Below are 72089 nucleotides of genomic sequence, written 5' to 3'. Positions count from 1 at the left end.
AGGAAGGACAGAAGCTGATCTGGGACAATATCGTGGATGCCATCAATGTGGAGGGGGTGGCATCCTGCACCTTCAAACACGTGCTCAAGTGCTGGGAGGTCCTAAAATCCAGGACACACAGCAAGGCCTGGCGCTTCCTCCAGGCCAGTGCCACCGGAAAGGGCCGCAGGTGCCGGATAAACAACACCAACATGCGGGTCCTGGAGAAGTTTTACCCGGGGCTGCACTCCCAGGTCAGCGAATTGCAGCTACGTCTGGAGTCAACAGGTGAGTGTCCATGCATTGCTGGGCTCCACAAGGCATATGCATGTTCCTATATGTTGATAGTGAGAACCATGTGCTTCCAACAGGTATGCTTCTTGTACGAATATCTGCATGCATGACCCAGACAGTGCTCTACACTTGGGCAGTGAACCATGTGTATATATAAAGAATTTACATTTGCATTGTCTGTTGTTCTTCCACCTTTCACAATGTGCACATGCTTTGTTACATATATCTTAGACGTGCACATGGGACAAGTGGGACAGATGAGGTGATGTTTTCAACCCCATCTGCATGCGTGGTGTTCATGTGTACGTGTCTAACATGTGATTGTCTGGCTAACCATCACTCATGGCTGGATGAAACTGGTGCATTTAAATGTGTGACGTACTGATGTGGCTGGATTGCCATTGATGTTACTCTGATGTGATTGCCCATCGCACTGCTTGAGGACTGTCATGTGATGTGTGTGCATGACATGTGTGTAGAATGCACAATTGATGGGTTGTGACAGTGCCATGTCCACGGATGCGATTGTATGTTGGGATGGACAGGCATTTATGTGCATGTATGTGCATTGCATGGACATGTGTGTTGTGGAGGAGGAGGATGGTTGTTCCCTTTACCAGTGAGCTTCTGGTGCAAGTTAGTGTTGCTATGCACACATTGGTGCAGTACCCTGATGTATGTGTTCTATGTCTCCTTATCCTCAGCTGCAATGAAAGAAGAGGGTGGAGACAGTGCTGTGGAGCAAGGCAGCAGGGATGCCTCCACCTGGCAGAGGTGCAAGGCCCAGCCTTGCCCCCTGGACACAACCTCATTGGGGAGCTAGGAGGCAGGTGTCGCGTCTGGAGCATAGGCCAAAGCTGCTGGGTGGAAATACAAGAGGGCGAAGGTGGACTTGGACACCTCAGCAGCTAGAGGGACAGGTGAGACAACACAGGGGCCATCCAGTGTGGAAGATGCTCTGGAGTCATCCAGGTTGGCGGGGGGAAGTGGAGGAGGTGGCTGTGGCAACCCAGCTCATGGGGTCAGGTGGGGGTGGTGAGGTGGGTGTAACATCTGAATTCCTGCCCCTGGTGCATGAGGCTGTGCAGGTCACCATGGAGGTGCCTGTGCAAAATCCTGTCCCTGGGCCAGAGGCAACAGCTGTATGCACCTGCTGACATGCCTCAACCCGGACCCAGCCCCAGGTGTCAGATGCTTCCACCCAGACTGACACGCCATTGCCGGTGGTTGTTGCCATTCAGAACAGAGTGGCACCCCTACAGGTCGGTGTAGGGAGGCATACAGGCATCATACGTGATGAAGTGCAGGCTTGCTGTCGAGTGCTTGCACATCATCACAATGACGTATGGCGTCTACTCACATTGAGCTGCATTGGCTGGCCGCTAATGTGATCCCCTCCTTGTCTTCCTCCTCTGTGTGTCAGATATCCGTCAGTGCGCCATCAGAACCAGATACCATCAGGCCCCCCTGTGCAACTGTCTCAACCACATTGGCCCATCGGGTGGAGCCAACATCCCTGTTAGGAGCAGACAGTGAATCATCTGAGGTGGTCACTGTGCCAATCCAGGCAACAACAGGAGCCCAATGGAGGGAGAGCAGGCAGCCACAAGCAGGGCACAAGCCAGACACCCCCGGGTAATGTCATCAGCGTCGAGGGTGTCCACACAAAGAAGGCACCAGGCACTTTGGCAGCAGCAGGCTCTTGGAGGCTATTTTACTCAGGGTGTAGAGAGAGAAGGTATATGGTGTCAGGCAGGACGCAAATGTGGAACTGAGAACCAGAATGTCCTCCGTGTTCATGCCATACGGGCGGTGTATTGGAGAAGAGAGGCAGCGGGCTCGGGAGGTGTAAGGACATGTATAGCATTTTGACAAAATATAATAACATATTTTTTTGCCAGCATGTAGTGGCGTTTTGCCAGTATGTAATAGGGCGTTATTTTTTTTACCAGTGTGATATGTAGCTTTGTTGGTGGCATGCAAAGTACAGGATTTACAGCACAGCCAGGCCCAACTTGAAATTGCAGATGTTCCGAGTACGCATAGAAAAACTTAGTGTGCTGCCAGGTTCAAATAATGAAGTGCACCATGTTTTTTTTGGATGCTTCATGTATGGAGGCTACATTAGAATATTTAAATGACTAACATTATTAACATTACTAAAATACTGATTCTAACTTCTCTATCATTAAAATGCAGTCTCATATGCAAAATGAGGTGAAATTATGTTTTGGTGTCACTGCTGAGATTCATTTTTAAATGCACACTGGCATTTTCTTCAGCTTGTGGAGAACAGAAAAAATGCAAGTTGCAGGAATCAAAGTGAAACAGTAACTCTGAGCCTAAAGCTTTCATTGTTCTGAAAATGAGGGCTGATACAGAGCACATTTTTTTTACTATGATTCGTGGAAATTGTAGGCAGACAAGCCACGTCAATAAGGGGATGGATAAGAGTTTTCTTAGTAACAAGAAATGTGGAGAGCAGTGAGTTCATGCTGGGCTGAGGAGACAGACGGAGGTTCCAGGGGGTAGAGCGCTAGCTGTGGGACATAATTAGCAGGTGCTCTCCACACAAGCTTACAGAACAATTTCGCGCTGACACTGGGTCTGCATCTGCGAACACAACAAGGTGGTGTGGGGGACTGCAAAGAAATACCAATCTTGGTAAGATAAGCGCTAAGTGAGGACCAGATAAAATGCCGTATGTGTGACTAAGATTTATTGCAGTGTAGGGAAGTTAGGAAATCATTGCATGTTTATTTGTCTTTAATTTTAGAATGTGGGAACATTAATACATGTTTCAAAAATACCTGTTTGTTCTGTTTTGTTCTCTTGTATTGCAGATGATGCTGTAATTAACACATGGTAAGATGTTGTGACTTGTAAATGAAATACAATATAGAAAATATATATAAAAACAAATGGGATTTTTATGTCATTCATGCATCTGTGAATAATTTACATAAGTGAAGTATGAAGGGGAGGCTCATATCAGTGCAGTAGTGCATTTACCAATTTACCACTGTAAGTAAAATAACAAACAAGAGAAAGCTAGTAATAAACAGCTATAAAGCAGAGGTTTGTGTGCAGTGCGATTAATGTTTCCGTCCTTGCATGCTGATGGGAAGGTGTCTGATCTGATACATAAATTACTGGATGTACATAAGCCAGTAATGCCTAATGGCACATAGGTTACTGGATGTACGTAAGCCAGTAATACCAACCATAAACTGTAGGTGGTGCTATAAATAAAATCATTGGGTTCTACTGAAGTGTATAAGTCTGGGGCTCTCTACAGACAACTAGAAGGTATTCTAATAGAAAGGAAAGGTTTGTTTTATGATGGGGTTATAGTATAAAAAAGAAACCATGCTCACCACGATACCACAAGAATAAAATACCGCAAAACAAGATACCACTAAAATTACCACCAATACAAGCTAACAAGGTATGGTCACTAAAACAGTGTGATACCAAACCCATTCTAAATGTAAGGCTCATTTACTGTCAAATTACCACCAATATTTTTACGGTAAGAAAATACCACCAAATCCCGAATTCACCCAAATAAAACAAAATCTCTTACAGAGGCGAGAGTGACAATGGCCGCGGCGGAGGTTGCACTGCGTCAGGCAAGGAGTCGGGCTGCCATCCAGGAGGCAACATGCAGGGAGGCAGAGGCGTTGGGGAGGCACATGATGGAGGCCCTGCAAGCCGTCCAGGAAACAACGGAGGCCCGCTGGGGGTGATGAACGCAGTGCTCGATGATGCCCTGGCCCGGACATTGAGTGAGATTGGAGATGAGGAGGACTAGCCCGCTGCCTGTGTGCATCGTTTTTTAGGTGTAACTTTCCTTTGATTTCTTTTATTATTTGGAGCTGACATTTAGGACAATACTCATTTTTTTGTTTGCACATAGTTCTGTAGGTGTAAGTTTCCTTTTGCTTATAGTATTTCTTTGGAGTGGTCTAATTGGAATATACTCCATGTTTTCTTTAGACATCGTTTTTGAGTGTGATTTTTTACATTAATGATAACCAGACTTTATGGACATTTCTTTTGGTTTCCAATTATACATACATTTTAGGATGTGAAGATGACATATTTTTTAAAAATGTACATGGACACCTTTTTCCTTTTTGCTTTTACAGTTTGTATGCTGGTTATACTGCTGTATATTATATTATGTTATTTAGTCACAATCATTGTTTGTAGCAGTTCTTTTTGTTGTGTGCCTGTTTGGTAGTCTATTTAGTAGCTGTGATTCTATCCATTGGTTGTCATGTGTGTGGTTGCTTACATACATGGGGATTGTTGCTGGGTTCATTTGCGAGGGGTGTATACACATGTGGCAGACCGGTGGTGGTGTGTGAAGTGAAAGGATGGGTGTGCACTGTCAAATGATATTTCATTTCACATGTGCTGCATCACTCTGTGTTTGCCTTCATTGTGTTTGGGAGGGAGGTAGGTGTGGGCGACTGTGGGAGTGTTTCTTGCTCAACTTCATGGCACATGACTTTGTTAATGCTGTGTAACCGACATGTAGTGCATTCACCTTCCTCAGCATGTGTTCCATCAGTATTAATTATCTCAGGTGTTGCTCAACCTCTTGCACTGGGATACAGTAGTGGTGTTTCTTTATAGTACTTAGTGGCTGCCCTATTCACATGTCAATGTGAGTGGTGCACTCTCTGACTGCCATGTCCTTCACACATGCACGCAACAGAGATGTGACTGTTAGGGAATATCTTTCGAGAATAGCAGCTCATTTAAGGCTCAGGCTGTCACACGCCTGGCCATTGTTTGTTGATGTAGCACACATTGAGGGTATAATTGATTCTGTCATTGGTAAACAGTTTTAACCCTGGGAATTGCTGACATGACATTGTCAGATGGACAGCAGGGCCTCACTTTAACATAAACTTGTCACATGTGTATGTTGGAAGATGTTTACATCCAGAAAGTTTGTGTGAGCAGATGGCACACTCATGGATGTACCTCAGGTGAATACTTTTATTTTGATTTGCAGGTTACATGTTCCTGAGGATATTCTGGCTGATGTCACAACAAGGCTGTCCAGGTGCACAACACACAATTGTTGCAGTGATGATGTGTCACAATGTCAGGGAACATAATGCAGGGGGGTGTCCCATCTGGAGGGTTCTGCCTGCGGGTGGTGTCACAGGTGATGGGGGCTGGAGGGTGTTTTTTCTTGTGGATGGGGTTGCCTGCAAGTGGCTGTCACAAGTGAAAAGGGCTGGGGGTGGTATCCCTTGTGGAGGGGGCTGCCTGCCGGTTGTGTCACAGGTGATGGGGCTGAGGGGTGGTGTCCCATTTGGAAGGGTCTGCCTGTGGGTGGTGTCACAGGTGATGGGAGCTGTGGGGTGGTGTCCCATCTGGAGGGGTCTGCCTGCGGGTGGTGTCACAGGTATTGGGGGCTGGAGGTGGTGTCCCATCTGGAGGGGCTGCCTGTGGGTGGTGTCACAGGTGATGGGAGCTGTGGGTGGTCTCCCATCTGGAGTGGGCTGCCTGCGGGTGGCGTCACAGGTGATGGGAGCTGTGGGTGGTCTCCCATCTGGAGGGGGCTGCCTGTGGGTAGCATCCCAGGTGATGGGGCCTGGGGGGTGGCGTCCCTTGTGAAGGGGGCTGCCAGCCGGGTGTTTCACAGGGGATGGGGCCTGGCGTTGGTGTCCCCTCTGGAGGGGTCTGCCTGTGCGTGGCATCACAGGTGATGGGGGTGGTGTCCCATCTGGACAGGGATGCCTGCAGGGGGGTGTCACAGGTGAGGTGCCCGGTTGCCTGGGGATGGTGTGTGCAGTACAGTGGTTAATGCTATCGCTTAAATGATCAAGTTAATGTCTCAGTCATTCCACCCTCTGCTCCTCCTCTCTCCTCTTCATAGACGACGAATTTGAAGAAGGACTCTCTAGGCTCTTACATTGACAATGTAAGGACCTCTACTTTGCATCTCTCCTCTATTCATGCCTCTTCCAGTGACCATGATTTTTACTGTGCTTTTATCACTCACTTTTATTAACTCCATCAAGCACAAATGTTCACACGATTCTCTCCCCCATAGATCACCTCTGTGATTCAAACCTTTAAATCAAATATGAACCGTAATGTACCATACAGGAATGAATCCAAGACCCCACCCTAGTTATAGTCTAAACAAATACATTGATGTTCTGTCTTCTGCACTGGGCTCTGCCAAATTATCCTACTTCACAAACCTAATCTCCTCCCTTTGTAATCACACCCACAGGCTTTCATTACTTTACAAGATTTGTTTACCTCTACAATTCCTTTACATTTTATAAGGTTTGTTACACTTTCTCAACCCTCCTTGCATTTCCTCCTCCATACTCCTTCTGTACATCACCTCTCCCTCCTGCATCATTTCACTTTCATTAACTCCATCCAGCACAAATGTTCACATGATTCTCTCCCCCATAGATCAACTCCGAGATTCAAACCTTTAAATCAAATATGAACCATAACGTACCATACCGGAATAAATCCAAGACCTCACCCTAGTTATAGCCTAAACAAATACATTGATGTTCTGTCGTCTGCACTGGGCTCTGCCAAATTATCCTACTTCACAAACCTAATCTCCTCCCTTTGTAATCACACCCACAGGCTTTCATCTACTTTACAAGCTTTGCTTACCCCCTCAAGCCAGTACCCATTACCTACTCTATCTCTGATAATTATTGTGCTCACTACATTGCCTTTACATTCTATAAGATTTGTGACACTTTCTCAACCCTCCTTGCATTTCCTCCTCCATACTCCTTCTGTACATCACCTCTCCCTCCTGCATCATTTACTGTCAACTTCTTGTACCATACATCTGCCAATGAATCTGCACCCACACGTCACAGCTCCAACACATCTTGCACTAATATTGACTTTGTTTCTCCACAAATGGTAAAATACTTAGTTCCAATCACATCCCCTTATCTCTCTGAGCTCGTTCACCACTATCTCTCTATGCTGGACACTTCCCTGGCTCCTTCAAATCTACGAGTGTCCTACTACTTTTGAAGAAATCTTGTGTTGTCCCAACCAACCATCATAGAGAGAACTATCACTTAGTTTCCTCTTTCCCCATTATTCAAAGGTCTATGAGAGGGTGGTCTTCAAACAGAATAATAAGCAGCTTGAAGATAATAGCCTGGGAGATCAGCTTCCTTAGTAACCACTTCACCTACACAACAATAATGCATGCATCCAACTTTCTCCCTGATGCCGTTTGTATTCCTCTTAGTGGCTTTGGGTGAAACCCCAAATTTGACAAAATGTACAAAACATTGGGTGCCCTCTCCTGAGAATGAACATGGTTCAAAGAAACTGGTCTATGGAATGGGTTTCACTTGGGGGGGGGTCCATATTTTATTTATGTTTTGGAAGAGTAGGAGTTTCAGCCTAAATTATTAAGGGCAATTCAGACTTGGACCCCTTGCTCACTGTAACATAGAAAGGCTCAGCTGCATCTCCCCAATGAGGCCCAACAATGCTGAAACACATGCCCGGAGATGATGATGATGGTACGCTTGTTCAGACGAGAATTGCCAAGCATTTTAGTGCTGGTCTGCCCTTGTGGGCAGGACCAGACTGATATGGAAATTAACATTTCTCTTTTGTGAAAGGTACAGTGAGCTAAAATGTGGTTGTGGACCTTCCGGAGTGGAAAACCACCCTAAAAACAGGTCATTAGAACTTTGTTTGTTCTCAGTAAAGGGAATTTTGTAAGTATTCAAATACTTGTTCTGCTTCTCCTAGATGTAAAGGTTCTTGCAGATAGTGAGCTTGTGTTTTTTCATTGATCAGGTTTAAATTGTTACTGGACTAAGATAATTAGAAAGATTAATCGAGTGTTCAGATATGAGATTGATTTCTCTGATTCTTTGGTACTTCTTGGAGGATCAAAATCCATGACTGTGTCCGAACAGTGAATTGCATTTGAAGCAATGACTGCAGCAAAATGACTAATCGTGAGGGATTGGAAGTCTGTATCCTCACTGGATTTTGTTAATTGTTACAAGGATTTAACACATTGTTATAATGTCTGGAAAGGGTTATTGTCTATTGGCGGTTAATATAATACATTTCTTCATGCATTTCTTTTTGTTTACACTCCCATTTCGAGCAAGCTTAGGTGCTCAAAGGCTTTCAACACCATTGTTTTATTGGACCATATATTTGGGTTGGATTCCTCCAACTGCTGTAACATGCATTTAGAACATGACACTTTTTTTCCTTAGTTTTATTACATTCATCGATATCATTGATAATTTCTACAGTGGAGCTGATTATGTATTGTACCCGTCTAACGTTCAATGTAGTATATTAATGGCTGTATGCATTATAAGTACCATCATCTCTTGGAGTAAAAATAAGGGAAATTAAAGAAAGTGGAGAAACGTATTCATATCGTAAATGTATTTATACATGCTTAGCGTATGCCTACGTTGTGACGGAGCTGCTGGACATGGCTGATGCATAGGTTGTTTGAGAATCTTTGAGAATGGAAATGGACAAATTACTGATTGGACCAATTTGGTGAAAGTGTGCAGTAATTACAATTTTTAGATTTACCATTCAGTGATCTATTGCTATTCTCCTATTCCATTCTAGTATTTGATTATCTTTATTTTATTCACAAAATGTATTTATTAAAAACAGTTAACATGAATTAAATAAAAAATACTGTAATATAAAATGAATGAACACAATCTTATCACAAAAGACAATTAATATTAATCTAGGTTATTAGTCAATTCATGAAAATGGAAAAGTAATGTTAAGCAAAATACAATAAACATACCAATGTAATGATGATAAATGAAAAATAAAATACAATTAACAATCATAGTAAATAATCAACTTTAATGAAATGTCAGTGTTCAATAATACAATATAAATAATAAACTAAATTTATTTTAATCAAAATGAAGAGTCAATTTTATTTAAAATAATTGTACATCAAAATAAAGACATTAAAAAAGAATATTAATCACTATTGATGATCAGGATTAAATAATACAATATAATAGCATTGAAACATAAAATATCATAAATCCTCATTAATGATCCAGACTAACAACAAGTAAAATGAGTAAATAAAATGAACGTTATCAAATTTATTATTACTTGTACATGCATAATTGGTGAAACAGAATAGCTTGCAATCAAATACTAATAAAACATACTGTTAAAGTACATTAGTAATCCACATATATTTTAAGTGTAGTAAAATTCAACAATGATATTATATTTCTTACAACCCCTGCTGACGAAGGCAACTAGTTGTAGTAGCATGACCATGACCTAGGAGGACTAGGGAACTTGTGTGTAGTACAGTTAACACTTCGCAGAACAGGTAAGTAAAAGATCAACACAGGAAAGTTATAAAAATAATACTTTTTATTCCAGGTCTACACTAAGGCACACGTTAGATAGTATAGAGTAAGTAAAAATACAGTAATTCATACTTATAACCCACCCACAATGTGTTACACTCCACTTTAAAATATCTTGGCACAAAGCACAGGCATTTAATACAGTAGGGAACAGGTGATGTTATCCCAGTATAATCCAAAAAACATATTCTAAACTTTAGAAGTGCAACCCTAGCCTAGCCCAATTCTTTTCAAGGTTCCTGAGGATGGAGGTCAGTAGTCAGGAGAACGCTCAGCTCGTGCAGATACAGTACTTAAATGTAGTCAATTCAGGACACTTGTAGCAATGTAGAACAGGGAATTATGAGGTCTTGCAACTAACGTCTCTGGGATTTTTGATGTCTCACAGAAGTACTTACCTCAACACCACCATCTTGGGTCCGTCTCGGGTAGCACCAAGATAAGCAGGACTTTGCACCCAATGCAAACAGTATGGGGAGGGGCAGTTTAACAGATGTAAGCAATCCCAGGCCCCCAAAGCCCTAGAAAATTAGGAATAGGCCCAGGTGATAGCACATTGCTGGGAGAAGTAAGGCTCACTAGAGAAGTTGTTGGGCAGGCTCACCTGGTTGCAAGTTCAAGTTCGGTAACCCCCGGTCATCTGTAGAAGCTGTTGTTGACATCACTGTAGGCAGGATACTTTGGATAGGTTCCAGAACTAAGAAGGCACCCTCCAGGAGATCTCCACAGATGCAATTCTTGCATTAACCCTGTACAGTGTCAGGTTGAATGAATTCTGCAGTCTAACTCCCATCGTCATGCAGGCACGTCTCCTGGTGGAGGGTAACACATTGAATTTCCCATGTCTCAACAGAACCTTGAAGATACCCACATTGAGTTCCAGCCATCTGGCTATCCAGAAGGCCTTGCAATTGAAGCTTCCTGGTTTTAAGCCTTGCAGAGCAAACACAACAGTGTACGCTCCAGAGATGGAAAACTGTCCGAAAACATTGAACAGTAAATGTGACAGGTTGGTCCTAACAGTCAGATGGTCTTCCTTGTGGATTAGAAGATTGAGGTGCATGACAGTGTTTCTTAGTAGTGCAATCCTCCGGCGTACCTCTTTTGTCATCTTCTTCGGATCTCTTCTAGTCCAGTGGTTGAGATTGTTCCTGGGTCCAGCTTGTCTCATCCTATCGAGAAAAGGTGATTTGGTGTTAACCCCAACCCTCCAATAAGAATACTGAAACATTCAAACATGGAGATGGTTGTCCAAATGGGGACAGCCAGGCTCCCAGAATCTCCATAGCAATAGACAAGTCTCCTGTGGAATGTATATTTGTGTCTCGATAACGCATACCCACTTTCTGCCAGACCACACACAATGAATGGTCTTTGTGGACTTCTTGCAAGAAGCCTGCCAACGTGCATGCAAAGAAAGGGCCCAACCCCCACCTAGGTAGAAAGGACCACCAACAAATAAGAGGACATCTTGAACAGGACTTGAAACAACAAGGGGGAGACATTTTGAGTAGGTGGTCACCGAACTTGAGAAAGGAATTTGTGAAAAATAAAGTAAAAAATAATTACTGCCACCAGCCTGTTTAAAGGATGTCTGGAAAGTAGTAATATTGCTACTTGTAACTTGGTTAATGGGATACAACGTGTCCCCACAGCCATCCATTGAAGAAGGCTTGTGCTGCAAATGGTAAAAAAAAATACCTGTCACAAAAAGGAGGTGAATGCACCTGCACTGGTGGGTCTGGGGACACCCCAGTGAACTCAAAACAACATTGTAGTTGGAACGCTGGGGGTCCCTGGAAGCATACCCCATATGGTGGAGGTGCTGCCATGGGAAAGCATGAGGCTAAAAAGACTAGGTTGAGAGGTTTCCCTTTCGCTGGGTCCCAGTACGAGGCTGCGTTCACTGAAGCATGGTTGCCCCAGTGCTGCGGGGAAACCATCCCCCTGGTAGCCCATCTTTTCTCCCCAGTGCCAATGCGGGGGACACCCGTGCAACCCCCATTCCCTCTCCCACCCTCCTTCCACCATGACCTTTTACTTGTTCAGTGGGGGATACCACCACCACCCCCAGACTCCCAACCCTACCTCCTGTTCCTGACCTGACATCCATTAGTACACACACACACACACACACACACACACACACACATGCACCCCACACACACACATTCTCATTGCCCTACCTGTCCCTAATCCCATCCTTAGATCTTTATCTGCACCACCACCACCATCTTACCCGCTTCTGCGTTGCGCCATAAGCGCATGCGTTGCTCCCTGACAGGCCACCATTCTGTGAAAGTGACTTGTCAGGGGAAATAGTTTTGAACAAAGTAGGAAGATCCCATGAATCCATATTACTAAAGGTCCTCCAGTGGCCTGCAAGAAATACATCACACCCTGAGACAGACACATACACTGCCTCATCACACATTGATATGGTCCTTGGCAGGGGCTGCCAGAGAGGGTTGGGCCAACGTAAGAAGTAACTGGTAGCTCAATATTCATTTTGGGTGGTCTCTGGATTTACCTTTGTAGAGGAGGTCCCAAACATAGCCTGCACTTTAGTCCCCCATTTTGAAGTACCAGGAACGTTCACTCCGAGATATGTGACGTATGAGGAACAAATAAACCAGCAGAGAACCGCAGTAGGGCTCTGCCTAGTACCTATCAGAAGAACAATATCTGTTGAAGCACCAATAACCAGACAGCCCTGGACAGTAAGATATCCATTGAGAAAACCCTACCAGCAAATGACACAAAATGAAAATTGCTTAAACACTGTCCCAGAAGAAACTCAAAGGGTCTTAATTGAAGACGAATGGTGACGTCACGAGGGCCCGGACAGACTCACAGATGAAAGAAACTACAACCAAAAGATGACACACAGAGACGAAATGCCATAAATAAGGATATCATGAAACTTAGAAGGAAAGACGATGTTGAAAAATAAAGCAACCAGCTAACGCATGTACATATGCTTGAAACCGCAAGAAGCTAAGGAAACAGTGTGTCTTCCTATGCTTAGTAGAAGATAGACTGTGGCAAGCACCACTTATACATAGCTACCTCAACGGAGCACATTATATAAGTGCGAGTCCACTTTACACAAAAGCAGAATTAACTCAGGTCACTAGAGGTCAAACAGGACAGGATTCGTATTCCAGCTAAAACGAGAAGAGATGGCGGAATCAAAACTCAGCAGAGGCAACCTGAGCCAGGAAGTGCCAAGTTCAGACCAAGAGAAGGAGCGAACAGTAGCTTCGCGGAATCGAAACTTAAGAACAGAACAGCCCATCTCAGAAAGGCAGAGATAAGGAGGCTCAGGCAGGTGGCAAGCCGAACAAGAATTAAATGCACAAATAGAAGGCAGATTCACGCTGTGCTAGCACGTGACCAGCCGAGCGAGAAGAGGCACAGTTTCACACCTACGCCTGGCTGTCACCCAGACAGAGATATCATAACTTTTTCTAACAAGAAGATACAGCTTCAAGGCCAACCATAGCAAGTAATTGACAGATAGCCACTAAAGTAATGATTGATGGAAGGGAGGCCGGGTGAATCCTGGGGCATCCTGCACCTGGTTGACCATTCTGCGTGCTGCTAATTAAAGTGGAGATTTATGCACAGGGTTGATGTCAACCCAATCACAGTGGACCAAATAATCTAGGGTTCTATAGATAGTAGAACCAATGGGATGTCATACTTTTAGTGATGTCTACAAGAGTAATGTTAGAAGGATGGGCTTAGACACCCACCTGATAACTGTTTATCCAATCCCCTCACTCTGTTACCATATACAGATATAGTACCTATATTAAGGTTACCTTTTTCCATCCAATAGAATTGCATGTTAACTTTTGAGTGTTCCACGCCAGATCATGACAAGTTTTTGGTAAAAATGTTACTGTTTGTATGAAGTTCTTGGGAGTTGAAGCGAGACGGGCTGCTGTCGATTTCCATGTTTCCCCGTTTTTTGTACTTGTCATTAAACATACTCCCCTTTGCCAAACCATTGAGTTGTCCTTATTGATTGGTGTTGGAGTAAGAGAACCTGTACCCCCATCCATCCCAAGGTGCACCTATCTCGTCTTAAAGTGCTGCAGAGCAAACCCCGACTCTATGGGCCGGCCGGGGGTCTCACAGTACACCTTGCTCCAGGTTTTATTTGCTAATTTCATTATGAGATGGTTAGCCCTTAAAATTCAAATGAAAGACAATTTTAAAATGTAGTGCTTTTAAAAAAAGTTATTAAAAAGTGCAATAAAACAACAACAAATCTGCATTGCTCGTGATGGGGCTGCAGTCTGCACTGTATCTCTGCACTCACCACTAGTGGCTCCAGAGCACACAGACAGATTCTATCAGCTACCAAGCTAAGAGGCTAATTGATTCTGCAAGTGTACATAAGCTTCAGTACCATAATGTCTATTTTGTTGTTCTAATTTCTTAATGTTTAGGAATGTGAAAACAAATGCAACAATATAAAACAAGTTGATATTCAAAGCTACCTCAATTTTATGCCAAATACTTGGGCTTTACGTTTTGTCAAAACGTTCTCTGGAATGTATTGAATTATTTTGCATAAGCTGAGAACATAATGGCATGCCAGCATACCGGCATGTGTTTTAAGCTATGCACTCTTGAGGGTTGAAAACTAGTCTTGTGTTCACGGTCTTCTTATCTGCCTGGGTCCTATCTATTCAAGTCTCAAGTAATTGGTGAAACCAATTTATTTGTGTTCAGGGGTGTTGCTAGGTCTGGAAAAGATCCGGGGCTACGCTAATGTCAGGACACGGAGCTGAGCTTCTAGCCAGGGCTACAACTAAAAAACCCAGGGATATAGCCCCCCTCGCTTAGCCTTCCCATAACAACGCCTCTGTTTGTGTTTACAATAATTGTGCTCTTTAATATGGTGCATGCATCTCTTCATTATCTGTAATTGGGTTTAGCCTTCCATTGTAGTGTACATCACACTCAGTTTTTCCCTTCATGCTCCGGGTGTGAGGATTCTGTATCCTAATTGTTTGCAAGCTCTACGTTTGTCCAGCAGAGAAAACGCCATAAACATCTTCTCTCAGTGAAATGCGAACGTCGCATCCCCTTTTCGGATTAGAGAAGGAAGTCAACAAAAACGTGCGTATAGCCAGCGCAGTTTGTGCCCAGGGCCACAGCGTTGTACGTTTTTCCTTAGGGATAGGGGTGATAGGAACAATTACAATTATTTCCTCAGAGGTCACTCGCCAAGACAAAGTGTTTTGTATCCTGGCAAATGGTGCATTGTGTGTTGGGCGATATTGCAAATGTTATGGACGTGCTTTTCAACCAATACCTGGCAACCCTCACCCACTGCATTGCCGTTTTCTGCTCCAATTTCCAGTGCTACGCTGATGACACTCAACTCATTTTCAGGTTGCCCTCGGCCACCTCCTCTTCTTCTCTCATCTCTGAGTGTCTAACTGCCATTCAAGATAGGTGTGCCGCAAATGACCTCTGTCTGAATGCCAGCAAGACGGACATCCTCCTCATCGGCACATATCCACCATCCTTTCCCCTCACTCAATGGCCCGCCTCTCTTGGCCCTCCTCCTACCCACACCTGCGAGTCTAAGAACCTTGGGGTCATCTTTGACTCCACACGTTCCTTCTCCTCCCACATCTCTGAGGTCACTCAAATGTCAAACTTCCTACTGCACCTCCTCAGAGGTACTCTGCCTTTCCTCTCCTTCCCCCAGAAGCTCACTGTCTCCCAAGCTCTGGTTCTCTCCAGGTTGGACTACTGTAACAGCCTCTTCATAAATCTACCTGACTGTACTCTCCGCCCTCTGCACAGAACAGGACTGTGAGACTTGCCCTTAGCCTCAAGCCCTGGGATCGTATCTCTCCAGCTCTGAAATTTCTCCATTGGCTCCCAGTGGATGCAAGGATTAAATTCAAAACCCTCAGCATTGTCCACAAGGCTTTCTGGGGCCTGGGTCCAAAAAAATACCTTCAGCTATCCCTTCGTAAATACCTCCCCTCTCGAGCTCTTCGTTCCTCTACCTCTAACTCCCTCAGGGTCAGTTGTTTTACAAAGAAATGAGCTGGAGGTAGATCTCTGTCTTTGGCTGGGGCCTCCCTCTGGAATAGCCTCCCGGCCACTCTAAAACATGAGGAGAACCATCTCCGGTTCCAGAAGCACCTCAAGAACTTCATCTTTTCTTCTGCCTCTCTCCCCCTCTCCCCTGCTGATCTGCTCTATCTTGGCACGGTGCACCTGGCCACCCTCTGTCCCCTGAGCCCAGGTACCTGCTCACCCTGCCAACATCCTGCACTGCCACCTGGCCACCCGTTGAAATGGGGACTGTACCTGTACCCATAAAGTACCCCGTCCTCCCCCCTTTTTCTTCCTTTTCTGCACTTATTTAGACTTATCCAGTCTGCTGCCGTAAACACTGCACTTGTCACTTGCTGGCTGCACTACCACTGTTTATTGCCTCTATTATCTATTTATTTGTATTTATTATTATTTATCTTTTCTCCTCTGCTCCGCGCTATCCTCTCTCCCCGTCCATCCGCTTTCTCCCCTTTCCCTTTTCCCATGCACTTGCGCGTTCTCAATGTCACTGGGCGTAGTAAGATCGTTGATGTGTTCTCCCCTGTTCCCCTCCCTTGCCTTGTCACGCTCTGAAACACTTGTGTATGAGCGGGATACAAATAAAATATCATATCATATCATAAAGTACACTAATTTAGTAGTACCACGCTAATTATATCACTACACAATTGTAAACGCTTTGATAGTCAGTAGTGTAAAAACAAGCTATTGTTGCTACTTTTATGGTAAGATATCCAAGTAGAGGGGTCAATTAGCTTCAACAGCAATTGTACAATGCTTTTAAAACATTTCTCTGATTGAGAAAACCTAGAGGTTCATGTGCCGCGCGTACTCGAACGGTATGAAAAACTAACAGGGAGACGGAAAACACGTGAAATGAATTACTGCATAGAGCTTCGGCTATAAAGTTACACGCAGACCTGTGTGGGTAAGCGAATGTCAGACATTTTGCTATAAACCAAATTGTAATATTAAACACTTGCCTCATGAATTTTGTGTGCAGCAGTGGGATCGTAGTGCTGACAGCCGGGCTCACATTGTTCCAAATTGTTATGTTAGATGACTGTGCGTATTTATCACATATTTTACAGAGTGCAAAGGCATTTGTAAGGGCTGAGAAATGTGACGATTATGTGAAATAGGATTCTGCAGTTGTTAAGAAATATTCACCTTAAAGCCAAGATTTGGGATCTTACTGCTCACAGCAGTCAATGGAAAACACTTTTTTTTTCATTAAGACGATTAATATATTTGACAACCGGTACCAAACCTCAACCACAGAAAGTAACATTCAATCACATTCTTAGTGCCTACTGTTTTACCTGAATTACAATGTTTGCGAAAGTTCATAGCACACATTAGCACCATGTTGCTGTGCAGGAACCAAGCAGAGAGCACACAAGTTGAGCTTTATCTGCAGGTACCTGAATTACACACTATGTGCTTCTCAACCAATTCCCTGGCCGAGGCTTGGCTTTCTGACCTTGCTGTGCACCACTGTCTAAGACCACCCATCATTCCCTCACTCTGCCTTGATTCCTCATCGTTTAAAAGATGAAAGCTGTACTTAACTCTCTTTTACTTGGCGCTCCTTTCAGCCTTATGTCTTTGACTATCAACTACACTTTAGCACGTTCCCTGTCTGTCATATTTGATTGGTCCTTCTTTTTCTTCTATGCATGAAAGCTCACTCTTCAGAATGTTTACATCAAATAATTAATTTGCTATACGTATCCTGGCACTTTCCACACGTGATAGTGGCAATATGACCTTCTTTTACAGGCTGTCCTGAGTGGTAACATCATATCATCCTCTTTAAAGGCTCTGACTTTGCTGAGCTGTTAACTCAGAGGGCAAGCTGTTACCACCCATTAAAGACTGCCATGAAATGCACAGTTGACTTATTTTCACCCTTTACAGAATGTTCTGATGAGCTAAACCAATCAGGGACAAGCATTTCTGAGAAATGATCAGCACTCATACCCAGAATTGGACCTGAATGTCCTATTCCTGTCAGAAAGGGACACGCAGAGGGCTCGCCTGACTTGCAGCCATCTGCTCTCAGCCTCCTAGCGGTCGCTTACATATCTCCCAATGCTGGCCTAACTCTAACCAGTCTTTCCACGCTCCCCTGCCTGTCTCTCTCACTTCTTACGCATTAAGCATTTTCTGCGCCAATCCCTGTCGCTCCCTGTATAATCCCACAATGTCTCTGCTGCTTTCAATGCACCACACCCCATAACTCAGGAGCCTGCACCCCTTCCCTGGGCTCTCCGGCTCCACACTTCTATTTTGAGTCCAGTCATCCGTCCCTCTATCACCACATACCCAACGAGGACTCCCAGTCCAGATGTTGGCTTTCTGCTGATTTACTTTATTTGGTTATTTTGGGGACTGTGAATCTCCATCTGCACCCTGAAGAAAGCTAAATGTTATAACACTGTGCGCTCTTTGGCAAAGCCAGTATGAGCTGCCCTCAGTCCTTGCTTAAGACACCTAATGCCTGCCCTTGCCTTTCTCTCCGCCGCCCTCCTCCCCCCAAGCCCTGTTATCTGTTCAGAGGGGGACACCGACCCTCACGTTCCAGACATGTTACACATTCATACACACACACGCTTCACACACACATACATACACACACTGTAACCCTTCCCCACCCCATCTCCTTACCTCACTGTTCGTGCCACCACCGCCACTGTCAGCCCCACTTCCGGGAAGCACTGTAAGCACATGCATTGCTCCCCGACAGGCCTCTGTTCGGCGAAAGTGGCTTGTTGGTGAATTTTTTCTAGTAAAAGTGAGTAAGCACCTACTATTAGTAGCAGCAGTAGTAATTGTACTAATACCACACGCAATACTGCTACTATTACCAGTATTAGCAATACTTCCAGTAACAGTTACAATGCAGCTTTTATCAGAAATTGTACTTTTAGTAAAAATAGAATAACTACCAATACTACTAGAAGAACTAGTACATGTAGTAGTAATAGTAGTAGTACTGGCAGTAGTAGCAGTACTGATATTTGTAGTGTAGCAAGTCAAATAGTACTACTAGGAGAACTTGTACTACTTCTGGTAGTCATATTTGTATTTCTGATACGTTTGTAATACTAATACTGTTGCTACCATGACTGGTGGTCGTAATGGTATTTTGATACTACAACTCCTATCAACAGTAGCATTGCTTCTATCCACAGTAGTCGTCACATCCTCAGTTCACACCCACAGTCTTGTGGTCACCAAACTATCAGTAGGTATAGTAGCCGCAGTGCTATCAGTGATAGCAGTACTAACAGTACCATTAGTAGTTGCATTATTATGTAGTGTTATGTGATAAATCCAGGGTATTCGTCCCTTCTCCCCTAGGGGAGCAACCCCCTTTGAGACTAGGGAGGTGAGCCCACTCAGCCACATCCTCCCAAAGGGTTTGGGAAAGTGGGACCTCCTGGGAGTAACTATCCTTTATCGGACAAGGACTCCCATTCCCATGAGGAACTCCCTAAACATAAAGCATTATCTGCCTACACATGAATAAGAAATACTGACAATACATCTTTGTGTTTAGCTCAAAATAATACTGACAATAGATCTGTGGGTTTAGCTCAAGGCAGTGCTGAGCACGGCTGACAATAAGTCTATATACTTAACTCAAAGGAATGTTGAACTTTCCAAAGGCTTGACAACCTTTGGTAAACAATATGCCCCCTCTCGTTACAGGAGCAAACATAAAGGGCCATAGAAAATTGAGTGCAGGATAAGAAACTCAATGCTGAGGCGAGACTCAGGCATGAGAATGTCAGTGAGGCGCAGAGCCATGCAGGATAGCAGAACCAGTTGTAGTGTGGAAGGATGTGAATGCCCCAGGGAGACGCCATCTGCCCAGCGCAGCCTGAAGAGCAAAGGCCGCACAAAGTGAACAGTACCTGGAGGCACGACCACATACAGGATATGGGGGGCCCAGAGCCTGCAAACAGCCGCCAAATCCAGGGATGAAGGGTGGACTGAGTTCTCTGCTTTCAGACGAGAGCCAACAAGAGAGGGAGAACCATACACAGAGGTGAACCTATGGAGTGAGAACGTTGAAGAGAGATGGAGCTGCATTGAATAGCAGAACCAACAGTGCCATGGAGAGCGGCCAACTGCAAAGGGAGATTCCACTGTCCTGATGCAGACACATACAGGCTTAGAAGCGAAGGCAGTCCAAAGCGAAGCTTACCTGGAGGTGCGATAATGGACGTGGTGGGCCCGGAGCCTAGGAACCGGTGAAGAAACCACGAACAGAGGGATGAGTGTGTCCTCCACTCCCAACAGGAGGGCAGAAAGGTGAGAGAATGCTGAGACGAACAGAATCCAAAAAACTGTTCATGTCCAGTAAAGAAGAGCGGCAAGCCATGGAGAAGGCCACCGCTGTCAAAGAGACACACCTTCACTGGAGCAGACCCTGCAACACTAAAGTACACAGGTTGCAGAGATTGGAGGGAGGCAGAGAGTGGAAAGAGTGAGTGGGGAAGATGGAAGGATTGTCCTAACCCTGTACGAGGATCACAGAGGCACCAAGGAAGAGACTGAGCAAGAGAAGGAAAAGGGGTACAGCAGCATGAGAATCTTAAATATCAGAGGGGTTACCGATACCCCAGATAAGTAAGAGAGTCATTGAGCTGGAGAAAGCCAAGGAAGACAGAGGGGCCCAATTAACCAAATGAAGAACAGATACAAGGGGAGCACGCAGGCCTCCAGTATCTAAACCAAGTGGAGAGAGCCTCAAATAAGTGGTTGAGAGGGATCAGGTAAATATCTCTTAGACTAAAGAGGGATCAGGGAAATATATCTCTCAATCTAAAGACATTTGGACATTTTGTTTTTGCTGAAATGTAAGAATTGTTTTGCCTGATTTACAAATATGTTTTTAATGGGAAAGTCCCATTGATTTTCTTTTAAAAATCAGGCCCTTTGTTGGCGAACTCTGGAAACTTTCAAATAACCTATGATAGACTGACAAGAAATGTTTCATTTGAGAAGAACTGTTACTTCTAAGTGTTGGATTCAGATTGAGGGATTCCTGGGACAACCAGAGACACCTTTGGGGTGATCCAAGAGTGCACAATGCTCCACCTACTTTCTTTTAAATTTTACTAAGTGTTAGGGTCAGTTTAGTGGATAGGCTTGGACCAATACTACTGTTGATTTTGAACTAGCGACGAGCACCTTAGTTTAGTTTTGGTTGGGAAGGGAACTCCCTTTTTAGGAGAAGGGTCAGTGAGGTGTTTTCTTTTAATTTGGAATAAAGAAACGATGTACACACATGTCCCTCGGTCTGAGTCCTTTTCTGGCTTGCCACAGCTACTAACAATATAATTATTGGTACTATTACATCTACCAATAGTAGTAGTAGTAGTATGAGTACAGATAACAACATCACAAATAACCCATCATAATTTAAGTAGCAGCACTATTGTCGGTACTAATGTAGTAGTAGTGATAGTAGTTCCAAATCTGCTATTCATTATACTACCACTACTAATATTATTAGTAGAATAGTAGCAGTACTTACACTGTCATTAGTAATCACACCCGAAATAACAGTAATACTGCTACTAGAAGCAGTAGTAGTGCTGCTACTCGCGCTGATGCTAGAGTGGCTGCTGCTACTACAACTGCTTCTGTTTTAAGTGTTGCTAATACTACTGGAAATGTTAGTAGTTGTACTATTACTACGATCAACTTTAGTACTAATGTGATTATTACTAAATGTACTATTACTGGTACTATTACTACTAGTGGTAATAGTACACCAATTTTATGGCATGGCACATAGGCTTCTATTATTCACTTCTTTGTTTGATGTTGTAAACAATGTAGCAAGAAAACACATCAATACCATTACAAACAGTGCTTAAATCATGCACACCACTTCATCAACTTTGTCCATCAGATAGATTTTCCCAAATTACATACTTCTTGTTATACACCAAAACCCTTCTGCATTGCACCATTTTTATCAGAGAATTTAAATCCAAGAGACAGGAAATAAGATAATCTAAAAGTAGACTCATTTAACAATCAACTAGTTCTGGCACATTTCTCTTTCTAGTTTTCCAAGTTTCATCAACAACTTCACAATCCCCAAAAATGAAGTGAACATCATGACATTGACAGCAAAAGTTCCTACTTGCACACAATGTATTTATGATGTTATCCCTAAACATGGGAACACACCAAGTTCTTTCTTCTTCACACATCACAGCAATTACAGCAAATACGAAAATAAAAGATTAATTTGTGCAATAAAAAACAAAATGTGCTGTTATTATTTGAGTAGTCTGACCAAAATCAAGCAGAGGAATCTAACGATAAAGTTCTAAGGTGAATATTTATAAAGCACACTTTCCCATTAAAATCCTCAGATCTCTGTAAATATATTTCACAGCTTAGGTAGGATTTTCTTTCTAAATAACTTGATATCAAGCCAGTGAAATGGAGTCATGTGTAAAGGCTCACTGCCCGATTTACACATGCATATTCATAAAATATAATACACCCCAGTGGGGGAGGAGACTAGGAGGACAGGTTGCAAGATTTAGATACATTTATATAAAGTTGGCATCTAGAGAACTCTGCTGCCTCGAGAGCGCTCTGGCAAACATTACAATTACAGACAATTATAAAGGAAAACAGCACCACAGTTGACACAACTAACATAGGGTGCTACAACAGTGCGGGATTGGCTGGAAGGAAAAGACACAAATAGCGATGTAGGCGCTGCTTCTTCTGGATTGGTTCCCCAGATGGCGGGAGGGTGAGCGTCACGAAGTCCAGTTGCATGTGTCCGGGAGGGGTGAGGGTTAGGTCACGGCGAGATAGAGTTGACACTAACTAAGCTGGCATGAGAAACTACCATTCAATATATAATAAACAACACTCATTAGTATACCTTTGAATAAATCTAGAAAACCTATACATTGCATGCATGTGATTACACCATCTTTCATTGGGACTTTTATGGGGTACAAGGCGTAGAGGGCTTGTCCTCTGTGATAACCTGGGTGACTGGGTGGTTCTTAGCACATCAAGGCAAGTGGGGAGTTGTAATGACATGTGTTGGTTTTAGGGCGCAATATACTGAGACAGAGGTCTGGGTTTATTGGGGACACTGTGAGATGGGCTGCACAGCAGGGTCCACTTCTCGTACATCAAGAGAATACCTTAGGAGGGCACAGGGTTACATTGGCAGTAATTTTCAAACAGCGGGGGCAAGAGAGCAGGGGCGCGTTTGTGGAGATGAATGAGCTACAAGGCATGGTTCGAGCCGGTTCACACACAGGACAGTGATCACAGAGGAAGGGTGATATGATGCATTCTGTTATTTGTTTCAATTATCCCCAGCGCATCCGTGAGGAAGGGAGTTGTGAAGCGTTCAGGCAGGGAGGAAAAGATGGGGGCCATGAGCGTGCTGTGTGCAGCGCTGCAGAGGGGAGAGAAGCCTTTGTGTACTATCGAACTGAGGCCTAGTCCAAAGATGGAGTCTAGGGCACACAAAATGGAAGCCAAGTGTATCCCGCAATAGCCCCACTTATGCTAATGTTAGCATACAGGCAATGGAGGCGCCCCCCGCTATTGCACGAGCATGTGGTCCATAATGTGCAGAATGTGCGAGGGGGGCCCAAACTACCCCTCACTCCCACACACATGCAACACTGATTCTAATTAATGTTTCTATGGTAGTATTCCACTAAGCATGAATTCTTCATGGTTCCAAAGACCTGGTATACCCATGTCAGTAGCCATCTGCCAGACATATTTAAACTCGGGTAGCAGTGGGGAACCTTGTTGATTAAACACCTCTTTTGAAGCGTCCCAATCCTGTGCCAGTACAGTAATGATTTGAGTTTCACCTGGTGTACTATGTCCCAAATCCACCTATAGAGGAGGCCTGGGGCTGCTAACCACCAACATGAATACAAAATGTAAGAGTTTCTAAAGGATTCATGTTTTTATAACCCCAAATTTCAGCTTCATGCAGTGAAGCAGACCGAGCTTGCCTCAAGATTTCTAGGGTAGGTTCACGTGCTCTACCTCCAAATTGTTGAGAAAACGCCTTTAGTACAATACCATGTCTGGCAGTGTATGATCACACTTCTCTAGTCTTTTGTCCCATGAGCCTTCTCCACTAGCATGTACTCCAAATAGTTATAATGGTCAACTGTCTCCAGGAGGGCATCTCCCATATATAACCTAATTGCATAGTTCTTCATTCTTGGCCAAGTAGGATATTTGGTCTGTGAGATATTAATCGTTAGGGTTGTTTTACTTAATATATTATAAATGTATTTAAGCCATTTTGAAGGCCCTTTGTGTCATTGCTTATCAAAACTGCATTGAGGTCTTTAGGGCCATTACCAGCTTGTAAAGGTATGAGCAAAACAAAAAGGGAGCCAGAAAGCAACCATTTCTGACACTCTTATGACTGTAAAATGTTCTGTGCCATCGCTTCATGTCCCAAATGTGACCAATGCAAAATAATCATGCTACAAAAGGCAGATGACAGTAAGCAAATTCATCTGGACACGTACATTAGCTAACTGATGCCATAACTTGATGTTAGGTACCCCATCAAAGGTGGTGTGCAGATCACCACATTCTAGACATAGAGGTTGCTTAAAAAGAACCACACATATCTGATCTAATAAAAAAGACAAAATCGGGTCAATAGTCCTTACTCCAGTTCAGAAGCCACTTGAAAACCATACAGTGTTGTACTTCTTTTACACAACTTTCAAGCCAATGTTGTTCATGTAGTGAATTTGATGGCATATTTGGAGATTGTCTCTTCCTACCATATTGTTACATAGGTCAGCTATTTCCACATATCATTCAAGATGGCGGGCAGATTTTTAGCTGCTGAAAATCCAAGAGTCTGGTGACTTTTGAAGGGGGTCTGTATCTCTTCACCTGCTTGCTCTAAGTAGACTAACACATTTCTTGTTCTGAGTTTGTTGTAAGACAAACTTGTTATGTTGATGTGCCTGGTGTCATTTTGCCGGGTCTTCTACATTCGTTCCTTTGACCTTACAGGTAGGGTGTTAACTCCCTGAGGTGTTTCTTTCATGTCGTTTCACCAAACCAAAACAGCTTCAAATCAGATTAACGTTCTGCCTTTTCCACAATCACCTAAATTATGTGTTGATAGTTCAATTAACAACAGACTATGGGGGTGAGGGATGCAGACTCTTCTTTGTATAGCTCTTTTTGCAGACCTTATGCTGCAGTTTCACCTCCACCATAGCTAGATGGGTCAAAGGCATTGTGAAGGATGCAGGGGTGGATATTTCTGTTTTTGGGCCACTTCCTCTAGAGGGGACATAGCTTCTAAAGCCTTTTGTCTGGGAGTTTGGATTTGATCTGACGAACAGTCAAATGTGGCTGTACTTTATACAAGTTATTGCAAACCTCTTGGGCATGCTTTGGCTGTTGTATTTTCATGGCTGTGAAGTGTGGATAACAGGACCTTCTGGCCCATGCAATAGCATTGTTATTAGTCCCAGAAAATTATGTCAGACAGTTGTAATTCTATTAAACACACAGAGGGGAGTATTTTTCCCACATCCATCGGTATGTTTGGATCTTTTAGTTCCCTTTCTTTATCAGAACCAATGTAAGAACTAACCTTACCATTCTTCTCAGCGGATGCACTTGAGATGTTGTGGTGGGTGAATAATGATGGGAGAACATAGTTAAACCTTTTGACTGTGACAATGGGCGGATATCATGCTTCGGAAAGAGACATCGCAGGTTTGTCTCCCCACAGTTTTGTGCTCATTATCAATGGTTTCCCAATGAAGAAGGCACATTGATCTTACTTGTTAGATAGATTTAATCTGAATATTAAGTCATATTCAGTTTTGTACCTGCAACCATATGCAATTAACCAATTCAATTCGAAAAAGTAAGATCAATTTGCCTTCTTCATTTGGAAGACATTGATACTGAGCCCACGACTGTGGTGACACAAACTGGTTCATTGCAATTCCTTAAATTGACTGGTAGGGTGGTGCAGTCCTCTCCCCATCTGATGTTGACAGTAGCCTAGTGTATATCAAAATGAATTTAATATCAAGAAGTAAGGTTGGCACTGTGACACTCTACAACGCCCCCACACTTCCCATTGTATGCTTCGAAAAGAGGACTTCCAGAGTTTGTAGAGAGGAAACGCATTCCATTTATGGAGAATGCATCAAGTACAGGGGTTATGGGAGCTGTAGTTTTGTTCCAGAAATATGTTTCTTCTTGCTGCTATGCCTAAAATAAAGAAAAGAGAAGTAAATAATGCTCCTTCTCTTTTTCTTGAATAGAATCACTACTGTATGTCATGATCTACTAGGACTAATCAGGTCATAGCACACATACACACAAGCACAGAACTACTGACCTCTGCACACACTTCCCCACACAGACATTGCCTCCCCACACATTGCCCTCACACACTTCCACATATACACAAACACTAGCACACACACTGCCCAAACACACGCACACACCCACTGCCCACAACCACTGTGCAATGCCTCCGAATTCCCCCACCACACACGCACACCATAACCCATGGACACTGCCTCCTCATACATTGCTCTAACACAATACCCTTTCCATGTATACAATTCCTGGCACACATACACTGCCCCCACACCTGCACACTCTCTTCCCTCACACACAACCCCTCCACACTGCTTCCAGATGCTTTCAATACACACACTTCGCGAAACACTCCCCACAGACACACTGCCCACACACACAATGCTTGCCCCCCACAGAGCCCCCCACACATATTCTCCACACTGCCCCACCACAACACACTTCCCCACACGCACTGTTCACAAGCAGACTTCGACTCACACACATTGGCCAGCATCACACATGAATCCCCCACACACTAACACTGTACTCCTACACACGCACACATGGCTCAAATACACAGCCACACAACTCACACTACCCGCACCCACTAACCTTCCTCCACACACACACTGCTCCAACCAACTAACACTGCCACCACACACATTGCCACTGCACACACTACCCCCACATGCACACTGTCCCCACATATACACTTGCCCCACACATAAACTTTTCCCCGCACAGGCACCTGCACAAACTGCCACCACACCGAGGCACACTGTAAACACACACAATGTCCCCACACACTCTCCCTCCCACCAATTGACCACACACACGCTGCCACCACACTACACCCCCACATGCTGCCCCCAAAATGTACTACCCACTGCTGCAGACATTCTGTCCCCTCAGTCATAATCTGACACATACACAAACCTCCACGTACACATACACACACTGCACTCACACACACTGCCTGAACACCAGGCACACTTTGCCCCACACACACAAACACTAATGCCATACACAGATTGCATGCATACATCTACACAGACCATCCTGCACACACTAACACTGCCTACACACACTGCACACGCACACATTATTCACACACACACACACACACCCACACACACACATAGACACATACACACACACTCTGCACAGCAAGCACAGTACACACACACACTCACACACTCACACTCACACACACACATAACAACGTGGACATTTCAGTGAAATGCGTGTCAATGGTTTGTGTACCTGGATATTTTGAGTCAATTCCGCGCGATGATGTACATGCTTCAAAATATGTGGCCTATGACTGCCAAAAAGATGTGAGTAGCTAAGCATACGTTGTTAATACCTGACAAATTCATACACAGTGCCTATTGAAAAGGCAACACTATTAGCTTTGCCTATTTATTTATTTATTTATTTTTTGGATTGCGCCGGTAGCTCTCGAGCTTCGGGGCGCAGAGACAAGAACACAAAGACATATAGTAAGACAATAAAACACGTAGCATGAGACATTAGAGCTGCGTAGGTAGGTGGGCAGATTGTAGTATATGTATTACTTGAAGATGTGGGTTTTCAGTTGTTTGCGAAAGCGTTGGTAATTGGCTTCCATCCTTAACTGGCCAGGGAGGTTGTTCCAAAGGCCTGCTGCGGTTATAGGGAAGGATTTACCTGCCCCGTGTTTAAGTCTGAAAGGAGCTACCACAATCAGACCTTGTTCGGCTGATCTTAGCTCTCTCGTAGGTTTGTAAGGAATGATTTTAGTTTTCAGGTATGCAGGGGCTTTGTCAAATATGTGTGAGCGTGAGGGATTTAAATTGGACTCTCTCTTCAATTTTTAGCCAGTGAAGTTCCTTCCTGGCTTTGCTGATGTGCTGATTCCTGGTTTTTTGCTTAATGATTCTCACTGCATTGTTTTGCAGAACTTGGTAGCTGTGGTAGCAGTTTTTATTAGATCCTAGAATTAGGGCATTGCCATAGTCTAGGCGAGATAAGATGGTAGCTCTTGCGACCGTGGCGCTATTTTCCTCCCTCAGATAAGTAGTGTCTTATGGCTTTTAATAGGCGCAGGTGGTATGAGCACGCTTTTTTAACGTACAGGGTTTGGGCATCTGATCCTAGGGATGCTTCTAGCATCATCCCCAAGGTTTTAACCTTGTTTAGGACCTTCATTTGGATATTTTTGATGGTGAAGGTGTTGTATGCAGGATGGAGCTTAGATCTGACAAGATTGGAGCCAAAGACCATAAGCTCTGTTTTGTTGCCGTTTAGGCACATCCAATTTTGGTCCATCCATTGCTCTACCGTGTTGTAAACTTGGCTTAGCTTTTTGTTGTCCTTTTGATGGTCTCCACTTAGTTCAATTACCAGCTGAGTGTTGTCAGCGTAATTGGTAAAGAACGTGTTGATGTTGTCGAGGACTATGCAGAGAAACCTAAGGTATAGGTTAAACAGGAGTGGGGACATCCTGGCACCCACAGGTGATTTCGTTTTCTATTGAGAATAAGTTTCCCCAATGAACTCCAGATGTTCTGTTTTGTAGGAAAGGCATGATCCAGTTTATAACTTCATCTGAGCAGTTTGCTTTTTTTTTAGCGCTGTCTTGAGTAGGTTGTGATCTAATAGGTCGAAAGCAGCGCTCAGGTCCAAGAGAACGAGCAAGCCGGCTTTCCCCTGATCAATGATGTTAAGCATCTTAGTCTGTAGATCCAGCATAGCTGTTTCTGTGCTATGCGCTGGTTGAAAACCAGACTTTTGGTGGTGGAGGAGGTCTGAGCTTTCTACGTGTTCTTGGAGCTGTGTGGTGGCAATCTTGTCCATTATTTTAAGTATAAAGTTGCAATTGGTTATGAGCCTTAGGTTGTTTGGGTCCCTTTGGTCTAGATGCGGTTTTTTAACAAGGGGGGGTGACTGTTACCCTTTTTATACTTTAGGCACGATTTGATCATGGAAAGATGAGTTTATCACTTTGGTTAAGGCTGGTGCAAAGATGTCAGGGTGGTCTAAGATGATGCTGGCTGGGAGTAGGTTTTCGGCGCAAGTGGTGGGATTCATGGATGCCAGGGCTTTTATCATGTCGTTGGCAGTAATGGGCTTGAACCTAAATTGGGTCGTCTGGTGAGTAAGTTCCTCTGGTAAGTCTTGAGTGGGTGACTTGGTAGCCGCTTGGGATTTGGCTATAATATTCCTGGCCTTATCAATTTTGTTAAAAAATGCTATCTGAGTTGCGTCAAATTCTTCTTGGGTGGGGGAGAATGTGGGGGTGATGCCTTTTGGTTTATCAATAGATTTCAATATATTGAAGAGTTTGCTGGTGGAGTTGGCTGCCGCTGAGATCTGTTTGTCGTAGTAGTTCTTTTTTGCCTCAATTATCATTTCTTTATAGGTTTTCTCACTGATTTTCCAAAGTGTTTTCTTGTCCGGTGTGGGTTCTTTTTTCCACTCATTTTCCCTTTTTCTTTTGAGTTTTTTCTGTTCGAGGAGTTCCTCTGTGAACCACTCTTATTTTTTGTCCTTAGGCCTAGAGGTTTTGGTTAGGAGTGGAGCTTTTAGGTCCACTAGTGCCTGTAGGTGGCTAAGTAAGTTGAATAGGGTGGCCTTGCATGTGACTTCGGTATTTCCCTGTGTTTCACATGTGTCTAGACATTGCATCAGATGCTCTTTGCCAATGTTTTTAGAATTCTGCAGTGATTTTTTAACAGGGAGGTTGGAAGGTTTGGGTTTTTGAGCGGGGGGAGATATGGAAGGTCACACTGTAGTGGTCGGACCATATGCATGAGTCAGTTTTATAGTCTTGGGATAAGAGGTTGTTGGTAACAACCCAATCTAGTAGATAACCATTGTCCATGGTGGGATCGGTGTTCATCACTTGATAAGTCTATGTTATTCAAGAGTTTCTCCAGTTTAATGGCCTCTTTGTCTTTGGGGTCTCCCAGCCACCGATTGAGATCTCCTAGGAGTAGAGTGGGGGTGCTGGGTCCTTTAATCATGTTGAGTTGGTGTGTTATTTCTTCATTAAAGTTGGGCATGGAAGTAGTTGGTCTGTAAACAACAATTAAGTTGAGGCTACTATTATTGGTTTGGAGGTGTTTAAGGTGGAGGATTTCAGTACCATTGCATTGTATTTTAGTTGGGAACAGTTAAATGGTGTCTTTGGCAATAACTGCCACACCACCCCCTTGTCCCGATTCTCTGTTGGTGTAGTACATGGTGTAGCCCTCGGTGACCGCTAGGTCGCAGGTGGGGCCGACAGGCTCTTTTAGCAAGGTCTCGGTGATACACATGACATCGATATTTTCCACAGATATCTAATCATGAAGGCTAATGCTTGTTAACAAGTAGCTGCAGAGAGCCTATCTGCAGTGAACTCATGCTTGTGTGGCAAACGTCACAGGTCTTTGTAGTTGTTGTATTGTATTTGATTTTTGTTTGGTGCACATGCCATGCAGTGCTTAGATTGTTTGCAGTTACAGCGCTCGGCACTGTGTTGATTTTGCTTTGGGAATTGACTTGTTTGGCCCTAGATGTATTATCTTTTTAGGGTCAATAAATAGCATTGCAACAAACACATGTCTACTTTGTCATTTCCTTTTTCAAAAATTTAAATTTGGATTACTAACATAATACAGCCTGTATAAACATTTTGCCATAATATATATTTTTGTATTATTCTTGTAATACAAGGTAGCCTGCAATATATGTATAACACATGTACATGCTATTCTTATTACAGGTCCACCGCCATGCACACATGACACTTTACACAAATATGTAATTAGTACTATTATTACATTATAATTAATGCAGAATGTACACTGCCTGCTACCAGGGCCAGTACTGAGTGTGAAAAGGCAGCCGTCTCAGACGAATTCAAACTGCCACTAAAGGGCTACATAAAAACCATGACTAGCTTTTCAGGTTCCCTTATTTTGTGGCTTTTTTTATTGATCAAGTCACAGTCATTATTTGATAAATATGGGGGCATTTATGTGTGATGGTTTATTTAGTGCACTGCTGGGATTTAGTACAGGGTTGGGTGGATGTATCTGCATGGATCTGTTGTTATAGTTGAGTTTAAACGTCACCACCCCTGCTGCTTCAGTCAGCACAGAGCAGAATCTCAGCTGTCACGGCAGCACTTGATTAAAGCCATGACCGGCTTTACAGTTCCTTTCCTGTAAAGTCTTGCTGCCACTTTGCAGCTATCAAATGACAAGGAGCAGTATATCGTGCAATGATTATTTTTTGCACTACTCACATGAGAACAAGAATCTACCTACATCTTATTACGTATCTTAAAGCACACAAATGTGTTTAGTTGCATTTAGTTTAGGTGATGTATTGATTTGTCTGCAACACACTGGAGCTGCATATTAGTAGTTCATTTTAATCCTCACCGAATCTGCACTGATTATATATCAGCACCTAGAAGATCTGTTACAATAGATTCAGCAAGAAGCCAGGTATTAAAGAGTATGACAGTGTGTGGCCATATTATAAGCAATACAATACCCCCTGCAGTACGTAAAAAGGACTGTGCAAGTCAGCTTGGAGTACTCTGGCCTTCATCAGCCTTGTTCCTCTATATGGTCACGAAACTACTTGGTGACTTGCAATATCTTCATAAAGGGTAGTATGGGTAATTAATGCTGTATGCACTATCCGTGTGTGTTTGGGTGACACACAAGTTTGTCAGAACACCAATGTTTGGATTCGTAATCTCTGTCTCTGAATTCAAGAAAGTTTAGCGAGGGATTTGTAATTTCGTATTATTTACCTGTTTAAATCTCCCAGGTGGGAATGAAGTTGTTTAATCAGTGTTGCAGCCATGTTCTTCTTTAAAGGAGTGAAGGAAGACACAACAATAACAGCAACTGTGGAAGATCCCTCCCAAAGACAGTCCCCTTTCCAACTCTGAAGTTTCCTGCTTTTGAGGACGTGAGGCCATGATTAAGGAGTTGGGCACGGGAGGTAAAATGGCCCTATGGGTTAAAGGTATGAAGCAGGAAATGGGTGTGATATGTGCCGTGCACTCAGCAAATTCACAATTCTGTTGACAGGCTTGTGGGCTGGAAATCTGAGCATTGACATGCCTCACCGGGATAGCAAAACATAAAATGTGTATTTGTAAGGCATGCATTCACCATCAGACCTCTTAGAAAAGAATAACAGATGGTTCCTGATGGTTATCCAACTGAATTGCACTCATGTGCTCAACCTGTGAAGGATAAAGCACTGAGTTGACCTGCCAGGATTTGAATCTGTCAACACAAAGACACGTATACATGCCTGTAGCATTAGTCAAATGAGTCAAAAACTCAGATATATCACTACCATAGGATCCGTGTTGCTACTAGATCTCTAAATCATTGACTGGCTTTTGAGGGTGCTCCTCTGTGGGTCTGTAGTCTCCTGGTGATAATAGGCACCTCCTGGTCAGATTTACGCATGATCTTACTAAGGTGCTAGTGGAGCCAATCAGTGGCAGCACTTCTTTGGGAGCAAGACACTAGCCCAGCTAGCCTTTATGATACTGGGTTGCCTTTCTCTGGTTATTACCTGCATGGTTATTGCCCCCGCCTTCTCATTTTTAGACAGCACTTAATCCTTGGTGCCCCAGATCCTGCGAGAGCTCACATGGCTACCTGGGATCTAGTGGGAGATTAGCCCCTTTTGCGCAGGAACATTCCTGAGGCCTTAAAGAGTTGCAGGAAAGCATCTGTGACCTTCAAAGGATACCCAAATACATGGCAGTTCCAACTGAATGTCATGGAATATTTAATAGAATGCAGATTCTATAACAACCCTGCGCCAAAGCACATGCCAACTGTACAAGTACTTTAAAATATCACCTGGGAATCAACAAAACATTACGTCTTTCACTACAGATATCCCCCTCCAACAGTGGTGAGTCTCAAAAGAAAGAGCTGGAGACATCGAATTAAGGAAGAATAAGAGAGTTAGGCCGTCATTTTGAGTTGCCGGTAGGGGCTCTCATCTACCAGCAAGCCTTACCCACACTGGCAGATAAATAACTGAATCACTGGCACTGGTACTAACGGTGTCAGGGATTGGAGCAATCCCATCCCATGGAGTCCTGCAGGACTCCATGGAATGGGGAGTTACCGGCATCTCTGCCGCCCTTAATCTCCCGGTAATACGGGTGGCAGAGACGGTACGGTAGTTCCCCAATATCCTGCCGGACTTACCTGCGAGATACCGGGGAGCTCATAATGAGCCCCTTAGTGTATTTGTTATGCGCTAGCTGTGTGGTTCAAGCATGGGAAGTGAACAGATAACAATGGTGGTAAAGAGGTCAAAAGAATTAACCACGCACTTAATTGCAAGCATTCCTACTCAATATTGGAATATTTGTACCCCTTTGTAACAGTTTACAACTGAACAATAGCACAGGAAGGAGTGCTTCTTCCATCCAATGCTCAGATCATCTTTTTCTTTACATTCTGGTCCCTTAGTTTTTCTATATGTGTAACATACTGATACGAGAATGCATCTGCAGAATTCCATTGGTCCTTATAGGAGGCATGCTATAGGATTTTTTATGTTTCATTTTATTTGCATGTATTTGCAAGATTGCAAGATTGCTCGTTTTATCCAAGTCAAAAGTGTTGTGACATATTTCAAGAACAGTATTGGCATTCCTATAGGTGCCAAGCGAAACAGAGAAGACCTCAGCAACATGAGAAAAGGCTGTTGTCAAGGACTAATTTCTCTCGCATGAGTTAAAGAAACTTAGTTTATAAACATTGTCAATGCTGATGATGAGGTTTAACCTATTCTAAAACAGTATGCATAAAATAAAACCAAAATCGTCAGAACCTAAACTCTACATTTTCTCGGGGATTGCTAGTAATGTGTTAATAGTGTTAGTTTTGTGAATAGAGTTTTGTGTTTTTATGTGAGCATGAGTTAAGATCCAACTGTGATATATCTTTCCCGTACCACCCTACTGTACATTTGCAGTACACTTTCCTCGTGTTGGGTGTGGCAGATCAATCTACATGTTTTGCAGGATATTTTTCATTTCACAGAATGTGCTTATTTTAGTTTTGTTCCTCTGACCTTACCACTGCACATGACTTGTTTGTCTGCAATGCCTACTGCACATATTTGTAAATCCTGATACTAGAAATATATGAACACATTACACATTAACAACAATCCAAAACACGTTGTAGGGCAACTGTGTGTGTGTGTGTCTCAGGCCCTGTATGCAGGGGAGCCCATGGTGTGACATGTTTTGCCTTACATGATTTCTCTAGGCTAATGAAGTGATGGTGGTAATGTGAATGTAGGTAGATAGAGTGCTTTTTGTAGTCATGTATACTGATTTGTGTGCAGCATACATGTTGAAGTGTTTTGATGCATATGTATCAGCCTCCACAATGCCTCTAGTCTGTGCCTATGGAAACTGCCTCTTCGTAAATGGGTCAGCCAGATTCAGTGAATACATGTTGGAGCTGCTTTTATATCTTCAGGTTAAGGGTCTTTGAAACATCTGACACCAAAAAGCTCAGATTCCCTATAGGTACAGCCCACCTGGCACACACAGGCATGCATGCAAGCATTTGTTGCAGACGTTTGAGATTCTGATGATGGTGGATGTATTGTTGCTTCAATATGCATTGTGGGGTGCAACAGTACCACAGTAGGGGTTACAATGTTTTGAGATTTAACAGTGTAAGTAAGTTTGAGCACCGTTTCATTGTGAGTCGGTTTTTGTGCATTAGTTGGTGGATTCTTTTGTGCTTCAATTATTTGTTTTTCTGTTTGCAATTAAAATAATATTTTGTTGCACTTAAATTGACAGTGCACTAGGGATGAGTGTTTAATTACAGCACGCTAGCGCATAGCAACACAACATTTCTTAGTGCTTTAAGCTCTGTGATGCACAAATAGGGGTGGATCTGAGAAGAAATATTTACATGTGGTTATTGGCACAGATTACTTGTCTATGTTTTGTATGACGTGCTTTTACTTATATAAATATACATGATTTGTTTATTTCTTATTAGCACGGGGTGGGGGCACAATCAATCAGGTTCGCAGATCGCAGGCTGAAACCTCCAATCTCAGCCCACGTTCCACAAAACCCGCCGGCTGCCTCCCCTGCCTGCAGCGCAATCTTCCCCCTGCACTCCCATATTTGTGTGTGATTTTTTTAAAAAACTATTCCTGCACCCCAGCCTCAATTACATGTTACTTGCAGCGGTGCACCCCACTGCCGACTCAGCAGCTTTGCTTTTCCGGTTACCAGGGAGATCAAAGAGGGGCTCCGTACGGAGCCCCGACTTGTCCAAACATGGTGGCCATCTTAGTACAGCATTTTCATTCAACGAATGGGACGCCTGTGGCATCCCATGCATTGAATGAAAATACTTTTTTGAACACCCCGTTTTGTCGCTTTAGTAACCGGGAGTGATAATAGTGTTGTCACCCCGTACAAGGGCTGGAATGAGGGTAACATCCCGGTGCCCTAGTTATATGCCCTTTGGCAACCCGAGGTGCTAATAGCGTTGTCACCCCGTTCCAAGGGCTGGAACGGGGGGGGTGGTTACATCCCAGTGCCCTCATTATATGACCTTGCTTTGCTGGACCTATAACTCGGACTGCCAGGCCGTTACCACTGTTCCAGCCCTTGGAACGGGGTGATAACGTTATATTAACAGCAGTTGGCCCAGCAATATTGTTGTTTTCATTGAATTTAGTTGTTGGATTGGGATCCCCTCGTTTATTATAGGAATGTACACTTTTTAAGTAGGTAAGTTTTCTTGGGTTTTGGTGTGTACTGTAAGAGGATTCAATGCAACACTACAGCTAAGTCAACGCCTAGTCTAGAATATTGAATGAAAACCCTTATTGATATATCTTTATGTCCAGTTCATGCCTTCTGGATGACTACCCCTATATAACACCCCTCTCTTGGAATCCCCCTGACCCCACTGAGCCAAGAAGTAGTTCTGTTTTGCAAGTTAAAAGGTTTATTTGAGAATTTAAACAATATATATATATATATATATATATATATCACACTTTATAATAAATTAATAATTGAATATCACACTTAATCTGAGCAGTAATCAATAATGGATAGTCTGGCACTAGCACACTTCTTTATAATCAATGATGAGTGGTTATAGGATGGATAAGATAGCAACATTACTTTGATGGTTTCAAATGGATGCAATGTGGAATGAAATGCAGTACAGAAAATAACTTGATAGGATTTCAGCAAAAGACAATGTAATCACTTTCTTGGACAATTCACCCCCCCCTTTTATGCAATGCAAGGAAATGGAAGGAAAGTACAGAGGTTCAGGGTGAGTGGTATCTAGTTAATATTAGTCCAGGCTCACTCTAGCAATGATTCAGGGATGGTTCTTAAGAGGCAAACGAATTTTTAGCAAGGAAAGCAAGGAAGCTGCTGTTTTCACACGTGGAGAAATTTGCAAATCGCGGTCAAATTCGCGAGTGCGTTTTTCGCGATTGCAGCAAAAGTATAATGAATAGGAATGCGGTTTTAGGTTCGTTAAAAATCCAAGATTCCCAGCTTTCAGAGGAAAGTTAAATCAAGTTTCTAAGACAAACGGTTACGGAGTTATGAACGATTAAATAAAGGTAGTTTTTCGGATTTGAAATGTTAAAAGTTCAAAGGGACAGGTTACAGCTTTGCAAATGACAGGTGACAGTTTTGCAAAATGACAGGTGACAGTTAGGAGGCAGTTCTGGTTAGATTAAAATAGATTGAATTATATTATTTTAACTAAGAGATTGGTTCTGCACAGTTCTGCTAGGTACTCACAATATATTTTTGAAATAAATGGGCCTCGCCACGGATCTGGTCAGGTTTTCTTCACTCACCACGGACGGTCTCTGCGCACAGCGTCTGGGTCAGCTCTCTAGTTCTGCGAACAGCGGTCTGGTCTGGGTCTCTGGTTCTGATCAGGTCTGTGGATCCGGATACAGCGGTCTCCGGTTCAGCTGGTCTCTCTCTGGATACAACACTGCTCTCTGGCAAATGGCAAGAGTTCTTGCAAAGAATTCAAACAGCTCGCCTAGCTGTGATAATGGCAATGATTTGAGGCCTGCTAAAGAGGGATTTTGCTTGTAGTTGACCTCTCTGCTATAAATTCTGAAGTAAAGTCTTGGTCTCTGAAGGTGGATAGATTGAAGTCTCTATGTTGGCTCTCTGGAGGTTGATGGAGGTAAAGTATGGATTTTCCCGGCAGAGCGTCCCGCAGCAGATGGAATTGAAGGTCCCTATCTGTCCTGACTGTCTGCTTTTATGTGTTTTGAGTGGGTGGAAAGGCTAGCTTCCTAGGCCCTACCCCTCTCCACTTGTCATTGGCCACTTCTCCCCTCTCCCATGATTGGGGAAGGAACTGTGAGTCAGAGTGATGCTGTTGGTTTTATTGGTCAGAGGATCCTCCCCTGGTCAGTTTGCCCACAAAATCTATATTTGATCAAAATGCACACTTCATAGATACACAGTGGTTTGAAATTGCATGCATCCATCATGCATTTACTGATGGTAGCCCCTGTTCAAACTCTGCTCTTCCTGGGGGCTTGCATTCAGAAATGGCAATATTTTGTGCTTTTTAGTGGTTTTGCAACATCAGATTGTTCTCCAGATTTGTACACATGTACACGGCCTGTCCATACATACTCCAGTAAATTAACATGTCTCTAGCTTAAACACAGAGTCTGTAGTATACATAAATAGCAGGGTTTTGCCCCAGAACATCACACAAATTGGAGTTTGGGCTTGAATTGAAGGTACATTTTTTAAATTAAGGCTCTCAAAGTTATACATTTCTGTCATTTGATTACAAAGAGTTATCAGTGTTTCTGTAAAATATATATTTTGCTTTCAATTCAGTTCTCAGAGTGTTGGAGTCCGCCTCCAAGACTTGGGTGGGTCAGTCACATGTGTCTTCTGGCAGGCAGGCCTTTGTTGACAGGAAACAGTCAAAATCAACATATCCTATTCAATTGCAAGAGCCTATTGTGGGGTCTCCAGGAGGCTCCCAGCCAGTCTGCCTTCTATCAATCAAGAGGTCATGTGAGATTCTAACTCCTGGTGTGAATCTCTGGAGGTGAGAGGGTTTCCCAGGCTTCAGGCCTCTGGGAACAGCAGGTGGCTAATTTTTAATTAAAATGCAGCCTTTGAAGTCAGCTGAGTCAAATCCCTTTGTCAGCAACTGCACTCAGTTCTCCTGTCAGAGTTTAGACCGCTAGCGCCGCCTTGAGGATTTTGTTGGTACTGCATGCAATTTTGGGATCTTTCTTGGATTAATGCATTCTAAACAGGAATGGTTCTTACATGGTAGTAAATAATCCTTGCTTAACATTGTTTTGATGGGGCTCCTTACAGTAAGATGGTTATGTGGAACCCCACAAAAGGGTTGAATCTTTAAAGTGGTCCAATGAGCCACGATTTCAGCAACTTTTTGACATCAATAAAAGTGGATTTTGTTAACAAAGATCTTTCTTTACACTGGTGGGTGGCAAGTTAGGTAACCATTTTGGTGTGCGCACAAACTGAGTGGTTCTCCTGGATTCTGGCGCACTTGTGGGCTTTTTGGCTATCTTGGATTTTCTAAGCCCACAGCACCAAATGTTGCAGCATGACAGCTCAAACGTGGGTCAGGACACACAACAGATCCCCCCACGTGACTGCCGTTTGAATTTGAGTCGATGGGGAGTCGGGTGCACAAGGGTTTTGACCCACGCACTGGTCTGTCCGCATAATCTTCTTCCAATTCTGCAAATGGCACAGTTCAGCATCTTTTCCTCCATCCAGTACTGATCGATCGGTTCTCCTCGCCGGTCCTGATGGGAATATTGGGCGGTACCCTGGACCCCTTGCGTCTCTGCTCCCCGTCTCCGGATCGTCCTCCTTGGCCAGTCTCGAGGTTTTCTTTCTCCTAGGACGACAAAGGAAGAGCGGCAATACCTATTCATGGACATTTCTCCTCCCCCATTGGTATAGTGGGGTGGCATATAAATTTATAGTCAAAACATATGAACATGCACATTTCTTTTTGCATTCAAAAATGACAACACCCACATTGAGAAACTCAGAATTTGATAGGCGATATGTAGGATATTTTAAGTTGGAACTGAATTAGTCTGAGACAGTACCCTCTAGGATTCCAGAGGATTCCTCCAGTTGTTGCAGAGTGTGCCTGGGATGGCAACACTTCAACTGGTTTATGTGGACCCACTTGTCTTCCCCCTCTGCCAAACCGCCTTTGGGGATGCAGATCTTGTAGGCCACAGGGGAGATCTTGTCTATAATCTCAAAGGGTCCCTTCCATGTAGGCAAAAATTTTCGCTGTTTGGCCTGGTTCCTTTGGAAATTGTATAGATAGACCTGGTCCCCCACCTGATATTCCTTCCTGGAAGTCTTCAGGTCATAGTGGGTCTTCATGCTATCAGCTGATCTTTCTAGATTCCGCTGAGCATAAGCAAAAGCATGTTGAAGGTGTTTCCTTAAAATCTCCACATACTCATGAGTTGTGGAGGCATTTATCAGTGTCTGCTCTTGGGTCCTGTAGAGCAAATGCTGAGGAAGCACCATCTTGCCCCCAGTCATCAACTCAAATGGTGACATTTTGGTTGCAGATGAAGGGGTAGATCTGATGGCCATTAGGACCAGAGGTAATCGGATATCCCAACTTGGCCCAGAATCTGCCACAAACTTCTTTAATATGCTCACAATGGTTCGGTTATATCTCTCTACTGCCCCAGAAGAAGCTGGCCGGTAAGCAATATGCAACTTCCTTTTGACCCCCAGTATCTCCCACATCTTTGTCATCACTTCACTGGTGAAGTGGCTACCTCTGTCTGACTCAATCCTTTGAGGTAAACCGAAACGGGAAAAGATGTGGTTAATCATCAGGGCAGCTGCGGTTTCTGCCTTGCAGTTTGGGGCTGGGAGACATTCCACCCACTTGGTAAACAAGCATGTCACAGTCAACATGTACTTAATCCCCCTAGCAGAGCGAATCACGGGGCCTACGAAGTCGATTTGTAAATCTGACCATGGCAGTGTCATCCCCCTTTTTTGGAGAGGCGCACGGTGTGTGAGGGATGATGGCTGAAATTGTGCACACACAAGACAACCCTTCAAGTATTGGTCGAGGTCCTGCCCCATGTGTGGCCAATATGCAACCTCTCTTAAAATTTCCAATGTTGTGTGAAACCCCCTATGACCGGCGGTGGCCGCATCATGGGCTTGACTTAACATCAGGCTTCGGAATGAGGTAGGAACCACCCACTGATCGTGGCCAGCTTTGGATTTCCTTACCAGCAAACCGTCTTGGATTCGGAACATTTTTGGACATTTCATCAACACTCTTAGGTCCTCTTTCTCAATGTAATCGGTATCCGTCAGGGGAAAGTTCTCAGGTTCCTCAATGTGCTGGTAAAATTGACCAATTATTGGATCCCCTTTCTGAGCTGTAATTCGATCAGCATCAGGGGTCTCCTTACTCCATTGTGCAATTGAAAGGTCGTTGAGCATTTGTCTGGGACCTAGTGATAGCAGTGACCTGGATTTCCCCCAACAGGGACTCAATCTCAATTAGATCCCCTTGGATGGCTCCGGTTTTGGCCAGCTCATCAGCTAAGTCATTTCCAGTTTTGTCTGGTCCCTCTACTTTGGAATGACCCTTGATCTTCTTCCAATAGATGGTCATCTCATTCGAGGTGACCAGATCATCAATGTTTTGGATCAACTTCCCATGTATCAAGGGTTTGTTATTAGCACATAACATGCCTCTGGTTTTCCAATTAACCAGGTGCTCCACGAACCCGTTCCGTACATAATCCGAATCTGTGATTATGACCAGTTCGTGGAGTTGATGCTGGACAGCAGTGAGGATGGCCTGATGCACAGCCATCAATTCTGCCACCTGACTACTTCGGGGACCAATTTTGTATCCAGCGGAGGGTTCTGGGGACTCATTCACCCATGCATTCCCTACGCCGGCCACCAGTTCTTTCTCCCCGTCGTTGTCAGCATGGTAAGAGCATCCATCCACATACACAGTGGGCATTCTCTCACACTTGTCTTCTTCAAAGACTTTGTGGGGGGAATTAAGGTATGCCTCCATGTTGTCCTTTCGTCCTCGAGACAGTTTTCTCTGGCACAATCATGCAAGTCAGCCAGACCTTGCGCGAGGGGACTCTTCTTCTTTTGGCCATATCTGACCTCCACAGGACAGCCTTGCATTGACAGAATCCAGGAAGTATTTCGGGAATTACTTACATTTCCGGCCCGGATTCTGTCACTTTGGAGATATTGCAGAGGCTGGTGTGGAGTCTCCACTATGATGTGTTCCCCCTGGATAAACGGGCGGTAATTCTTCAATGCCCACACCATTGCCAGGAGTGCCTTCTCACAATCGTTGAATTTTTTCTCCACAGAGGATAAAGTTTTGCTCGCATAGGAGATTACTTTATTGACCTTGTCATGCTTTTGGTATAATACTGCCGTCAAGCACGTATTAGAGAAACCCGTCTCCAGGAAGAACTCCTTGTTTCTGACAGGGTAAGCTAGGCAAGGCGCTTTTGAGAGGCTTCTTTTGAGTTGTTTTACTGCCTCGGCTTGTTCTGGACCCCATTCCCACTTGCCCCCCCCCCTTCAGGAGATGAATCAGGGGTCTGGTGATCTCTGCGTAGCCCTCAATGAACTTTCTGCCGTAATTAGTCAGTCCAAGGAGGCTCCTTAGTTCCCGCAGAGTTGTGGGGTCTTTCAGTTTCTGAAGTGCTTCCACTTTCTTTTCCTGGGGACAGAGACCCTGAGGAGTAATCTCATGCCCCAAGAAATTAACACGGGTTCTACACCACTGTGCTTTCTCAAAGGAAAGTTTTGCTCCGGCGGCCCTCAACTGGGTCAGAACATAACGGATCTCCGCTATGTGTTCCTCCACAGATGAACTTTTGATGAGGACATCTTTGACTCGATGGGGAGTCGGGTGCACAGGGGTTTTGACCCACGCACTGGTCTGTCCGCATAATCTTCTTCCAATTCTGCAAATGGCACAGTTCAGCATCTTTTCCTCCATCCAGTACTGATCGATCGGTTCTCCTCGCCGGTCCTGATGGGAATATTGGGCGGTACCCTGGACCCCTTGCGTCTCTGCTCCCGGTCTCCGGATCGTCCTCCTTGGCCAGTCTCGAGGTTTTCTTTCTCCTAGGACGACAAAGGAAGAGCGGCAATACCTATTCATGGACATTTCTCCCCCACCATTGGTATAGTGGGGTGGCATATAAATTTATAGTCAAAACATATGAACATGCACATTTCTTTTTGCATTCAAAAATGACAACACCCACATTGAGAAACTCAGAATTTGATAGGCGATATGTAGGATATTTTAAGTTAGAACTGAATTAGTCTGAGACAGTACCCTCTATGATTCCAGAGGATTCCTCGAGTTGTTGCAGAGTGTGCCTGGGATGGCAACACTTCAACTGGTTTATGTGGACCCACTTGTCTTCCCCCTCTGCCAAACCGCCTTTGGGGATGCAGATCTTGTAGGCCACAGGGGAGATCTTGTCTATAATCTCAAAGGGTCCCTTCCATGTAGGCAAACATTTTCGCTGTTTGGCCTGGTTCCTTTGGAAATTGTATAGATAGACCCGGTCCCCCACCTGATATTCCTTCCTGGAAGTCTTCAGGTCATAGTGGGTCTTCATGCTATCAGCTGATCTTTCTAGATTCCGCTGAGCATAAGCAAAAGCATGTTGAAGGTGTTTCCTTAAAATCTCCACATACTCATGAGTTGTGGAGGCATTTATCAGTGTCTGCTCTTGGGTCCTGTAGAGCAAATGCTGAGGAAGCACCATCTTGCGCCCAGTCATCAACTCAAATGGTGACATTTTGGTTGCAGATGAAGAGGTAGATCTGATGGCCATTAGGACCAGAGGTAATCGGATATCCCAACTTGGCCCAGAATCTGCCACAAACTTCTTTAATATGCTCACAATGGTTCGGTTATATCTCTCTACTGCCCCAGAAGAAGCTGGCCGGTAAGCAATATGCAACTTCCTTTTGACCCCCAGTATCTCCCACATCTTTGTCATCACTTCACTGGTGAAGTGGCTACCTCTGTCTGACTCAATCCTTTGAGGTAAACCGAAACGGGGAAAGATGTGGTTAATCATCAGGGCAGCTGCGGTTTCTGCCTTGCAGTTTGGGGCTGGGAGACATTCCACCCACTTGGTAAACAAGCATGTCACAGTCAACATGTACTTATTCCCCCTAGCAGAGCGAATCACAGGGCCTACGAAGTCGATTTGTAAATCTGACCATGGCAGTGTCATCCCCTTTTTTGGAGAGGCGCACGGTGTGTGAGGGATGATGGCTGAAAATGTGCACACACAAGACAACCCTTCAAGTATTGGTCGAGGTCCTGCCCCATGTGTGGCCAGTATGCAACCTCTCTTAAGATTTCCAATGTTGTGTGAAACCCCCTATGACCGGCGGTGGCCGCATCATGGGCGTGACTTAACATCAGGCTTCGGAATGAGGTAGGAACCACCCACTGATCGTGGCCAGCTTTGGATTTCCTTACCAGCAAACCGTCTTGTATTCGGAACATTTTTGGACATTTCATCAACACTCTTAGGTCCTCTTTCTCAATGTAATCGGTATCCGTCAGGGGAAAGTTCTCAGGGTCCTCAATGTGCTGGTAAAATTGACCAATTATTGGATCCCCTTTCTGAGCTGTAATTAAATCAGCATCAGGGGTCTCCTTACTCCATTGTGCAATTGAAAGGTCGTTGTGAGCATTTGTCTGGGACCTAGTGATAGCAGTGACCTGGATTTCCCCCAACAGGGACTCAATCTCAATTAGATCCCCTTGGATGGCCCCGGTTTTGGCCAGCTGATCAGCTAAGTCATTTCCAGTTTTGTCTGGTCCCTCTACTTTGGAATGGCCCTTGATCTTCTTCCAATAGATGGTCATCTCATTCGAGGTGACCAGATCATCAATGTTTTGGATCAACTTCCCATGTTTCAAGGGTTTGTTATTAGCACATAACATGCCTCTGGTTTTCCAATTAACCAGGTGCTCCACGAACCCGTTCCGTACATAATCCGAATCTGTGATTATGACCAGTTCGTGGAGTTGATGCTGGACAGCAGTGAGGATGGCCTGATGCACAGCCATCAATTCTGCCACCTGACTACTTCGGGGACCAATTTTGTATTCAGCGGAGGGTTCTGGGGACTCATTCACCCATGCATTCCCTACGCCGGCCACCAGTTCTTTCTCCCCGTCGTTGTCAACATGGTAAGAGCATCCATCCACATACACAGTGGGCATTCTCTCACACTTGTCTTCTTCAAAGACTTTGTGGGGGGAATTAAGGTATGCCTCCATGTTGTCCTTTATTTTTAGACTTTCGTCCTCGAGACAGTTTTCTCTGGCACAATCATGCAAGTCAGCCAGACCTTGCACGAGGGGACTCTTCTTCTTTTGGCCATATCTGACCTCCACAGGACAGCCTTGCATTGACAGAATCCAGGAAGTAATTCGGGAATTACTCACATTTCCGGCCCGGATTCTGTCACTTTGGAGATATTGCAGAGGCTGGTGTGGAGTCTCCACTATGATGTGTTCCCCCTGGATAAACGGGCGGTAATTCTTCAATGCCCACACCGTTGCCAGGAGTGCCTTCTCACAATCGTTGAATTTTTTCTCCACAGAGGATAAAGTTTTGCTCGCATAGGAGATTACTTTATTGACCTTGTCATGCTTTTGGTATAATACTGCCGTCAAGCACGTATTAGAGAAACCCGTCTCCAGGAAGAACTCCTTGTTTCTGACAGGGTAAGCTATGCAAGGCGCTTTTGAGAGGCTTCTTTTGAGTTGTTTTACTGCCTCGGCTTGTTCTGGACCCCATTCCAACTTGACCCCCCCCCCCCTTCAGGAGATGAATCAGGGGTCTGGTGATCTCTGCGTAGCCCTCAATGAACTTTCTGCTGTAATTAGTCAGTCCAAGGAGGCTCCTTAGTTCCAGCAGAGTTGTGGGGTCTTTCAGTTTCTGAAGTGCTTCCACTTTCTTTTCCTGGGGACAGAGACCCTGAGGAGTAATCTCATGCCCCAAGAAATTAACACGGGTTCTACACCACTGTGCTTTCTGAAAGGAAAGTTTTGCTCCGGCGGCCCTCAACTGGGTCAGAACATAACGGATCTCCGCTATGTGTTCCTCCACAGATGAACTTTTGATGAGGACATCATCTACATAAGCCTGGTTACCCTTTGCACCCAGGTCGGGTATGGCCTTATGTAGGAAAATGTTGAATTCATTGCCGGAGTTGAGGTATCAGAAGGGAGTCCGGGTCCATGTATACTGCTGGCCCCCAAAGGTAAAAGCCAGTTTGTATTGGTCCTCCCTGCTGACAGGCACGGTCCAGTATCCATTGGTCAGGTCTATTGCAGTGAATACCTGTGACCCCTGAATCTGGGCCAGCCCTTGGTCAATGTAGGGAAGAGGCCATCGGGAAGTATGGACCCGTTTGTTGAGCTCCCTGAGGTCGGCGCAGAGTCTCCACTGGCCGTTTGGCTTCAATATTCCCAGCACCGGATTATTGAAGGTGCTGTGGACTGGACGGATTATTCCCCGGGACTCAAGGTTCTTAATTATTTCAGTAAGGGACTCCATTGATGCGAGAGGCAAGCGATATTGCTTCACAAACACAGGAGTCATGCCAGGGTCCGTGGGGATTGTGGTTGTGTGGATGTCAGTGCGACCACAGTCATATGAGTCTACCGCAAAGAGACCTTGGAAATCCATGAAAACTTGTTTCAACTTTTGCTTTTGTTCCAGAGTCACACAGGCATCAGCTAGGTTGACTCTCTCTTCCACCATCTGCCTGAAGCCTGGAAAGACTTCTGGTTTGGCTATCTCTGCGGCCTCCTCCAGCTGGGTGGAGAAGTCCCTGGTCAGAGTGCTGATTTGGACCGGAGGCTTCAGGTGGGAAAGGCAGCCCTCATGGACCTGGAAAATCACCTCATCCCTCCTGAAGTCACAAGTCACATCTTCCTTACCATAGGGGCAGGAAGTGTACACCAGGAAGTTCCCCCCATGCCGGGTAAAAATCCTGTCTGGTGTTGTATTGTCCTCACTGTCACTGTCAAAACAGTCCTTGGGGATTGGTCCTAGCAGTTCATTACCTAAATCAATGGAAAAATGTCGGTCATCAACCGCCATTCCAATAATGGTGCCTGCGGCTAGAGTAATACTCTTTAAGTCGCTGTTATACACCTCTATTGGAATGGTGTCATGCTCTATGTTGACTAATGGAGTTGGGTTTACCCCCAACCCTTGCTGTTGGAGAGAAGCGTTTAGATGTATTTAAGCATCAGGGTTTTGCAGATATTGTCCTCTTTTAACTTTCACTTCCAGGGAGAATTGTTGGGTCCTTTCTGGGATGGTGACTTCCTCTTTGATCTGAATTTCAACTGCATAAGGCAGCAATTGAGCTGACCTAAATGCTTTTTCTGGATCATCAAAGCCCATGGGATTATCCGCTAATCGGGACCAAGCTTTGAAGTTTATTAGGTCCAAACTAATGGCAAATCGATTGAGAATGTCACTGCCTAAGTAAACGGCGGCAGAGACGTCTCGCACGACCCAACAATTCTGGAATATGCTCTTGTTGCCAATGGAGATTTTGAGCATACACCTGCTTGGCAGGAGATGTTTGGAATTGGGTGCTTCCAGGTCCATTTCCCATTTGTCTATCAGTTTGAATGTGGGAATGGCTGGATCTTTTGGGAGTTGGCGGAACATGGCTTCGCTGATGAAGCTCTTACCGTTGTTCACACACTCGAGCGAGAACAGAGTCCTTCCCATCATTTAACTGAACAGGGATGAACAACTGCTCTCCAATTTGCTGAATATCAGCCAGGCTCTGAGCTGATTTCACATCTTCCTGGACTATAGGAGTGGGAGTTTCTGATTGTGGATTGGTAAAGAATTTCAGGGTGTTTCCTTCCAGTGTGGAATACCACCTTAAACTGGAAGGAAGGTTGATTTTCAGAAATAGAGAGGACCCCCCATCACCAGTCTGTTGTCCTACTGCTATTACTGTCACGTCTGGAATTTGGTTGTTCTGGAAGTGAAATTCTACTTGGTCAGATTTTTGTTCAACCATGTGGCAGGTGCCGTTTAAACTAACATGGTTGACACTCTGTTTTAATTTTATTGGTCGGCTAGTCTGGGTCCAGAGGACCTTGTTTACGCAATCTATTAGGGGTGACAACCTTCTCAGGAGGTCATTCCCTAGTAAACAAGGGGTGCCCTCTGGAGTCACAACTATGACCGGGTGTTTCAACTTGTGTCGCCCAATTTTAATGTCCAAGTCTGCCGTCCCCTCAACGGGAATTTCCTTCCCGTCAAAGTTCTGGAGTTGTCCAGGAAGTGAGGTGAGAGGAATTTGGTAATTCCCTCCCCTTCCTGCATTCAGTTCATCAAAGGCCCTTCTGGACAGAAGGGTAGCTTGAGATCCCGTGTCCACCAGCGCTGAAATCGTACCCTGCCCCTGTACTTGTACCGGGGCATAATATCTTCCCTCCTTCTCCTCAAGAGGCACAGATAATGCACATTTTTGGACAACTGGTGGGCTAACTTTCTGGTTTTGGACATCGCTAGCGAAGAGATTTGGGCAGAATTCTGTGGAGAGCCTTGGGAATCTGAAAGAAAAAGTTGGCAACTGGAGATCAGAGCCATTGTGGGTTCCCCTGGCTCTGGTTCTGGGCCGCCCCCCCCTTTTTGGAGGCAGTCATCAGGATGGGTTTGAACCAGGGGATTTTCTTGCTGTTGGTTCTGGGATGAGATGGTGGGCGGCGGGAGCTCAGTCTCCACATCTCCCCAGTCTGGATTTGCATCCCTAGGGACCCATTTTTCTTTGGGTGGAGTTCCCCCCTCTCTGAAGGAGAAGATCCTTTTCCCAGGATCCTCTGAGGATCCCTCTCCCTCAAATTGGAAGATCTGTACCTCCTCCTCAAACTGAGTCTGTTTGGGTCTTTTGTTTCTCCTACCCCCCCTCTGCTCCTTTGGAGGCAGACTTTCAGGGGCAAGAGATTTTGTTTCCGGTTACTGGGTTTCCAGGGGCTGTTTACAAGTGAGGAAGGAAGCTTCCTCCAAGGCTTTACACCCCCCTTCCCTTTGTGCCTCCTCCCTGGGAACCGGTGAGTTATCGGGGTGCTGCCCCCGTCATTGTTCTGGAGCACCAGGTCCAGAGTTGGGTGAGTTCTGCGCCGGCATGCCGATCTGAGGGTTCTGCTGAGCCCTCAGTATGTGACCCAGATCCCGCGCCATGTTTTGAACCTGGCGCTCTAACTGGGAAACCCGCTCAGGCTGATACGGGGCCCTGTTTTCTCCCCTGGGCTGATCCCGGGAAGGGTAGCTATCCCTTCTTTGGTAGTATCCCTGGTTGGGAAGATTTTGGTACCCCTCCACCCTTGGCCTCCCCTCTCCCGGATTAGGTTGTCTGGGCTCAGGGAATTGGGGATAGAAGGATGGATGATTTTGGGGTTGGTAATTGGGTGGATACCTGGGGAAAAAGTTCTGCCCAGGATTCAGTGAGTTTCTGCCCTCCTGTGAGAAGTTGGGAGGGAGGATTCAATGCAACACTACAGCTAAGTCAGCGCCTAGTCTAGAATACTGAATGAAAACCCTTATTGATATATCTTTATGTCCAGTTCATGCGTTCTGGATGACTACCCCTATATAACACCCCTCTCTTGGAGTCCCCCTGACCCCACTGAGCCAAGAAGTAGTTCTGTTTTGCAAGTTAAAAGGTTTATTTGAGAATTTAAACAATATATATATATATATCACACTTTATAATAAATTAATAATTGAATATCACACTTAATCTGAGCAGTAATCAATAATGGATAGTCTGGCAATAGCACACTTCTTTATAATCAATGATGAGTGGTTATAGGATGGATAAGATAGCAACATTACTTTGATGGTTTCAAATGGATGCAATGTGGAATGAAATGCAGTACAGAAAATAACTTGATAGGATTTCAGCAAAAGACAATGTAATCACTTTCTTGGACAATTCACCCCCCCTTTTATGCAATGCAAGGAAATGGAAGGAAAGCACACAGTTCTGAGAAATGCAATCAAATGTAATTCAGTTCACCACAGCAAGCTTAGACTACAGAAGTTTGAAACACAGGCCCAAAATGCTTTTATATGTGATGGCAATGAAGTGAAAAATATGCTAAAATGCTTTTAATTCCCTCTAGAGGTTCAGGGTGAGTGGTATCTAGTTAATATTAGTCCAGGCTCACTCTAGCAATGATTCAGGGATGGTTCTTAAGAGGCAAACGAATTTTTAGCAAGGAAAGCAAGGAAGCTGCTGTTTTCACACGTGGAGAAATTTGCAAATCGCGGTAAAATTCGCGAGTGCGTTTTTCGCGATTGCGGCAAAAGTACAAAGAATGGAATGCAGTTCTAGGTTCGTTGAAAAGCCAAGATTCCCAGCTTTCAGAGGAAAGTTAAACCAAGTTTCTAAGACAAACGGTTACGGAGTTATGAACAATTAAATAAAGGTAGTTTTTCGGATTTGAAATGTTAAAAGTTCAAAGCGACAAGTTACAGCTTTGCAAATGACAGGTGACAGTTTTGCAAAATGACAGGTGACAGTTAGGAGGCAGTTCTGGTTAGATTAAAATAGATTGAATTATATTATTTTAACTAAGAGATTGGTTCTGCACAGTTCTGCTAGGTACTCACAATATATTTTTGAAATAAATGGGCCTCGCCACGGATCTGGTCAGGTTTTCTTCACTCGCCACGGACGGTCTCTGCGCACAGCGTCTGGGTCAGCTCTCTAGTTCTGCGAACAGCGGTCTGGTCTGGGTCTCTGGTTCTGATCAGGTCTGTGGGTCCGGATACAGCGGTCTCCGGTTCAGCTGGTCTCTCTCTGGATACAACACTGCTCTCTGGCAAATGGCAAGAGTTCTTGCAAAGAATTCAAACAGCTCGCCTGGCTGTGATAATGGCAATGATTTGAGGCCTGCTAAAGAGGGATTTAGCTTGTAGTTGACCTCTCTGCTACAAATTCTGAAGTAAAGTCTTGGTCTCTGAAGGTGGATAGATTGAAGTCTCTATGTTGGCTCTCTGGAGGTTGATGGAGGTAAAGTATGGATTTTCCCGGCAGAGCGTCCCGCAGCAGATGGAATTGAAGGTCCTTATCTGTCCTGACTGTCTGCTTTTATGTGTTTTGAAATTGGGTGGAAAGGCTAGCTTCCTAGGCCCTACCCCTCTCCACTTGTCATTGGCCACTTCTCCCCTCTCCCATGATTGGGGAAGGAACTGTGAGTCAGAGTGATGCTGTAGGTTTTATGGGTCAGAGGATCCTCCCCTGGTCAGTTTGCCCACAAAATCTATATTTGATTAAAATGCACACTTCATAGATACACAGTGGTTTGAAATTGCATGCATCCATCATGCATTTACTGATGGTAGCCCCTGTTCAAACTCTGCTCTTCCTGGGGGCTTGCATTCAGAAATGGCAATATTTTGTGCTTTTTAGTGGTTTTGCAACATCAGATTTTTCTCCAGATTTGTACACATGTACACGGCCTGTCCATACATACTCCAGTAAATTAACATGTCTCTAGCTTAAACACAGAGTCTGTAGTATACATAAATAGCAGGGTTTTGCCCCAGAACATCACACAAATTGGAGTTTGGGCTTAAATTGAAGGTACATTTTTTAAATTAAGGCTCTCAAAGTTATACATTTCTGTCATTTGATTACAAAGAGTTATCAGTGTTTCTGTAAAATATATATTTTGCTTTCAATTCAGTTCTCAGAGTGTTGGAGTCCGCCTCCAAGACTTGGGTGGGTCAGTCACATGTGTCTTCTGGCAGGCAGGCCTTTGTTGACAGGAAACAGTCAAAATCAACATATCCTATTCAATTGCAAGAGCCTATTGTGTGGTCTCCAGGAGTCTCCCAGCCAGTCTGCCTTCTATCAATCAAGAGGTAATGTGAGATTCTAACTCCTGGTGTGAATCTCTGGAGGTGAGAGGGTTTCCCAGGCTTCAGGCCTCTGGGAACAGCAGGTGGCTAATTTTTAATTAAAATGCAGCCTTTGAAGTCAGCTGAGTCAAATCCCTTTGTCAGCAACTGCATTCAGTTCTCCTGTCAGAGTTTAGACCGCTAGCACCGCCTTGAGGATTTTGTTGGTACTGCATGCAATTTTGGGATCTTTCTTGGATTAATGCATTCTAAACAGGAATGATTCTTACATGGTATTAAATAATCCTTGCTTAACATTGTTTTGATGGGGCTCCTTACAGTAAGATGGTTATGTGCAACCCCACAAAAGGGTTGAATCTTCAAAGTGGTCCAATGAGCCACGATTTCAGCAACTTTTTGACATCAGTAACAGTGGATTTTGCTAACAAAGATCTTTCTTTACACTGGTGGGTGGCAAGTTAGGTAACCATTTTGGTGTGCGCACAAACTGCGTGGTTCTCCTGGATTCTGGCGTACTTGTGGGCTTTTTGACCATCTTGGATTTTCTAAGCCCACAGCACCAAATGTTGCAGCATGATAGCTCAAACGTGGGTCAGGACACCCAACAGATCTCACTAGATGTAGTTGCTGGTGTCACATTATCCCTTTTTGCTGTAGTGTGTGACATTTCATCAACAGCTGTTTGGCCATGGCACACGTGTTAAGTTGCTTCTGTAAATAGATGTGTGTATGTTCAATATGTAGCTGGTTTTAAATGTTGGATAGTTAAGTTGTCTATAGTGCCACATAATTTGATCAACATAGTTTATGTGTTTAATAACAAACCTACAGTTTATGTTAGTTAACCATTTTTTAGGGGTGTTTTTTTTCTCTCACATTCTGAATGGGTAAACCTTGTTGTCACATTATCAGTTTGTTCTTGTATTCAAAATAGCATCACTTTCATAATTGACACATTCTATGTCTATTACATATTTTTGAATGGTACCGGTGGTCCGGGTCTCTTCTTTTCAGTGTTTCACCGGTGTTCCTGGTTTCTCTTTTTCTTGTTTCAGAGTTGTCAGCCCGATGTGGTGTTCTGCCAGTGTCGGTGACTTATCCTGTTCTCATGGTATAGCCAGAGTTTCTGTGTGGGAACTGCTATTACATAAAGCTCTTAATACATGTATTGTGATTATGTAGTTGTGGATAACCTATTTGGAGTTACATCTACTAATCACAATTATTGTTAATTTTACTAATAACCTATAGGTGGCATGATACTAGATTTATTTTCTGCTGTTACTTTAGAAACTCCTGTTTTGCTGATTTTACTCACAGTGCTTAGTAGTGTTGCCTTTTTCAGTCTTAGGAGGAGTTATTTTCAATAAAGTCAATTAAATATTTTCTATTGTTACTTACTAGAAAGATGATCATTATTTTTCTGTGACATTGTAACCTTCTGTGCTGTTCTGCTACCCTGGCATCCTGCTTACATTGTTCCCATGTGCACTAGTTCTCTTTTTCGTAAGATTCCTGCTTTTCATTTTCTCAGGTATCATTGTAATAGAAGAAGTGTGTAATGTTATATTTGCCTTGTGTGTTCATCGTGTTGAAATCTTATTTGTGAATGGGCAATTTAGCAGATTATTTTGCAGCACTTTGATTGGTGGACTGGGCCTTTTAATTGGTGAGACCGTCGGGCGGGTCTGAACAATGGCTTCTTTTGCTTGCTAGCCAGAGGTTTTGTTTCGCTCAGCCATTGAACATGGTGTTTCTGTAATGCGATGCATGTAATAAGCATGCATGTTATAACTTATTTATTTGATGTTGTTTTTTGCAGGTGTTTAGGTATAGGAATGAGAAGTACTGTGATGATTTTGGGGATTCCAGTTGACTTGTTTAACATTCCTAAATATTTAAACTTATGGTGCATGTATGGTATTGTGCATCGTAGGTGCACAATAGATTATAGATCAATGTAGATTATAGATTATAGATTGTAGATTATAGATCAATTGTTGGTGCAGTATGGACATAGGACATATGTGTGTTCATGACGTGCATTTATTTAGGGGGTTAACATTGACTAACTGCACATATTTCAATTGATATTTCATTATTTGATGTTGTGTTTTGTGGGTATTCATGGAGCGTGATATATGGGTGCTTCTTTAGTGTTATTAGGAAATTCCCACTGTCTATTTCCCGTAATGCAAATGACATTTCATTGTGCAATGTTGTATTCTAGTAAGTGATGATGCAGTGGCTATGAGGATTCTCTTTCAGTTGGGAATACTCTTTGTGATATTCACAGACAGTTTTGATTAACTTTGAAACTCCGATGTAGGTGTGTTTGGAGTGTTTTGTGTGATTTCTATGGTAGTAATTTTGGTCAGAAAAAAAAACATTACTGAATCTTCACCCAAATTTGGCATGTTGTTTTGAATTGTGTCAGAACAAAAGAATGACAATATTTTCAAACCTTTATGGACAATAACAAGCATTACATAGGAACAGATTGTTTTCATTGTTCTATGTTAAGTGCAATTTAAACTTAACTATAGAGTTATGTAGTCAGCTTTAGCAACTCTGTAAGTATGGATAAGTGGGACTCTGCATAGGAAGGCCACCATTTTAGTGGGTGGGACCAGACTGATATGCAAATTAATATTTCTACTCTGTGAAAGGTACAGTGAGCTGAAACGTGGTTGTAGTTCCTCCCAAATTGGCACCTTCCTATTCAACAGGTTATTTTGGCATGTTAATTATCGGTAAAGGGGCTCCCAGAACTTGCTGTGCACCTCTTTAGTTACCTCATAATGTTGAGAACATTTGATAAATATTCAAAAAGCTTTCACCCCAAAAATATAGAGACAACTTGGAATTTCTTTGGGATGTTTTGTGCAGCGTTGTCAATGAGGGGCAAAGTTGTAATCAGGGATGTCATTTCACCAAAATGCCAGGCATAGCGGAAGTGACATCGCATGACCCTTAACCTCTGATGACATCACATGAAATGATGTAATTTGACCCCACCCCAAAGTGACATCACAGGAAGCGATGGAACACAACCTTTCACCCCTGGACAAAACAGGAAGTGGCATTAAATAGCATTGTTCCTAAGCACACTAGTAAAAATATGGTTACGATATAACAGTAATATAGCTATTTTACCGGCTATAGCAAAATGAGCAATTACATGCCTGCATGTTCTCAAAGTAAAAAAGCTAATTACACTTTGTAGTGCATACCATTAAACCGGTAACTGAGATTTAACAGCAGGCCAGTTCATCTGCAGGTCTGGTGCAAAGTTGGCCACATGTCTAGCCTGTGTGGATATACTTTTAGGCTTCAGAGGTTGGCAACATAAATATCATTTGAGGGTTCATAACTTTGTATTAAAGAATTTAGAGTAGTGCCGGGAAAGCAGCTCACTCACGCGGCATCCCACACTCTGGGAATTTGTTACCTCATACATGTAAACAAACATCATGAACAGCATGCCCTGGAGATAAGAAAGATAGACACATTACAACAACTCATTCATTGTGGCACAATGAAATCAAGGGCCACTTTATTTGCTATGGTCAAACATTTCTACACTGTACTCAATATTTTAGGAACAAGGATATTGTCAAGTGACCGAGGACACTGAGATTGAATGGTCGTAACAGAGACATTGGCGGAAAACAGACATGTTATAACTGCAACATGCAAAAAGCAAAACACATAGTCCGAAATTAATGCTTATTCTACACTAAATACTTTTTTGGAATTTTGTGTCTGCATTGTGAAATAAGGTGTTTAAGAACAGACTACATCAGTGACTCACCCCCTGAAGTGTGCCTGAAATAAATCTATAATGAATCTAGCAATTAGTGTGTAGAATTCCAGAAAGACAAATTATTGGTTATTCATATTCGTTCTTATTTAGGAGCACTGCTCAAAGTGTTACATTCGTGGAACTTCCTGTTTTTTTAAGAAGCCACTCTAGAAACAAAGAGCCACATGACGCTGGCCACAGCCCAGGAGCATCCATAAAAAAAAGAAAGAAAAAAAAACATTTGTTTGTTTTATTTTTAAGGGGCAGCAAGGGAGACCACAAGGGTAGCAAGGGAAAGCTCAGGGGTCGTAGGTGTGACGCCTAGCGACCCCCAAATGACATTCCTGGTTTTAACAGGAGCCTGTCACAAAGCTGAGGCAAGTTAATGAGGCACTGACAAAGAAGAGTAGTGGATCTGATAAGTTGGTTTATTAACATAAATAAACAAGCAGGATCAACTCCGGATAATATAACTAATCTTAACCAATCTCCCTCACCTTTTCATATCCCCATACTCCTTGATGCTTACCTCTTCTTTACTCTCCTTCATTCCCACATTATTCTTCCCCACCTGCTTCTCTTTGGATACTGCTCTCTTGCCTCCCTCTCAACTTTCCCCTCCTCCATCACCACCGAGTATTTACAGCCTCCCCACCCTTCTCTGCCTCCGTCACCACCTCTCCCCTTCACCTCCTCTCACTCGTCAATCTTCTCCTTCTCAATCCCCCAGACTATTCTCTGCTTCACTAAGGAGGCATGCCACTATTTTGAATTGTGTTTCACTACATACACCAGGAGAGTGGGAACTTGCTGGTTCACTGTAACATGCAGTCCATATTTTGCATTCTCCCGGCACATCCTGCAAATGCAAGCATATGTACAAACTGCTTCCACCTTTTGTATAAGGACACGTATTCTGTTACTCGTCTGGGTAAGGCTCTCCCTGTTTCTCATGTGACTAAGATTCTCCTACAGTCAGCAGTACTTATACTCTGGGCATGACAATAGGGTTAAAGCCGCCGTCTTACTTAAGGAAGCCATGCAAAAAGCCGCTGCCACATGGATGAAGGTGGGGGAATGCAAGGGATCCTCACTGCACCTTCTGTGGGTACAGCATCATTAAGTGGGTGATTGCACCCAGCCACCTTAGCGTCCTCACCTCTGACCATCAAAGTTAGGCAGGGGACTTTTTCATAAGTCCGAAAAGCTACATTTTTGTACTCCCTTTCCAAAGACAATGAATGCTTTAAAATGCAGCCTGAAGCTATTGGACTGAATCAAATACATATTTTGTGAGAACTTCGCCTCTGGTCCGACTTGAAATCCTTTTCTAATATGGCACAAATCTGTGAAACAGTTTTGTTTAAATCTGGCAGTCAAATCAGCCACCTGGTGGGTCAGGGCATCACAAAGCAGAGCCAAATACCCTGCACAGGTAAAGGTAGGCACTGGGCATAGCTCATGCTTCAACATGTCTGCCCAATTTGTAATTTCTGCGGCTTCTGGGGCAAATGTGAAGGACATGTCTCAGATAAGGTTTGGTGCACAGGACCGAGCCAAATGGCCATTTACTTATTTATTTATTTATTGGCCATTTATATAGCGCCTATACACTTAACCAGCACTTCAAAGCGCTCCAATGCAGGGAGGGAGAGTAGCTAAGCAAAATTGACATTCTTTATAGGCATTGGAACATTCAGAATGGGCAAGTGCTATGCATTTAGAGGTACAACATAGAACAAGGAAGAAAACAAACAGTTTACAACATATGATATAATTATTGTACTTGCCTGATGTTCATTTCAATAATGCAAGAGCTATGCATAAAGGAAGGAGAGGGGGGAGGGTAGGGTAAGAGGAACAGAGCAATGAGACAATCGTACGTGCCTGAGAGCGTTTCTGATAGTGATAAGTGCATGAGACATGTAGTAGGAGAGGTGTGGGGGAGAGGGGTGGCAGGGAGAGGCACACTAGACACGAAAACAAAAGTGGCTGCAGATGCAAAGTCACCTAAATTCGATTTTTGGCAGAGACACACTAGACACATGAAAACAAAGGTGGCTGAGGATTTCATGAGAAATCGAATTAGTTGAGCTGCCAAATGACAAGTAAATCTGCAGGGGTGCATGACATTCTGGTGGGCCAAGATTGTGGGTTCACAGTCTGCCTCCAAAGTCCAGGCGACTTCATCATGATGTGCTGCAGAGTGAAGGAGGAGGGGGGCATTCGGTCCAGCCAACGCTTCATGTCAGGGCTGGCATTCGCCTGCCGGCTCCTGATTGGCCCAGGAGATGGATTATCAGGCCATTCAGGAGACGAGAATGGTAACAGCATAGCACTCTAGTGCTGAGGGGTGAAGCAGGCCACCAGGATTGAATGGCACAGGTCTTCAGGCACCAGGAGGAGGTGAGCCCAGAAGGGTGGAGAGGAGCAAGCAGATAAGAAGATGGAGGGGTGGCATCCATGTTGGATAACTGCAGCAGCCCGTTGTTGAAAAATGGCTGTTGTACAATAATGATGGCACAGCTATGGTAGCTTAGAAAGCATATCTAGCAAATGTATTGGGTTTCGTTGTTTTGCATTGCAAGCACAATGTCCTTCATCGCACATGTTTTTATTAATTACTATACTTTTACAAGGGGTACTAAATATTGATGTTTCTTTAACCAAAATGTTCTCTGAATTTCAAAGTCTTTTAAAGGGAAACTTAATGTTCAGTGAAATTACTTTGGTTAAAGGGACATTATGGTTAGGTAAGGAATACAATCAATCAATCAATCAATCAATCAATCAATTTATTCGGATAACTGCTATCCATTTAAGCAAATGCATCAATAACACTAACAACACATACAGCTTTTAAAAACGATAATCATAACTTTTAAAGACAAAATCAGACTTCAAACACAGGTTCAGAGTTCAACACTCTATACCATTATCATTTATGAGTCTTTATTCTTGAGTTCTCATGGAGAGTATGTGCTAAGTGTGTGATGTTTTAACTCACTCTGCTCTGCCCTGCGGCATCACTTTGTGCTGGTGGCACCAGAATCAGCAAAATGGCAGCGAAAACCCCAGCGAAAGCCCCATGTGCGCCAAAACCTAAGGAAATTGCTCTCTACCCAGCACAAAATGATGGCTGCCAAATATACCATGCAGGTTGTCAGTGGTGGAATGGAGACCGCACTGCTGAAACATGTCATTGGGTTGCCTACCATGTAAAAATGGAGCACAGATGAAAAGCAGTGCTTGCTCAAAGAAATCCAAAATCTTGCAGTTAAATCTTTTCTTGGTTGCTGAAAATACGAAATGCTGGTCCTAAATACCCGCAAACATCCAATCTTCTAGCGGGATGTCACATTTTACTGAAGTCAAGAAAGCATTGTGGAATTGCAATATTTTGGAAAGCTGAATTGGTCACAAAAACATCCACAGCCAGTTTGCCTGCGCAGTACCAGCGGCTGCCTGAAGGACTATTTCAAAAGCCTGTTTTAAAAGTATAAACTTGTACCATTAAGATCTAATGTCTAAAATCTAAGTGACTTGTCATCAAGAGTAAACTAGGTTGCAACTATTTAAACTTTATGGTTTAGAGTCAGTGTTATAGATGTTTGTTTAAAAATTGCAAGTTTATTTTCAACAAAGAAAAATGTAACAATTTGACTTTTAAAGTAAGCCTGATTCAGGCCAAAGCTACAAACAACTTCCCCACTGGGCAAAGCACCTCCCTTCTGCTCTCTGGGCCAGGAACTCACATTCAGGTGTTGATTAAGAGGGGAGGGGCACAGGGGCTGCTCTGGGAGGAGCACCATGGGCTTCCTCCCAGGCATGGAGATGCTAATCAGGAAGGATTGTAAAGGGCCTCTGCCAGAAGGAAGTGGGCGGAGATTGCTGCTGAAGCTGCAAGAAGGAAGAGGAGGTAGGGACAGACAATTTTGTTGATTCACAATGGACAAAAAGCAGATTTCTAATAAGACTGATAATTTACTGTGGACAACTGTAAAAAAAAAATACAAACCCCGGAGTTCTTTTGCTGCACATTTTAAGAGGAGCCAGAACTCTGTGCTATGTTCTAGGACATAACTGTAGAAATTGTGGATTTATAGCAAAAGTATTGATGTCAGAAGCATGAAACTTCACACACTTATGCCCATATACAATGCGCATATGTATACCAATTTTGGAGAAACTAGAGATTGTGTCCTGGACAAAAAGTGCGAAATTCTGTCAAATGCAGACCCAAGATCCTACAGAGAAGGGGATTGGAAGAATATTTGCTCCACATAATATGTGATCTAGATATGCTATTGTTATCAAGTTTGTAAAATTGTAAATATGTATTATATGAAAAGTAGATTTCATGTTCAAAAACCAAGGGGAGGATTCCCTGCCTCATAAAACCACATCATCATGATGACACACTGTTTTCTCCTCCAATCAAGGGAGAGGGAAGATTCTAGCCTATAGCCAACCAAGAGGGCGCGCTTAGGATAATTCAGCATACACACCCCTTTATCAAATGCCTAAATAGAGACATCTGAGGACTTAGGACACACACACATTCACCCACCAACTGATTGCTGGCGGAGCACTTTGCAAGAGAACTATCCATATTCCAGACTCCAGACTCCAGAAACTTGGCAAGCGTAAAGGCCCATTTCCATAGCTGAACCACTCTCAGCTAGGCCTTGAAAATTCAAGAAACCAGAATTTACCCCAGACCGCTAAGGGGAACCAAAGAACAGCCTGGCTGTGCTGTACTGCTTTCCTGCTAAGAATTATTGCCAGAATCCAAAGACCCAACCCAGTAGAGCCGTGCTGTGACCAGAGAGCAGTGAACCAGAGCCATTGCAGATCCAGTCCAGTCCTACCGTGTGGTGACCAGAGTGCCTTACTGATTGCAGACCAGAGCGCCATGCTGTCCCGTCTGGTGTGCCCAGCAGAATTCCTGTCCAGAAATCTTGACTGACCTGAATCCCTGACGGTTCTGTCCAAACCTAGATAGTGAGTATCCTTAGTATAGGACTGTCACTAGCCTATGTATTGTCCATAGTCATCCCTATCCAAACCCATCCTCTTATATCCAGAACTACATTGTTAGAATATTTTTGAACTGCCTGAACTCTTTATCTCATCCCTATTATTTCTTCTGTACTAGTAGTGTTAAACCAATCTTTGCGCTGATATATATTGTCTGAAGAAGGCAAGCGTCTCGGCAGGCAAAAACCATCAAGAGACGTTCTGGCTGGTGGCTGTGCTGTCGTGTAGTTTGCATCTTCATAGTCCATCCCTAGTGTAAAGAAATCCTGTTTGTCTTTTTAAAAGCGAATCCTTGTTTTACAATTTGCCTCTATCTGAAAAAAACGACCTCCACAAAAACGTCCTTACTTCCTCAAATTTCATGCTAGAAACGACGCACGGAAAAGTTTGCCGCAAATTTTCATTTGGGCAAAATCTATAAAGTGTAAATTAGCTTTTCATTGCACCCGACCTCCAATTTTAGTTTTCCCATGCTTATTACTCTCAAATCATTGTTAGTGTTTGACTATAACCAGACAAAGCGGTTCCCATTGGAATTTCAGCAATTTCTGTGATTTAGCACATATTTAGTGTTTTTCCTATTCCATACCAAGCCAACTTTAAAACCGTTTTTGACAGTTTGTCAATTAGTTCTGTTTCTCTATTGTGTTGCTGGGGGGAAATTGGGATTGATATAATTGCTTGAATTCTACATTCCTGAAACATGTTCTCTCTCCTCCTATCTCTCTACATTGCATATTGGGGGGTTGAGGGGTGTGCAGGTGGAAATAATAACCACACTGCTATTTGATTTTAATATACACCCAAAAGTATTATTTCTGTGCTGCATTTTTTTTGCTCATTAGTACTCCATATGATTAGCGCGATTATTAAGTGTAACTCCACCCCATTGGTGATTATTCTATCCCCATTAAAACAGTGTGATTATATTGTGAATATATAATAGTGATAATACAAGTGTGAGTTACCTAGACTGATCTAATAAAGTGAAGGGAAGAAGGGAGGAAAGAAGAAAAAAAAGAAAGACTGACATTACCGTATCTGGCTAATAGCAGAGAAGAGCAAAAGCAATAGATACACTGGCATTACAATACATGATTCCATCAATAAAATAACTATGTGAGTTAGACATTTGTATCATTTAAATAATTCACAAAAAGAAGACATTTTCTTAATATTTAAGAGAAAGAGAGGGTGAGTTGGCAATACATTTTTCCAGTCTCTGTACATCGCATATATTATTCCACCAACACTTAGTGGAGATTTTGGTAAAATCTTTCCAATTAGATGTGATCAATCGAATAGCCAAAATTATAAACAGGTCAATGGTGATAGAGGCTGCCCTAATTTTGCCCTCATTAAGGACTAGGCTGCCCAGTAAAATATTGGTGACATTTTGAGTAATTGAGACTTTAAATATCTGTTGGAGAAGGGACCAGACGTGGTTCCAGAAAGGGTTTAACAAGTTAAATTCGAAGAACATGTGCTTAAATGTCACAGAGGCTGAGTCTCGGGACCAGCATGAATCGTTGACTGTAAATTTAGCCAGAAAAAACTTAATGAGAGTAACAAAGGCTCTCGAAACACTTGTGTATAGGCGGTTATAAATGCCATATCATATCCCTGTGAAGAAATAAAGGATCTGTGTTAGATAAGCAGATGCAGATGTGACCTTAATTTTGCACCATATCATTGACCATATATCACTCCCAAAGCGTGTCCCACAGTTTTCTTCCCATTGCAATTCAGATGCCCACAGATTATTGAAATTCTTTCTGACATAATAGCTTTATAGAAGATAGAGGCTTTGATAGTTTCAAAAGATGTTATAATGAGCAATCTACTAGGGTCTACAACTAACAATTGAGAATCATTTCTGCTGCTAGCATCTAAACATACGTTAATTAAATTAAGATATTGACTGAGAGGAAAGTGTGTAGCGAGAATTTGGTTTTAATTTCTTCTACTGAAAGGCTATCCCTTCTCATAATTATTTGATCCATAAATGTAACTCCTTTAGTAATCCAAACTTTGTGAAATATGGGTCTGTTATTTATAGTTATATATTTATTGCACCATATAAAAGGAGACAGGGCTTTACTGGGTGTATTGATTTGATGAATTAGGTAATCCTTCAAATACGAACTGGCAAGACAGATTGTTTTAGAGAAACCCATTTTAGCACCATTAGAAAGAGACCTTTTAACAATCATCCAGGTAGGCAGGTTTGGGCCTTCATTTGAGGAAAACCAATGTTTGGCTTCTTTAAGAACGAAGGCTCTAGGATCATTTTTAAAATTCAGAAAGTTAACCCTGCCACTGGTGTAAGGATTTTTAGGTTTGCTAGAAGCGATACTTTTCTTTTTCTTGCAACCCAGGGACATCATTTCAGGGCCGCCAGGGGTCGCACTTATGACCTCTGTGGTCTCCCTTGCTATCCCTAAAAATAAAGGGTTTTAAATTGAAATTCCTGGGCTGTGGCCAACACCATGTGGTTCTTTGTTTCTGGAGTGTCTGGCTTTCTTGTTCAGACTTTGAGCAGTGACCCTAAATTAGAAAGAACAGGAATAACAAATAATTTGTCTTTCTGGAATTCTATACACTAATTGCTAGACTCAAAGGTTTATTTCAGACCCACTTCAGGGGGTGAGTCACTGATTTAATCTGTTTGTAAACACCTCAAATTCATAATGGAGACACAAACTTCCAAAAAGCATTTAGAGTCGATTTCGCATCCATTTTCGGACTATCTATTTTGCTTTTCGCTAGTTGAATATATAGCATGTTTTATTTCTGCCATGGTCTCTGTTACGATCATCACAAGACATTCAATGTCTGTGCCCTCAGTCACTTGACAACATCCTTGTGCCTAAAAGCTTGTGTATAGTGAAGAAATGTTTCACTATAGCACATAGAGTGGCCCTTGAATTGATTGTGCCACATTTAATCCTTTCATATAATGTGTCTTTCCTATCTCCATGGCATGCTGTTCAGGATGTTTGCATGTATGTGGCAACGAGTGCCAACAGCACAGGTTGCCATGTGAGTCTGCTGCTTTCAATGCGCGGCACTAAATTCTTTAGTACACAGTTATGAACCCTTCCAATGTTATGTATTTTTCCAACCTCCGAAGCTTGAAAAGTAGATCCAAGCCGGCTTGCATGTGGCCAACCTTGCATCCGACCTGCAGATGAACCAGCCTACTGTTAAAGCTGAGTTGGCAGGTTGATGGTATCCATTACAGAGTGTAATTTGCTTTTTGATTTTGAGAACATTCAGACATGTAATTGCTAATTTTACTATAGCCGGTAAAATAGCAATAGCCAGTAAAATCGCTCAGTGGGTTGAGCGCTTGATGCATCGGTGTGTGTTTGATCTGCAGATTGCTGGTTCGAATCCCAGCAAGGCCAACTCAGCCTTTCATCCTTCTTATTTAGTTTTTTGACAGTTATATAGTGCACAAAGCCCAGAGGCATCTAGGCGCTTTTACTTAAGAAGGTGGTTAGAGTGGTTACTTTCCTTCTGATGTTGATAAATTAGTACCAGCACATGTTGAGTGATATTGTATGTATATTTGTTCTATATAAAGCACTTAAGCGAAAGTGCTATATAATAATACATCATTATCATGGGGCCTTGGACATCTGCTTTTATTCACTGTAACTTGGTAATATGGGCCTATACACACTTATATTAAGGATACATTTGATGATCCATTCTTGTATGAAATGTATATCACATTATAGTGATATCATAACCGTATTTTTCATAGTGTACTTAGGAACAATGCTATGTGATGCCACTTCCTGTTTTGTCAAGGGGTGAAAGTCATGGTCCATCGCTTCCCGTGATGTCACTTTGGTGCAGGGTCAAATTACATCACTTTGTGTAATGTCATCCGAGGTGAAGGGCCATGTGGTGTCACTTCCGCTACCCCTGGCATTTTGGTGAAATGACATCCCTGTTGGAACCCCATAAGGATTGAAAGAGAATGTTGTCAATAGATTTTTTAAAAGATGATGGTAGCGCAATGTGAAGCATTTGTAGGTAGAGTAAAATCACGGGTGTGAACAGCATTTTAATCGCCTCCAATCTTCCCCACCATGACAAGTTCAAAGGGAACCATGTAGCAACAGAATCATTTAATTTTGATTGCAAGCTGATCTTGATTATTTGAGGAACAGAGGTGGCAATAGAGATACCAAGATATTTATTAGAGATAGTATTCCAGCTAAAACCAAAGTGGATGAATTCTTCTTTAACACAGTAGACACTAAGAGGAAACATTACTGATTTATCCCTATTCAACTTACATCCCGAGAAATGGAGGAATAAGTCAATTGTGTCAAGTAAATGAGGAATTGTTATGCTCGGATTATCAAGGAAGATTAATATGTCATCTCTATAGGCAGCTGGTTTACGCTCATATCCCCCACAAGTAATACCTCTGATATCTATATTAGTTTGTATCAATTCCAATACCGGTTTGAGGGCCAATATAAAAAGGATAGGAGAGAGGAGACACCTTTGTCTAGTACCTCTATGAAGGGAGAACCTAGGTGAAAATTGATTGTTGATAAATATTGATGTTTTTGGATCTGAATACAAAAGTTTAACTAGTTTAATATAACTGTCTCCAAATCCATACCATTTCAAAGCCTGGAACAAAAAGTCGCATTCAACATGTTCGAAGGCTTTCTCTGCATCCAATGCGATTGCCATATAGGCTTTGTTTGGATTATGTTTCTGATTGATACAATGTAAGAGGTTCATAAACAGTCTAGAGTTTGCTGATATATTTCGACCTTTCACAAATCCCACCTGATTGGAGTTAATTCATTTACACATGAAGGGTTTGATTCTATTGGCTAAGATCTTAGCGAACATCTTACAGTCGGAATTAATTAACAACATTGCCCTATAGTTTTTAGGTAGTTCACTATCTTTATTATGTTTGGGAAAGTGGATTAAAAGGGCTTCTGTAAAGGAGCCCAGTGATTTATCAATTTTTGAGAAAAATTGTAGAGAGATTCATGCTTAGAAGAGAGAGTAGATGAAAAGTGTGCAAATAAATCCTTAGAGAATCCATCAGGTCCGGGAGCTTTGCCTTTCTTAAGATCTCTTATGGCCTTTGTGATTTATTTATATGAATAGGGTCATCTAAATTACTTAGACCGATGTTAGTAGAGAGATTATGTTTCAAGCAATCGAAAAACTCTTGGAAGTTATGATCAGAATGAGTGTGATCTGAAGAATATAGATTTTCATAATATTTAGTTAAACCTTCCAGGATCTCAGCATCCAAAGATACTAATTTCCCAGAATCATTTTCAACCCAGTAATTTTAGATCTTTACTTTTTGGTTTTAAGATATGAGGCTAAGGCTTTACCAGCCTTAGTGGATGATTGATATATTTTTCAATACAACACCACAGGCTTGTTCTGTGAATTTTTTGTTGATAGAAAAACAAAGGGTCAGGCTTTGTCTCAGTAAGTTATCGTTTGCGCTAGTGTTGTATTTCTTCTATAAAGCTCCTCATAATTCATCATATAGAGCATATAAATATGTCTTTGCTTCTTTTCCTCCCTTTGGCTACAAATGAGATAATGTGTCCCCATAAGGCCACTTTACATGCATCCCAATTATTAACCAGTGAGGTGTCCTCATCTTTATTAATGCGGAAGAAAAAGTTATGCAAATCAAGAAAAGATTTTAGAAAGTTGGTATCCTGAAGGAGTGAGCTGTTAAATCTGCATCTATTTATACCCATTTTAACACAGCCCAAATCTATGCTAGTGATTACAGGAGCATGGTCTGATATTAGTGAGCATTTAATAGTGGAGTCAATTATTGCACCTACCAGGGATTTGGTGACAAATATGTAATCTATACATGATAGCGAGTTTTGTGGGGAGGAGTGACAGGTGAAGTCTAGATCTGTAGGATGTGAGAGCCTCCATGAGTAAACAGCTCCAATTTCGTGAGACATTTAACAAACTGAGTATGTCATTTATTACGTTTGAATTGACGGGGGACCTTCTGTCTAAGAAAGGATCGATCACATTGTTGAAATCTCCACATATTACCAAATTGGAGAGATCTAATCCCAGAATCATTTGTTTCCATTCCATCTATATTGGGGTTAATAGGCCCATAAATATTAAGGCTTGAGAGAATTTGAGAGTCTATTGACAGCTTAGCCAAAACCCACCTACCATTAGAGCCTGTGTCCTTGTATAGGACTTGATATTTAGTACCTTTTTTAATTAAGATTGCCACTCCGTTATGTTTACCATCAGCATGGCTCACAAATAACTCTCCTACCCAAATATTTTTCAATTTCATAGATTTTTGTAATGATGGATGGGTTTCCTGCAAGCAAGCCACAGTCGGCTTAAATGTATAAATCTGAGCTAGGACTTTCTGTCTCTTAATGGGGTCATTAAGACCTTTAACATGCCATATAATAAACACAAAAGTGATGGGTGGAAGGTTTCAAATGAATCTGAACCACTGGCATTGCTCTGGGCAACCTTCCACACCACCGTTTTTTAGCCTGTCTGCGCCATTGCAAAAGGGGTCCAGCCATATGCAAATCAGTCAGCTGTGGCCATCAATGGTAGCAGCCCAGCCCGAACTGCTAGGCCAGGTCCCCTCTGCAAAGAAACACAAGCAACCCCAGACATGTTTCGCCCTTGTTGGACCTCCTCAGAGAGGTGCAGCTTGGTTCCCTATGGCGCAGCGAGCAAGGGACCCACGTCTGGGCATACCCTCTCTCACATGGTGAGACAAACTGTGACCACAAAAGTGATGGGTGGAAGGTTCTGAATGAATCTGAACAACTGGCATTGCTCTGGGCAACTTTCCACACCACCATTTTCTAGCCCGTCTGCGCCATTGAAAAAGGGGTCCAGCCATATGCAAATGAGTCAGCTGCCGCCACCAATGGTAGCAGCCCAGCCCGAACTGCTAGGCCAGGTCCCCTCTGCACAGATACACAAGCAACCCCAGACATGTTTCGGCCTTGTTGGACCTCCTCAGTGAGGTGCAGCTTGGTTCCCTATGGCGCAGCGAGCAAGGGACCCACGTCTGGGCATACCCTCTCTCACATGGTGAGACAAACTGTGACCACAAAAGTGATGGGTGGAAGGTTTCAAATGGATCTGAACCACTGGCATTGCTCTGGGCAACCTTCCACACCACTGTTTTTTAGCCCGTCTGCACCATTGCAAAAGGGGTCCAGCCATATGCAAATCAGTCAGCTGCCGCCACCACTAAAAAAGAACAATAGTAACACAGAATAAGCACTTAAGACCTGTCTACACATTAAGTACATTTCACTTATCCAGAGGTTAGCATACGCCTGAAAAGGAGAAAAGTTCCCAAAATTGTCGTAAAAAGTTAAAGATAGGTGTAAAAAAGAGAAACAAAAAAGAAAAGCCAAACATCGCAACATCTGACAATATGATGTTAAAGAACAAGTCTACGTAACTCGGTGGTGGTTCAAACTTTACCACACAAATGTTGTAATGTCTAGTGCCATAAGCGGGTGTAAGCACATCCCATATGGAATGAAACTGCAGAGAAAAACCAGAGTAACAAATCCACTCTGAAAAAATTCTTAAATTGACACTTCCAGAGGGATGATTATTATGAGGAAGCTTACTCTTGAGCTGAGTTATAAGTCATAACTGGTAAGGGAAGAAGGTATATCATGTGTGACTAGTAGAGCCTGTGTCCATCGTTTCCATGTTTTGTAGTTGTATGTAGTTCTTTAAATCCGCTGGTCCTCAACGGAAGAGGTCTTGCCATTAATAGTGAGCTGGAAAGTGAATGGGTGGATCAGGCCATATCTCGCATTCATTTGTATTCCAGAAGCAAGAAAATGATTGTTCTTGGTGCATTTATCTTTTATGACTCTGCCCTTCTCGGTCCAATTCGATGTGCACTTTGAATGTTAAGAATAATAGATGGCTGAAAATTTAGAATGCCGGGAAGGATTTTCCTGAGAAAGAGGGCAACATCATCCTTCACCCCTTCAGGAAAACCAAACACACAAAGATTGTTTATGTGACTCCTGTTTTCCAAATCTTCATTTTGTTTCTGGAGGCTAAGGATGGACTTTGCCAAATGGGCAATTTTAGTGGCAGCGTTTTCTGCCACACTAATTATTTTTTCTACTTCTTCCACCCTATTCCTTAGTTTCCCCCATTTTTCATCTATTTGTGAAGGTTGGCATTTGTAGTTTTCATAAAGGGTTTGAGAGCCCTAATTTCCATTAGTATTGTCTCCATATTTATTTCCAACATTGTTTGGTAGGCGGGGATGTCACTTTTAGGCCTTTTTAATGTGGCTATTGCTGCATCCTTGTTAGTGGAGCCTTTTGTTTGGTTGATTGGAGATGCCATAATGAAAGGAGGGTTAGGACTGCCAGCCGTTGTTAATATTGTATCAGAGTGTCAAAATAAATTTGATGTCTGCTGTGACTTGGATATTAAGTCCCTGTATATTTCACCATATAGACTAATAAAAGCAGAGGAATTTATAAGAAACCAACATTGCCTGAAAGTCGCTTGTAGGAAATCGCCAATGATGCAGAGAGGCACACAGTGAATTTATCCCTTCCTAAAAGCAAAACAAGAAGCTCCTCTTATGAGGACCAGAGGGCAAAGTTGTATAAATTATAATATTCAACTAAGCAGTTCTGAAGGAGTATTTTATGAAGTGTTGTTAATATCACAGGCAAAGAAGATAACTTAAAAGCTACTTCCTGGAGTTTAAAGCCGAGTATGAGGCTAAGTCTGTTTAAAGTTTGCAGGGAGCAGCCTTATTAGCAGGTTAGAAGTACATTAGATGTTGAAAACCGATAAAGAAATGGCTGTGTATAATGTTACTGCTGATGTTGTGGAGGATTCAGCTTCCAGAGAAGGAACAACGCTGTACGTCACTAGCGCGATCGGAAAGCACTGACAGGAAATGCAGAATTAGCTTTTGCTAGACACCCACGCTCTAGGGCCTCTTTGCGTTCCCGGTGAGAAACAGCAGATGGTGCAAGCAAATCGCTCTCCTCCTCCCTAGAGGACCGGGAGGCCCAGCAAGCTGAAAAGGAAGTTATTGTGAAATGTTAATGTCCCTCAGTGTATTAAATATAAGTAACAGAGCAGGAGCTCTGATTCAGACTGCCATTCCGTGCTGCCCTTGGCCACGCAAGAGTGATGCTGCGATCTCAAATCTTCCAAGCACTACATATATAGAGAGACAAAGCCCATGCTATTAAAGGAGATTTCACATTTAATAAGTAATGGAGCGTTGGACAGTCGTGCATGAATCTCTTATTTGTAAACACTGGAGTTAAAGTCTTGTTCTCAGATGAGCATATGCAGGCCAAAAAAAGAAAAAATGTGGCAAATCCTCCACTTCGACTTGGAACATAGGACAATAGGCCTCGACATCCTGAGGAGTTCCCTGAATGATCTACAATTAACTTGTGCTCTAGTTCTAGGAATCCTTTGTACTGTATAGTTACTCCATAGTAGTTACTCGTTTGTATTATCAGTGGCTAAAATCATAAAACGTCTGTTTGCAAGTTTTTTCAATCTCTCTGGTCTCTCATTTCTTCCTCATCATTGACTTCAGCTTTTTCTTTCAGCACTCGACTCTCTAAGGAATTAAGTTGGGTCATGGAGTATTCATTGTATGCAACATATGTTTTAAATGTGAGAACAATTTGATAATCTCCGTCCCTTTCTTCTTGTCTAAATGTGCAATCATATTTTCATAAATGTCACATTAGGGTTTGCCCAGATTCTGATCCAAAGTAGAATAGGTTCTAAAGCAAGTATGTTCTGGAGCCCCAACTTAATATGTGTCGCATAGTTAGAAGATGAACAAGGGAGCAGCAAGTTCTTCAAGAAGCTATTTTCTTCTCTTTGAATTGCTGTGTGATCAGAAAATCCCCAAATTGCTGCCCCATATTTCAATGCCCTGAGTGTGCATGCAATAGAGATTTTTATAAATTATACTGAGTGGCTGTTCTGGAATCTTTCCTCATGATATATCACTTCACTATAAAGCATATTTAATGAGAATGTTGTGGTGAAGTGTGAGTTAAGTTTTCATTTGCAGTTTTATGGCGTTTGTGTGCATTAGGTAACAACTTCATTTTATCTGTGTTTGTGTACCTTAACATTGCATTTTTTCACATTGTGGACTTCAAATTTATATAAGTAGTAACCTTTACCTCTTATTAATGTATGTGTGTTTCCCTATGTGTATGTTTATGTGTTTGTATGTGTGCCTCAGAGAGAGAGATGGTGTGTGTGTGTATGTACGTCGATAAGCATGTCTGCGTATTATGATTTTATTTCTTGCGTGATTGGTGCACCAATCTTTTGTCTGAATTTTGCGTATTTATTTGTCCCTAGAGTTCAGCACCTATAGTTCAAATAGGATCAACGCTCTTCGAGTGAGGGCAGTAGTGCTCTAAATCTTCAGCAAACCTATCGGCATCACAGAACCCCATGCCCTACTCACATGAATTTAACCTTCAAAGGGCTCATCCCTACCAGTCCTCCCTTGACACAACATTCATTTTCCATCACCTCTGAGCTCTGCAGCTTGTCTCAATTAACTGTTATTGACACAGCGTGGCTGTCTGCGACCTTGGCATCATGAATTCTCTCTGACAGGAAAGAAGGGGGACTTGTCTCAGAGCTAATTGGACATAGGCACAGCTCCACATTGAGCCTTTTTCTCATACTTTCAAAAATGCATCCTGGAACATGCCCTAAAATACAACATGGCAGAACTCTTGCTACCTTTTCCCCGGACATCACTTTTACTGCAACACTACTCTGACTCCATCTCCTACCTATATAAGCTGCCTACTCTCACATCCCTTAAAACATAACGCTGTACATTAACGCTGTACAGAACACTGTTTCTCCAAGCAGAGATATGGAGGGAGACCCCTTTCCTCAGCATGTGCCTCCCTCTGGAATAGCTTCCCTGCCGCTCTCTGTCTCGAGTCTGATCTTCTCGAGTTCCAGAAACTCCTCAAGACCTTCCTCTTCTCCTCTTCCTACCCTGGCAGCCTAGCTCCCTGTTCTCTCCCTCTCTCCCGCCTCTTCCTTATAGCGCGTGGACTGGCCACCTGGTATACCTCAGAGTCTCACAGGTCCCTGGCACCCCCGCCAGTCCTCTTTCGCTCTCGCTTCAGGGCCCTACACTCCACCCACACTCACTGCACTTGAGAACTAACCTTAGAGAGTGGCTCTCTCTGCACTTACCCCAGTGTCCACCGACCGGGTGCACTTGGACCTCCCCTCCCTGTGACCATGTGTACTTGCACGATCCTTACATACCATGCCTGAAGATTGTCTGTCTGTCCTTCCTTGTCTTCACCCCTTAATTGCACTGGTAAAACTGCAGAATCGTTGTCAGGCCTATTTGCTTCCCCTAAATGTTAAATGTATTTTACGCACTTACTCTGCCTGTGCAGACAATTATCGCTCAGAATTTCAAGGGTTCTGAATGACTGTTGTTTTATCCCCTGTTCCCACACTCCTTGAGTGCTGTGTACCACTTGCCTGTGTATAGGCGCTATATAAATAAACAAGACCATACCATACACCTGAATGCAAAATGCCATTCAAGGCCTGATTCATGGAAGTGTTTTATAATGGCGCAATCCCATAGGAAAACGTTCCATGAATCAGGACCTCAATCTCTGAAACTGCAATGTGAATACATTGTTGTTCCTTCTGTACACCTATATGGTGTTTCTAATATGTGTGAAAGCTAACTATAAAAGGGTACATGTGCATTCTGCCACACCCAAGGAGAACTGCTAGCATTAGGACATCTGCTAATATAATTTTTGCAGTCTAAAACTATTCACCTGTCTAGGACGTTGCACTTGCATCCCAACACTTCTCTACTAGGTTCAAGCCCATCACCAAGGCTCTTTTTTGTACCCCTGCTTCCC

Source organism: Ambystoma mexicanum, chromosome 5q (genome assembly GCF_040938575.1).
Source record: "Ambystoma mexicanum isolate Mex_15411 chromosome 5q, UKY_AmexF1_1, whole genome shotgun sequence".
Taxonomy (NCBI): Eukaryota; Metazoa; Chordata; class Amphibia; order Caudata; family Ambystomatidae; genus Ambystoma; species Ambystoma mexicanum.
This window is presented reverse-complemented; position numbering follows the sequence as displayed.